At 42.6% G+C, this 69358-nt stretch overlaps 4 protein-coding genes and 1 long non-coding RNA gene across 7 annotated transcripts; 1 reads left to right on the forward strand and 4 right to left on the reverse strand.

The window, feature by feature from the left end:
- Positions 1–9427: 9427 nt before the first annotated feature.
- FAM161A (FAM161 centrosomal protein A) lies at positions 9428–17296 on the reverse strand. 3 transcript variants are annotated; one of them, XM_082047922.1, is made up of 7 exons: positions 16873–17296; positions 15840–16087; positions 14447–15631; positions 13875–14042; positions 11567–11666; positions 10986–11140; positions 9428–10401 (listed from the first exon to the last, which is right to left on the reverse strand). In XM_082047922.1, exons 2-7 carry the CDS (start codon positions 15998–16000, stop codon positions 9957–9959), a joined length of 2214 nt encoding a protein of 737 aa, XP_081904048.1. In that variant the 5' UTR covers positions 16001–16087; positions 16873–17296; the 3' UTR covers positions 9428–9956. The 3 variants fall into 3 exon arrangements, with proteins under 3 accessions (XP_081904048.1, XP_081904047.1, XP_081904049.1); XM_082047921.1 differs by having other exon boundaries at positions 17190–17244; XM_082047923.1 differs by lacking the exon at positions 13875–14042 and having other exon boundaries at positions 17190–17244.
- Positions 14046–14965, forward strand: LOC309437471. Its single transcript, XR_014183562.1, has 3 exons — positions 14046–14171; positions 14550–14669; positions 14836–14965. It is a non-coding gene; the product is annotated as an uncharacterized lncRNA (long non-coding RNA).
- Positions 17297–18611: 1315 nt separating the features above from the next.
- On the reverse strand, positions 18612–25022 carry CCT4 (chaperonin containing TCP1 subunit 4). Its single transcript, XM_082047177.1, has 14 exons — positions 24762–25022; positions 24382–24434; positions 24066–24155; positions 23780–23888; positions 22940–23082; positions 22164–22285; positions 21943–22075; positions 21455–21594; positions 21089–21185; positions 20861–20971; positions 20492–20622; positions 19402–19636; positions 19083–19196; positions 18612–18820 (listed from the first exon to the last, which is right to left on the reverse strand). The coding sequence occupies exons 1-14, from the start codon at positions 24877–24879 to the stop codon at positions 18806–18808; spliced, it is 1611 nt and encodes a 536-aa protein (XP_081903303.1). The 5' UTR covers positions 24880–25022; the 3' UTR covers positions 18612–18805.
- Positions 25023–32991: 7969 nt separating this feature from the next.
- LRRN4 (leucine rich repeat neuronal 4) lies at positions 32992–41668 on the reverse strand. The gene is made up of 5 exons (XM_082048644.1): positions 41542–41668; positions 39577–40300; positions 37929–38133; positions 36599–36736; positions 32992–35545 (listed from the first exon to the last, which is right to left on the reverse strand). Exons 2-5 carry the CDS (start codon positions 40262–40264, stop codon positions 34207–34209), a joined length of 2370 nt encoding a protein of 789 aa, XP_081904770.1. The 5' UTR covers positions 40265–40300; positions 41542–41668; the 3' UTR covers positions 32992–34206.
- Positions 41669–46681: 5013 nt separating this feature from the next.
- Positions 46682–59523, reverse strand: FERMT1 (FERM domain containing kindlin 1). The gene is made up of 14 exons (XM_082048393.1): positions 59352–59523; positions 58889–59122; positions 57291–57437; positions 56594–56807; positions 55838–55940; positions 54317–54424; positions 53441–53572; positions 53249–53298; positions 50974–51098; positions 50729–50835; positions 49781–50002; positions 49438–49562; positions 48099–48240; positions 46682–47109 (listed from the first exon to the last, which is right to left on the reverse strand). Exons 1-14 carry the CDS (start codon positions 59500–59502, stop codon positions 46936–46938), a joined length of 2034 nt encoding a protein of 677 aa, XP_081904519.1. The 5' UTR covers positions 59503–59523; the 3' UTR covers positions 46682–46935.
- Between the last annotated feature and the right edge of the window lie 9835 nt (positions 59524–69358).

The raw sequence follows: 69358 nt of genomic DNA on the forward strand, positions 1-69358 counted from the left end.
AGCCTTCTTACACTGTTCCATGGGAAATCATCCATTCTAGAGGAGTGTGTTTTATCTTACTGTTGAGTTAAAAAATGGATAGAACTACCAGGAAGGCAAAAATTGGTGTGCTAGAAGGACTCTGGCATCCTTCCTTTTCTCTACAGCTGTGTGGAGTTTGGTTTCTCACCGAAGTGCTATTTGAAGACAGTGCTTTTTCCCAATCTCATCTCTCAGTTGGCCCATAGCTGGTAAGTAATAGTTTGCCATTTAAGGGTTTGGAGATGAAAGTTTATTGTAATTGCGTAATGTCAAACTGGATATAACATGCTGTCCTGCCCCTGGATGTTGCAAGATGTGTGACTAGATTGAAGACAGAAAATGGAAGTAATGTTGGGTATTTCTCACCGTGGGTTGGAGACTGAACATTAAATATCAGTTAAAGCCCTTAAATGGGGATTTAGAAGTCAAAACATGGCTGTAATGCTGTGGTTTTACTCTGGAGACTCCTTGATTCTGATAATCATATGGCAGCATGTATGGAAATAATAGTAGGCTATCTTTTTTTTAGGTTAAATTCATTGTAGTTCAGTAGCAGATGTGAAGCTTTGACAAAAACACTTGCTGCCTAATGGCCGATACTTCTCTAGTGCCACTCAATCTTTATTATGTGGCTAATTCTACAGACAGATGCTTTCATGAAGCTGTATTTGACGTTGTAACTGGAAGTTATTTATGAAGAAAGTCTTTTACTGGCTTGACCAGTAGAAAATCATCTCTGTGGAAAGTATAAATTATGGTTCCATGAGATATATTGGATTTTATTATGATGATGATGATTAAAATCTTTATTGATCTTCTGCTATTTCTGTTTTAATCGAAGACAAACTGTGCACTTTCTGTTTACAAGAATCCAAGGGGGAAAAAAAATAAAAGGGTTATTTGAAAATCCAGATGGAAGAAAGGTAAAGCCAAAATTTTAGCCATTAGACTAATTGTAATCGAACTGTGGTTGGCTTTGTGTTCTTCTAAGAAACAGCAAGCAGGGACGTGCACGGGCATGCTGCTTGTGCTACATTTGGAGGGCGTAATTCTGTTCATTTCAGACTGCTACTTCATACATTTCAGTTTGTACTGAAAAGTCAAAAAGCTCCATAAGAGCAAGGTAAAATTGAGGCTGTTTGTTAGTCATGAGCAACGAGACTGTATACAAAAATCAGCTTAATTCAGTTGGTGGTGTTTAATTTTATTTTGTTTTCCTTCTGCAGGCTATCTTAATCTGTTACAAAAATCCTAGTGTTTCCATCAGCTTCAAAAATAAGAGTTAGTTTTCCTTTTTTTGCTTTTATCTGGTGATGTGGAGGATGCTGATTTCTCTGGAAATGAGAACAGTCGATAGAGAGACTACCAGGTGGAGAAGTAAAGAGAGAAGCCTGTACCTTGAACTCTATTTTATGTGTGGACTAGTTTCAGGAGACCTCTGGCCGTATTCTCTAATGCTTTTTGCAATAAATAGGCATTTGCACATACGTGGCTGTAAGTAACGTCCAGTCATAAGGGAGGTATTTGGAACACTTGAGTTGCCTGGAGAAGGGAATTCATTCACTCCCTGCCTTGAGGACCATTAAACTATTGCATTTTATATTTCAAGAATTGAGAAGGGATATTCCTCACGGTGCGATGGTGCAGGGCTCATGTCAAGGCTGTGCTGTAACGAGAAAAGCCTCACACAAATCGACTTCTGGGTGAACAGTTGTTAGTGGAAGGTTAGGAAGGCTGGATGGAGAGGCGTTTTCAAAAGCATATAGGTGATTGCAGACTACAAGCCTTCTAAGTGCTTTAAAAACTCTGCCCGTGACTTTTATTCCTGCTTAAGCTATGGATTTGACATATAGGTTGTGAATCTATAGACCACAGAAGCCATGCAGCTTTCCAAGTCTGTTTCCCTACATATAGAAGGGAAAAAAAATGTTGTTTTTTCTCTGTTACTCTGTCAATGCTTCTTAGAGAAACAGGTTTACTGCCTAGGTGAATATTGGTAAAATTCAGTGTTTAGAAGTTTTACTTTTGATAATACTAGAGAGAGTAAACTGGAAAACAAATCCAAGTTAGTTGCTCACTTCAGAGATCCCCTCAGAAAGATCCACAGCTGAAGCACTTGAAGGTTCAGATTGTTCAGAGGGATAGAAGGGTCTGGAACAAGTATGAGAAATGTGTTTTGCAGTCCAAAAGAGACAAAGAGACCTTGCAGAAAAGGACTGTGGAGCTGGAAGCTGAACTGAAAAGGTGCAACCACGAGCCACCTCCAGACCAAGAGGACAAAGAGGTCTGCTTTCCTAAGGTAAGTCTTCTTCCCTTCAGCTGTAGAGGATTGTGTCTTTTCTTTTTAATTTCCTGTGGTTGTTGTCAGTGTACATTAGAGTGTTTTTTGTGACAGAGGGAATTCTACACAGAAATGTGTCCCTTCTATATGGAGTCACATCTACCTCCTGTCTATAACAACCACATCTTTTCTAATTATTTTTGAGGCAAGGTGCAGGGGTAAGAACCTGTAGTATTGATAGGATGGATTATGTCTGCTGGGTATTTTAGTTTGCTTTTTAATGGGTACTTCCAAAGAATTAAACATGGGTGTTTGTCAACATTTCAGTTCTTGATGACATCAGTGGTAACACAAGACTCATGACTGGTTATTTGTTTGGTCTGCTGACAAAACTGATTCCTTGGAATAATACCACTAAGTTTGTCACATGCTGTAAACACCATCTTAATAAAACATTTTTCCAAGGAGTAGGCGAAACGACAGTTAGATATTCCCTTGTGGAACGATTGTGTGCTTTTACACCGTTAAGAAAATATTTTATCCATAACACTAAGTCATTCTCTTTCCCCATTCTTGTCCTGGAGCCCTCTGGAGAAGTGGGACCTCCTGTTTGCTCTCTGCTGTCACTGCCATCAGCAGATTGCCACCTGCTGGGTGCCCTCCCCAGTCTCCCCATCTGTACTGTGAGGCTTTACCTTCATTTCCATTAGCGGGTGTGGGGAACTCCCAGTACAACAACCTGATGTTTGTCCTGCCTGTGTTTCAAGCCAGAAAGTCACTGTCTTGCCACCTTCCAGTGGGTCAGAAAGAGAAGGCTGAATCCTGTTTTCCTGTTCAGTAGATGCTGTGAGCAGTTTCTGTGTTGGCTACTTTAAGCGTTGTGTACCAGCCCCCTGCTTATTATACAGAGAATTCATAACTTTTAAATGTCTGTTCTTTTCCCCATAGCTGTTAGATGCACTCTTGAGAAGGAAAGAAAAAAGAAGAGAACGTTTAAAATCCTAAACCACTCTTAATGTCTGGCACTTCGACAATATTAATTATACATGCATCTGCGTATTTAGAAACTCAATAAAACTCCTATTTCTTAATGATCCACAAGAACGGCTTGTTCAGTAAAAGGCGTTTTCTAATTATAGACAGGTATCAATTCCTTTATTGACTCAATTGATTCCTTCCTCTGCTAATGCATCTACTGTCCTGCACCTCCTAAGGTGACTGACATATAACTTTACATCTTTGATAGAGGGGATGAAGAAAACTGTTTTGTTCACAGTGCTGTCAGTGAACAGCCACTGCACATTGCTGCTTACAACCCGTTGTTTTCAACATCCTAAAAGTTCCCTGATACCTCTTTGCTTAAATAGCACACCACTCCATATTCTGTTTTTTTCCATGGGCCAAGTATGAGGATGAAGTCTGCCTTGGATACTCACCAATGTTATTTTTGTCTCTGACCACAAATTTAATTTGTTCAAAAGCTGATGAGCTTTATGTCTTTGTGGTGACCCACACAGCAGATTGAACTCCAGGCTCCCCTTGTCTAGGAACCATTTGCCAGAACTGATAGTGCCATTAAGCAGCTGGGAGAAATTCAGGTGCAGGTGAACTCTTTATGTTGCTCCTTAAGGGAGTGGTTTGAGCAAGTCTAAAGTCAGTCTTGAATTTTTTTAAAAAGCTGACAACTTTTTATTTTAAAGAAATTCAGAGGTTTGAAGATACTTTCAAATCTGTTGTTCAGAATTAACATGGAGAATGTGGTGTCTTTTCTCCCTACCCAGAGCAGCTCGTTAATTAAAACAGAGGACTCGAACCTGTCTGGAAGGAACTCAGGATGGAGGGGCAGAGCAAACCCAGAGGACCAACATGAAGCACAGCAAAATGTATTTGCTTTTTAAAGGAACAATTAAACTCCAAGCTTAAAAGGACAAATAAAAAGGAAAGAATCTTGATTCTGGAAATGAGAAGGTGCTTATCAGAAAAAATGTTGATGTATTGATGTATGTAATGCAGTGTACAGCGGTTTGCTTTCCAGTTCCTATGCTTACTCTGAAGTGTTTAAACTTTTGAAATATATAGAAGAAAAGTTGCTGCTTGTTTACTGTATTGAGATGAAAAAAGAAGAGGAGGCAGGTTTTGCACCATTGAACTTATGGGGGTTGGGAGGTTTCCCTTAGTGTTCATTGGTATTGAATAGAGAACAGCTTTTCAGCTTTGTCAGTGAAAAATAATGGGATCTTTTGGTGTTCCTGTTATGAGAAGCAAACACCCTCAATGGAAATGTTGTAGTTGCTACAGCAGAAAGAGAAACGCTACATTGTTGTTGGTAGTGAACATGTATCATCCTGGCAAAACACTGGGGGAAGCATTTCAAACATGGTAACAATTCCACGTTCTCCAGAGCTCTGAGTTTGCAGGTCGAAATGCTGCTCACAAGAGAAGCGCGATAAAATTTCTCCTCTACCAAGTCAAATCCTGAGAACTGAATTCTTGCAGTTCTTTTAAAGTCAAAAGTAGGGGTCTTGCTGGGAATAACAGCGCGTGGAAATGTGCTGCTGAGTGCTTCTCTGCCATGTATCCCTCTCTTATCGAGCTGGGATCTGGGCTGGACCAGCAGTTGGTGGCTGAACCTGCCCCATTACAAGATGTGTGACTTCATTTTGGGCGCTGAGATGTTCCAACAAGTCACATTCATAACCTGCAGAGCCCTCCAATATCATCAGAGTTGTGCTCAAGGAAAACAAACCCCCAAACCAGCTATGTTAACTTCTAGCAAGTCCCTTGAAATCTGCGGTGCCACAGATTTTCCAGCAGATTTTGCAAACAAACCACAATTTGCTGTAGTGCATTTGTACCAGGGTTTCCTGATTCTAAGTGCAGTGAGATATGGCCTGAAATGAACCATTGTTGTAACAAAGACAAAAGACACTGGGGTAAAAATCATGTTATTTCCTTTGGAAAGAAAATAGTTCTATTTTTAATTATTTTTTCCTTAATCTTTCTATTTCAGTGTTTATAGTACAGAGTACAATACTTCTTGTTATGATTGTTCTTTGTGTGTTTGGGACATAAGTTGACTGAGATGCAGAGTCCAAAGAGCTTGTGCTGCAGGAAGTTCTAACAAAACCCCACACAATCCCCTCCCACGCAACCCAAAAAAACCCAAAACCCAAACAAACCAAAAATACAAAAAGCCTAGAAGACTCTCATAGTTCCCATGTGGAAAACTATTATATCCTTTGAAATGTAGCTTTTGTATCTATTCTGATTTTTTTTTTTTTTTTTAAAGGGATACTTTTTGGAAAATCAGATTTGCTCCGGAATTGAGGGTAATGATTTTTGATTGCTAAAAGACATAAAAGAAAGTTTGCCACTGGTAATATTTTTGCTTTTTGGTGTTGATTGGTTGCCAGGTTTCCTGTTTTGCTCAGTTCTGCTCTCCTGGACCCACACAGACCCCATGACTGCACATTCCCACCACATCAGGCTGGTATTCCTGCTCAAAGAGGTGGGTTTTTCCTCCTTGCCTTCATTCTCCTTTCTCCCTTGTGATGGCACAAGCATGGCTGGCAAGGGGGCAGAGCAGCAAAAACCCCTATTTGCTCTACTTGGCTGTGATATTCATTTTTCCTCTGCAATTTGCTACTGCTAAAAATGTAAAATTTCTGATGTTTAATATGGAATGTCTAACTAAGGCTACTGCTCACATTTGGTACCGTGAGAGTTGCTTATAAGCCTAAAAATGGGATCTGTGATCTTTGCAGACTTAGAAGTATCGTTCTTCCAATCCCGCTGGAAATATTGTGCCTGCCACATCCTTTGAATCCATCACCTTTTTTATGACCACATTTTGTTGTACAATATCTGTTGCTCAACAAGTCATCTGGGTCTTTCTCCTTACAGCTTCATGGGATGAATTCCCATTAAAGAAACATTATCCTTGCACTTTTTATTTAATGCTACAGTCTATATACACAGTTATTCTCTTCTTCCCATGTGCTATTTTTAATCCTTTTCTTGGATACACCTTTCTTATTTTCTTTGCAAATTTTCAAACATGTTTCTACTTTTGTGCTTTGGCTGTTAATTAAAATATTAAAGATAGAATATTCAATGATCTGTGAGAAACTTTCCAATTCATCTCCCTCCTGTGAGGACAGTTTCCCTGAAGGCACAACTGATGATCATTTCTCCTTTTATGAGCTTCTGGCCTTAAAATGCTTCTATTATATCATCTTTTGTGAATCAAAGTACCTTTTTTCCCCCTGTATGTTAATCAAATCCAAATGTCTTGAGTTCTGACACAGTAATATATATTCTCCTTTCCTGTGGTACTAATCTGCATCTTGGTAATTTACCAAAACCTTTCACCTGGATTTGGATTTTCATGTTGAGGCTATTGGCTTTTTTTCTTTAAATACAGTAATTTTCATTGCTTTGCCATCATCCTATTAGTTTCTTCCTGTTTTGTCTACATTTTTAGTCATCCTCCTGAGCAAAACAAACAAAAGAAGTCAAATCATGCCGTGGTTTTTAGGCCAGCCTATTGTTCATCTCATGGTGTTTGTGCCTCTCATTCATTCTTTGAAGAACTTTTCAATGCTGCACTTTGCTTCATGAGGTTTAATTCATCCTGACCCATCTCTTGCTATTTTTTCCATCATCTGTGATTTTTTTCTTTGCTATTTCTTTCCTTTTTAATTCCTTATTGGAATGCTAATCCCCCTCTTGTTTGCAATGCAATTTCTGAACATATTTTTGATTTAAGCGTCACTATTCTTCCGCTTCGAAAATCTGTGCTGCTCAATGCAATTTCCATAAAATGGTTCCTTTAATATCTCAAAGTTCGATCTCTCATATCTTTTCCAAATTAAAGAATCTCAGTATATATTGTTATATGAAAACCAAACTACCTTCTCCATAATATGAAAACCATTCTTTATCTTTGATCATTCTTATTGCCTTCTTCCCATTACATAATAAATCCCTTTTCAGATGGGAGGACCAGGACTGCATGTAGTATTCAAGATGGAATTGCTTTTTTTTTCCAGTGCACAGTATTGTATAATTTAGGAGTATTTTTTCCCCTCACATGCATTTATTTGCACTTATTAATACTGAAATCGGTTCTATTATTCGGTGTCATAAGATCAGCATGTTCTTTGCAGTCAAATTTCATGGTTTTTTCACAGCACTGAATAACTGTGGCCTCGGCAAACTCTGGAATCTGAATCTCATTGAACATCTGCCAAAAACTACATTTATACTGTGAGAATTGACCTTTTCTTCCCTCAACGTTTAATTGGTTACTAATTCATTAAGACCTTTATTCTCCTACGGTAAGATTTGATTTGAGATCCTTTGATAGCAAATTGTCAAATGCTTCCTGAAAATCTATGTAAACCTTATTAACTGGATCCCCTTAATCCACAGGATTCTGCTTGACTTTTTCAGAAATGCTAAAAAAGGCCAAAAGCTGTACTAACTCTTCCTTGTTATATCCCATTTATCTGTGTGTTCATTAATTCTGTTCTTATTAAGGTTAATATAGCAAAAGCTCAATCTAAGTTTCGCACAGGTGGTCAACTCCTTCTAAAACCTGAAACAAAAGCGTTGGTTTTGAGACCTTTTAGTTTAAAGTAGTTTTAGTAATATTTTTACTGTGTCTTAACAGTTCAACAATTAGATATCTTTGTTCTTTTAGGGCTCCTCTGTCTTCTTTCAAAACCCCTGATTTACTAAAGAGACAAATGAGTAATACGTGACTAAAAACTCAATAACACGTTGTACAGCTCTTCAGAATTACAAAATACTGACAAGCACAAGCAAACCCAACTCAAGTTTGTATTGTGGGGCTGTCAGGTGTAACTAGAGATTGTAAACTGATCTTCCTTGTGAAGAAATGATTAATATTTTTGTGTATGACACATATACAATGGATTGTTTATTGAAGTAAAAAAAATAAGGTTCAAATTCATATTAGTTATGCTCACAGTTGAAAAATAAATAAAAGTAATCATGAGAAAAATCTTCCAAACATTGTTGCAGTTTCTGAATCAGAAGAAATAAAAAGAGATTTATTAATTGCTCTTGCATGCTGCATGGAAGGAAATGGTACCAAAATAAAAATCTGTATTGTTAGTCATGTTTTTGCAAACCTGGTAGTTTTAATAAATGCATTTACTATTCAATGAAGGTGTTTTGAGCACCTGTGCAATGTCACGTTATCCTCTGTCCTGACAAAGCCTGTTTGATGTTCGTGGTCTGTCATTGCGTGGATGTTCTTTGCTAACACTGCACGGGGCAGGTGTCCTGGTTTTGTTAAAAAACAAGTTTCTCTTTTAGTGAATTTGCCTGTCAGCTAAAACCTTCATATGAGCTGCATTTTCCTGGAGAACCAGACACATGTTTTGGTAAACATAGCAATGGAATGCGAAATTATTGATAAGCACAGATTCACATCTCCTGAGAGGGGCAACGAGAAAGAGGTGACCAAGAAACTGACCAACTGTGTATAACATTCCATTCACGTGAATATTTCATATAAAAGTGGGAGATCATGAGGATCTCCTCCCTTTTTCCCTTTTCCTTATGGCCAACATTAGGAGAGGACCTTGCTAGTCGTCCCTGCGAACTGAGGCCTAGTGAGAGACTGAATCCAGCTCCAGTTGGCTGGAGGATCCAGTCCAGGACTTTGGGTGCCGGCTCTGCAGTTGCTGGGACTTTCAAGGTTGGTTTTGTATATTTTGTATTATTTTCTTTATTCTTATTAGTAGCATTAGTAAAACATTTTTAGTTTTTCCAACTCTCTTCTCTCTGTCCTTGGTGGTAAGGGGGGAGAGGGAGGGGCAATAGGTGAAAGGGGAGGGAGAGGAGGTTAACAATACATCTACCAGGGTTTTATTGTCACCCCACAATTAAAACCCTCGACAGCAGGTTAGCAAGAAAGCTGCTGATAGGAAGAGAAAGAAGGAAAAACAAAACCAAATAAACAAACCAACCAAACAAATAAAAAAAAACCCCAAACCACCCCAAAAAAATAACTCTAAACCTTCCATTTCTAATCTTTGTTGTGTAGTTGCTGAATCCTGAGTAGCAAGTGTGTAAAAAAAAAAAAAAAAAAAAGGTACTAAAGTGCTTCCTTCCACACTTTCAATGCAACTAGAGTTGCCTAGCTACATTTTTATCTGATGTATAAGATTCTGTCTTTACAGTGTATGTTTACTGTCTCAATGAATATGAAGATTAATGTCACCGTTTGTGATTACGCTATGAAGAATGATTCTGCGTGATCATGGCAAGAGTTCTTCAAGACAAAACAGAGTTGAAAGTAGTTTTGGGCCTCGGTTAGACAGTAACATGAGAATGAGCAGCACAATGTGTTATTCTGCTTACTCTTCTGCCTTACTTGTCTGTAAGTGGTAAAAATCTCTCTGAAAGTTTCAGTGGCTCCTCTCAGTATATTCTGGGCAAATGAGTAACTTCATCTTACTGGAAAATAGATAAAATTTCTGTCCTAGAAAGGCTATGAAGCGAAGAGGTTTAAGTTCACAGAATTTTGTATCAGTAGCAAAGCGCCAAGTTTTTCTTTGGTGTTTGCCTCACTGCCAGCAATGAAACAAGCTCCTGAGCCCCAGGCCATTGTGCCTTCCACTCAGCCAGCTTCATCATCGCTGGGCTTCTCTTCTGAATCACCATCTTCATGTTCCTCATCCTCGTATCTGACGGCACCCTCAGGTTCGGTATCAGACTGACCTTCCTCTTCGCGCTCAGGGGACCGGTCAGACCGAGAGCTGGGTCTGGACTGATGGTCCTCATCTTCCTCCTCCTGGGAATGGCCAAGTGACAGGCCTGCCTTCGCTTCCTCCTCATCCTCCTCTTCATCACTGTGCTGGTCAGAGCTGGGGCTGGACCCAACCTCCCCTGCAATGGCTTCTTCCTCCTCTTCTTCCTCCTCCTCACTGGACTGACCATCCTGGAGGGAGGTTTTGATGCCTTTTCTCTTCTGTCCTTCCTCCTCGTCCCAGGACAGCTCAGACTGGGCACCATCAGCTGCTTCCTCAAAGGATTCCCTTTCTTTCACCTTATCCCTCATGACTCTGAAAAGACAATTTGCATGTGGGATTTGATTTTCAGGTAAGATCCTTTCCAGGCTTTAAACTACCTTCAAGTCATCTAGGACAAGTCCTGGTAGGCTTGGAACTGGGGTGGAATGGGGGAAGGAAAAGGAGGGGGACACATTCCTTTTATGCTAGAAAGTAACTCAACAGTATTGCTTATATATTTCAATTTCTTTTGTTTCTGCTTCCTTCTAAATCATAACAGCTAATGGATATTGTATTTTTATAAGGTTTATTCTAAACATTCAATAAAAGTAGTGCAGAATGAAGTGACTTATAGCAACCTGCCAGACAAGGATCAAATAAGTACGTTACATCTTTGAAGTACGTTATATAACATATCCAGTACTTTTCTCTGGTTTATGAAATAATACTTAGTTCAGGAAGAACAATTAAAAATACATACTAATGCGTACATTAGTAAAGCTAACTACATAGTCAAATATTTACCTGGGAAATATTACAAATAATTTTAAATCCCACCCAAACCTACACATCAAAAAATACTTTCTAATGACTAGGCATGTAGTGGGGGAAAAAAAGAAGCCTTCAGTAATCTCTACCTTTCTCTGGCATCAATAGAGTTATTAAAAGCTTCAGCACTGGAGCGTTGTAGTAATTTAGTTGTTTGTCCTTTCTTTGAAACAAACTCTGGGCATATCCCCAGTGCTCGCAGTCTGCTTGAATAACGCTTTTCTGCAGCTATCCTGGCGTTTTTCTGTAGGAAAACCACAGTGGTTTTGTGTTACCTAAATGCATTCAACACCTGTCTCTTGACACTTTTATTTATTTATATTAATGCTGTTTCTTTAATTGCATCTGACAAGTTGAACAGTTATTCACTGCAGGTAAGACCAGCAAAACAATATTTGAACACTTCACGCTCTCATATTTTTTTGCTGTGATTTTTTGGTTGTGTTTATAATTACTCATGTTGTAACTAAATTGGACAACACGTTTACAACAGCTATCACTGTTCCCTGTGCAAGCGTCACAAAAATTAGTACTATTTATATGGCAACGGAGGTTAAAATGGACAAATACCTGTCTCAAAAGTATTTTTCAGGTATCTTCTAAAAATGTTTGACTGCAAATGTCTGATACAGTATTTAAAGAGTAAGAAATAATACAGAAGCAAGACAACCTGAGTGACTCTTTCCAAAAGCAATGGCATTTGTTTTACTCGTTCTTCCATTTCTTGCAACTCTTGCAAATATTCTCGCATTCTCTGCTTCTCATCATTCCTGAGGGAAAGAGAAGTTATTATTAATTTAGAATACAAGAAGTAATTTTCTACAGCAGCTAAACTGCTCCTAACAAACTAAATATTGTCCTGCTTAAAGACACATAAATGGTAAATTATTTTGTGGTGGTGTTTCAGGGTCTGAGGTATGTTGTCTCATTTTCACAGCAATTGCTTGCCTGTGGAAATACAGAACAAACCCACATTTGAAGTCATCACTTTGGATAAAATTTGGCAGAATTCTTAGGTTTTTGTTTTGTTTTTTTTAAGTTTAGATACCTGGGGTTTTTTTAAATGCTGATTTCATACCGTTATTCCAGTTGTTCGAAGTGAAATTAAACAGTTTGAAAGGACTGGTAAAAATCAGAGTACACCACAGGAAATTAATATCATAAAAGTCAGTACTTTAAGGACAAGTTTGATAAGAATCTTGCTGCTTTCCCAGTCTATGGCACAAGATGGGTGGCCACATTCTGGACCACAGTACACTGTTTATTTTCCCAGTTGGTTTGTCAAGGGCCCCATCAATATAGCGGGATGATGACACTGTTGATTCACAGACTGAAATGATATCTTAGGTGACAGCAAGCACTAGATAACACAGGCAGCATGGGCTGTATCCCTTGGTGTGTGACAAAGACACTTCTTTGGGATGTTGCCTCTGTGCTGGGCTGGCTCTGGTGGCACTTAGACACTTCAGGGTGGCATTTTCCACTTCTGCACCCTCCTGCCTCTTTCCCTTCCAATCCTCCGAATTTCTGTAATAGTGCTGTGTGTTAATGCAAGTTATTCACTATTTCCAGGGAGTGAACTTCATTGTTCCTACTCGCTTTGCTCTCTGGCAGCTTCCTACAAACCTAATTATCTGTTAGAAGAGCACTTACATTAATGTACCTTATTACCCAGCCTATGCTGAAATAAGCATTATCAAGTTAAGCACTTGTACCAGCCTTAATGCATCAGCACCAGGGAGAAGTAATCTTGCTTTACAACAGCATAATTTTATGTGCAGACAAGAATTAAGCGTGAGTGTTTTACAATACTCCTGAAATCTGATTAAGCTAAATACTGTAATGTGAAATTCGCCGCTGAATGAACTCAAATCAAATCTGTGAAGACACCCACTGTCTCTCTTAATTCTCTGCCCTGCTACTGGAACTCAAATTGTTTTCTGCTTTTGTCCTAGAGTCAGTAGATCATCTGCCAGAGGACACTTAAATTATAAAGAAAGAGACCCATATAAAGCAAAAAAGAATGCCGAAACCTTATTTGTTACCTTTTAACTCCCAGCCCCACCCTCAAATAGAAAAATTTCTCTCCTGAACCATATTCTGAACACCTTGCTCCAAGTTTACTACGGTAACTTAAAAGTTGTTAGTCCAAGCTATGAATTTTGTCATCAAGCATATTCATGATAGTTTGTTTTGTGTTTTTTTCCCTAGGATGGAAAAGAACAAGACGCAGAAATGGTTAAATCAGCCAGAAAAACAAGGTCAAGCAGCAGTTTGAGAGTTAGATCAGCAGCAGAGCTGGAACCACCTGAGAAGGCCCTGATGGTTTTCCCTGTGCACTCTCCTCAGTCATGTAAAAAGAGTCTTTGAATGTATATAAGGTAACTGTAGATCCCATTCCTCATAAGCACCAGCAGCTTCCTGTTTAGCTGCTGATACACATGCTAAGTTAAAAATATCCCTGCTCTAATTTTCCCTCTTAAGTGGGGACCTGTTGGGATAAAGAAGTGAGAAGTTTGCTACTTGAGGAGACAATTAGCACAAGAGTTGTACCAAAAGCCATGAATCCAGCAGCGCAAGGATATTCTGTAACTACACTGCTTCTTTGGATTTTTAAAAAACATTTCCTCTTTAGTTGATAAAGAGTTGAGAAAACACAGGAGTCTCCTGTCAGCTGTTCTACAGGGCGTTTCACAAAGACGGACCCAATTTGAAATCACTACTGCTTTGAAATTGGGTCTTTTTGAAGCATCCTGTATAACGCTATAAGGCAGAACATACAGATCAAAAATCATCACAACAGGCAACAATTTCCCAGTTGAAATACTAAATTTATCCACTTTACTAGCTGCTTGCACAGTATATAACTTATCAAATGTGTAATTATGTAAACTTAGACTAGACTATTTTTTACATTGTATGTTTAACATACAACATAAAAGGAGAGGTTCAGGATTCAGGGGAATGCAACAAAATACCTGAACGTTTTTAATTTGGATTTAGACACCTGAGCTAGGCTCTGATGGGGGTCATTGGCCTCAGCCCGAGCTGTTACAATTTTCTGGAGTGTTTTCGTTCTTTGTTTCTGCTTTGTCCTGTTCCTTTTTTGTTGTTCTTCCAGCTTTCTCTTTTCCTCAAGTGAATTCCTGGGTGGAAAAATAAACTAAGGCTGAATTAATTTGAAATCAAGAGCAACACTTCAAAGGAAGCTTCCGCAAAGGAGATTCAAGAGAGAAAAGCAGGGTGAAAATAGGGTTGGCATAAGAGGACAGAAGGTTTGTGCTATTCCCAGGGATTCAGGTACACCCTGCGAAACCGCCGGCATTTGTGCCTTTCCTATGGATGCCCTGAGAAAAATGCACTATGTTTCTTAACAATCAAATGCTATAAGTCCTATATTTACATGTTTTCCATTTTATATTATAGTTAAGCCCTTATATTATTAAGTCCCGTATTCACTGCAAGTAAGAATTGAATAACTATGTAGGAATACAAAAGAAGTCTGCTCTTAAAGTACATATGAAATGTAGAGCATCGCTAAAGGAGTCACCTGATGACTTGTAGCCGCCGTCTTGTAGATTCTGTGCTTTTTGGCGATTTGGCTTCTCCAAATCCTGAGAGATGTGAATTTGCACTTGAATTTCTCATTCGAGGTTCGCGTCTCGGAGAGGTGTACGGCCAGCGTGTTTCCTTCAGCTTCTCTTCATCCTCTTGAATGTCCTGCAAAATCTTCCCCTTGTTCGAGGGAATAGACGGAGTACGAAGATGGAAAGGTTCGCAGACCGTGAGGTGTTTCACTTGTTTCTGCTGCAGGAGCCGTTTCTGAAACTTCTTGTGTAGCTGTTGAAAATCCGGAACACTTGATTTGATTTTGGGTTTATTTTCTGTTTCCTTTGGTTCGACGCACTTGTGTTTCTTCTTTCTATTGGTATTTGCTAGAGCCAGTCTGCTGTTGGGGAGGGATGAATTGCGCAGCAACTCTTCAGCCCTCATTCTGATCCTGATTTCTCTGTAGAGCTCTTCCTCCTTGAGCTTGTCGTTAACACCCGGACTATAAACACATCTCGGAACTGGTTTTGCTTTGAACAGTTTGGTTTTCTTTTCAGGTGCGGAAAGGTCTCTTAATTGCATTTTCCTCATTTCATTCCTTTGCTTCTCCCGTTCGATGAATTTAAATGGCTTCTGAGAAGCCAAGAGCTTGACTTTGCTCCTCTCTTTCACAGACCTCCTGCGTTCCTCGTTTCGCTGCACGATTTCGTGGTAGAGCGGAAGGAAAACAGCGGCAGGCACCGGATTGGCTCGGAATTGCTTCTGACACTCCGCTTCCTCCTCTAGCTGCTTCTTCAATAAGTGATTTTCCATTTCAACCTGCGACTTGGATTTGATGTTCTGTTCTCTTTTTCTGGCTTCTCTGATAGTCATCTGGAAAGGCTTGGGCACAGTAACTTTTGGCGACCACGCTTTCTGTTTCCTCCGTATCGTTCTGAAGGCCGGTGAGCTCGGTACGCGGTGTTTGGCGCGGGGGACGTAATCTTCCACCGAGAAGCCGTCCCACATTTTCTCAATCCGTTCCTTAGCAAATGCAGATGATCCAGTTTCACTCCCGTTTTCTTCAAACGCTAATTCCCTGTCAGATCCATCAGATATACTTGAGCCTAAGGCATCGCTTAAGTCAGAGTCTGAAAAGGATTTGTGCAGATTTAGAGGCTCATATGAGCTCTTCTTCCAAGTTGGCCTTTAAAAAGGGGAAAAAAAGAGTTGGTTTGAGCCCAGTCCAACACTGATGCAAAACCAGCAACTCCCACTGTCCGCTAGCAAGCTGAATAAGCATTTTTATGATTAAAACTAACTTTTCCGTGGTTATCTGCTTACAGGAAACAGGCAGAAAGAAAAACACCCGCTGTATCACCGCTATCTTCAGATCAAGATACCACCAAACTTACCTACAACTCGTATGAGAAGCGGCATTTTTCTTCTTCGAGGGTTGTACTCCTTTTAAATACAGTTTATTCCGATACATACTCTCTAATTTTGCCATGGTCTCCAGGTGGGCATTCTTCAGCTCTTCCAGCTTCAAGTAATATTCTTGATTTGAATCGCACATCTTGGAAAAGTCTATCCCCTTGTCAGAGTCTGCGTTCTGAGAGACGGTCTGTTCTCTGCCAGTATCTGAATCCAAAGCAAAACCATCCTAGAAGAGATGTTTAAAATGTTCTGACTGGTAGAAGACAGGGGAACAAGGTTCTTAATGCTTAGTCTAATAAATGGTACAGTAACAGCAAACAGAGATAGTGTATAAAAATGTTAATGTGGGCTTACACGGAATAATCATACCGCATAATAATTTAGATCCTAAGGGTCCTGTTAGAAGCACGTAAAATCTGTCTGTCCCTGCAATCAATATATTTATACCAGGAAAGATGATCTAAAGGATTTATCGAAAGGAAAACAGTTTAAATGATTTTGTAAAAGGTGTGATTTTTCCTTGATTACTACATAGCTCTAAAAAAGCCTTTATGTAAAAATATAAACAAAGCCTTACCTGCCTCCCCTTTCCATAAGCATTCTAAAAATAAGATATTAAAAATATTACCTTGTGTACAAATGTTTCTTCCCATTTCCATAACTTACTGTGAGATGACAGGGACTCTGCACTGCTTATATTCCCAATACTGTTGGGCAGTTTGCAGCTGTGTGCAGGTACACACGTTCTCTAAACACTTTGAGCTTATGTAAGTTAAAGAAGTTATTAAAACCAGGTTAGTCAGCGTTACAAAGGCTTCCTTTATGTTATTTTAAGCACTGTGTTTAAAAAAATAACAGGATTAGTGTCTTTATCCAAAAAATAGAATACTACTTTTCACACACAGAGGTGTTTTAATAAGCTTTAACGTTCCAACAAAAAGTCTTGTTGGGTTTTCACTGCAAAAATCTGATATTTTCCGAAGCGTAGTTACCCGAGACAAAATGAATTACACGATCAGAGAAGCGAATTCAAAGAAGCCGCCGCAGAACGCCCGGCAAAAGGCACCAGCCACTTGCTGCTCTGCCTTTGTGCATCAGCCGCCCGTTTCAGTGCTGGACCCGCGGAACCATCCAGTTCTTAAATCGGCTCTTCGAGCTCCGCGGCTCAACAAGCTCATTAAGGGATCGCTGCGGCAGGACCAGCTGTCAGGTTTTCCTGCAGCTGTTTGTCGCTGCGCAGCACAAAGGTGCGTTTGGCCACCCGGCCCCGGGCCTCCCGCGTCCCCCGGTTGTTCCCCAGCGCGTCCCGTCCCCGACACCCGCGGTACCTGCGCGGCGGGAGCGCGGGGGCGCGGGCGGGAAGCGGCTCCGAGCGCGGCCATGGCCGGGGGAGCGGGGCGGAGCCTCCGGAAGGGGCGGGAACCCGCGCATGGCCCAACCCGCTCATGGCCCAACCCGCTCATGGCCCAACCCGCTCATGGCCCAACCCGCTCATGGCCCAACCCGCTCATGGCCCAACCCGCTCATGGCCCAACCCGCTCATGGCCCAACCCGCTCATGGCCCAACCCGCGCATGGACCAACCCCTCGGGTCAGTCAATCTTTACAGTGCGCACTCGGGAAAAGCGGTTGCGGAGTAAAGGTAAAGCGGGATCCGCAGAAATAATTGTGGAGCCGCTTATTGCAGTGAAATCACAAATACTCTAGGTAAAGAAACGGGTGAAATCACACGCAACAGCTCTAAGTCGCCTCAAGAAGTTCGTGAAGCTTTAATCGAGGTTAACGCCTAAACTAAGAAAAACCATTGCTGTATGTCACCCTGTGGGGTAAGGAATCGTTTGTAATTTTGAACAGCCAATAAATAATGTGTGGAGAGCTTTAATGCCTGTATCAATTATTTCTTTAATAATTCAGTTATTCTGACTGCTCTAAGTGGGGGCATGTAGCACAGACAACCAAATGAAACAAAAATTTTACCTTATTTCTAGCAAAATGATAAAGCAAACACTCGACTATTGCGTGTTTATTGATAAACAGCATTTCCTTTTTCAAACCAGATTTTTTTTAAATTAATGTAATAAAATTAACGTGATAGGAAAGTATTTCAACAATAACTGGTCAACAAAGTGGTGGATGTTTATGCAAAAGCTACAGCTCTGTTTGTAAATAGAAACACAAATACTTTTCTTCTTCCTAAAGAGGAATCAGGTCGTTGCGGTACAGCAATAACAAGGATGAAAAGGGTTAATTCAAAACTTCAGGCTAAGAATTAAAAGTTGAAAAATGTTTATTCTGAACTATTGAAGGTAATGTTATAACACATGAACCGCAACTAATGCACTGAGATGCAGCAACACAAGGGGTACCCGTCGCCTTCAGCTATTAGTAGATTTTCACGTACATTCTATGATATGTTTTAGAAAAGTGTGATTTGCATTATTATAAAGCTTCTCAGGCACTTTTAGGAAAAACAACTGATTGGAGGGGATGGGGTGTGTGTGGATAACTGAAACCGTCCAAAAGTTTTACTCCTGGGGTTTTCCTGAACAGAAGTGGGAGTTGAACACAACCCCGATGGAAATTTCAACTGTTTCAGTGAGATGCACCCAATACCCTGTTATTTTTAGAATATAAGAGCTAATTATTTGCTGTTAACCTTTCCAGAGCTAAGTAGGGGCATGTAGCACAGAAAACCAGACGTAACAAAAACTTTACCTTATTTCTAGCAAAATGATAAAGCAAACACTCAAGTAGACTACTGCATGTTTATTGATAAACAGCATTTCCTTTTTCAAACCAGATTTTTTTTTAAATTAACATGATAAAAGTACAGAAGCCTTTGTGGACTTTAAGACAATTCACGCAGGCGCTTTTGGTGAGGAAACCATCTTGCAGAGTCCAGGGCAGGAGCTCTAGGGCACAATCCCCCCCTCTCTTTGTTCAGCTTACCGAGTGTTCACCTGCAAAGAGAGTTCAGAGGATCAGAGGTAAGAAATCCACAGGACACGTAACAATTGCTATTTGTCTGCTTGAAGATCCTGCTATTTTAGTCACTTGAACTCAAGGTGCAGTAGTTATGATGCATTTTATTTTGGTTTAATTGCAGTTATAAGACAACGAACTGGTGGTCAAAGTAGCACAGGAACACTACACAATTATATTTTGAAGCACAGCAAATTAGAAGACAATATCTAAATAAAACGGGATGCAAACACTACTCACCACATCATCAATCTTCAGAATGCTGCGCACGGTTTCTGTTGCGAGAGTCAAGGCGCTCAGAGACACGAGCAGCGGCTGCACAACCAGCTCCTCCAGGATGTTGGAAATGCCACCCTGGGAGAACAAGCAGCTTTTACTTTGTGCCAATCACATTTAGCAAGTTTTAAGCAGAATCCTCAGGACAGTCAGCTCTTCATTAGACAAAGTGCTTGAACTATTCTGTCCCCAACAGGAATATTATATTACCCATAGCCCTAATGCTCAGCATTTTCAACACCCAAGTATTTTTTTAAGCTATGCTCCCACGCTTCCTCGTTACCTTTCTGACATTAATGCCGGCTGTCTTCTCTCCTTGAGCGTGCCTGTTTCTCAGCTCCGTGACGGTTGAGATGGGGTTGAGCCCCGCGTTCTCAGCCAGCGTGGAAGGAATGACTTCCAGCGCGTCCCCGTATGCGCGGACACAGTATGAGTCCATACCCTTCAGAGTGCGAGCGTACTCGTTCAAGCGCAGCGCCAACTCGATCTCCGGTGCTCCGCCTCCTGCAATTAAAGCTCTGAGGACAGAAATTAGAAACTCGTTTAACAAGGGAGAGTGTAGACTCCTGCATCTGGGCAGGAACAACCCCAGGTTCCAGTATAGGTTGGGAAATTACATATTAGAGAGCAGTGTAGGGGAAAGGGACCTGGGGGTCCTGGTGGACAACAGGATGACCATGAGCCAGCACTGGGCCCTCGTGGCCAGGAAGGCCAATGGCATCCTGGGGTGTATTACAAGGGGGGTGGTTAGTAGATCGAGAGAGGTTCTCCTTCCCCTCTACTTTGCCCTGGTGAGACCACATCTGGAATATTGTGTCCAGTTCTGGGCCCCTTAGTTCAAGAAGGACAGGGAACTGCTGGAGAGGGTCCAGCATAGGGCAACGAAGATGATGAAGGGAGTGGAGCATCTCCCTTATGAAGAAAGGCTGAGGGAGCTGGGTCCCTTTAGTTTGGAGAAGAGGAGACTAAGGGGAGACCTTATTAATGTTTATAAATATATAAAGGGTGAGTGCCATGAGGATGGAGCCAGGCTCTTCTCGGTGGCAGACAATGATAGGACAAGGGGTAATGGGATCAAGCTGGAACACAAGAGGTTCCACTTAAATTTGAGAAAAAACAACTTCTCAGTGAGGGTGACAGACACTGGACCAGGCTGCCCAGGGGGGTTGTGGAGTCTCCTTCTCTGGAGACATTCAAACCCGCCTGGACATGTTCCTGTGCGACCTCACCTGGGCGTTCCTGCTCCAGCACGGGGATTGGAGTAGATGACCTTTCCCTTCCAATCCCAAACATACTGTGATACTGTGATACTGTGATATAAGTGCATAAATGATTGGCTTTCTGAATTATTAACGTAATACGTGAGACATTACCTTTTCTTAACTAAGCACCGTATGACACACAGGGCATCGTGAATTGAACGCTCAGCTTCTTCTAGAACAAGTTTGTTGGATCCACGTACCACAATGGTGACGGTTTTTCCAGGGTTTGTACAGCCTGTAATCTGAAACACAAAACCAAATAGTAAGACTGAAGAACAGAGTTTGGACAAAGACTTTAGTTGTACTTGCAAGTTCTACAGCAGTACTGACATCTGGTGAAGCAAAACTGTTGCACTTCTCAGGTCAGTGGGTGCTTGGATTAGAAGTAGGTACTTAAATGTAATAACTTCAGTAGAAAAAATCATTAGTTATTAAAATAATTGGTAGATGTTAAGTGGGTGAAAATGTTTTGTCACCCACCTTGATTAGTTTCCCAGAACCGTTGAGGTTGACCTCCTCTGCCAGCTCCGCAGAGCCCAGCATATCCGCAGTGAACTGGTCAATGTGAGCAACGGGCTTAGTTCCAATGGTCTGAAAAAAGAACGGGTAAAAAATACGGAACCTACTGGCATTGGTGGGGTACTTAGTTATAGGGTAGACTTTAAACACCGCTGCTGCTTAAACCACCATTTCTATAGCTCACATTACCTTGCAGATAAACTCAATGTCATCTCTTTCAATGTCTTTAACCACCATGATCTTCATTTTGTTCAGGAAATGGAGGGCGAGGTCACTCAAAGCATCCCTAAAAATAACCACAGGGTTGTTTTTAGTAACCAGGTCATAAACTGCAACATTCTTACTAGCAGTGCTGAAATTCTTCAGCCTACAGAGGAGGGATGTCAATAAACTCAAAATACAAACACCACTTGTGCTTTCTAAAAGTGTGGTCACTGTTACAGCCAGTCTCACACTCTACCAAGACTGTTAAGGTTTGGCTTCCATTTTCCGGGTATTCCAAACAATTGTTGCCCCAAACACACCCAATAAGCCAGTAAATTGGTATTAACATACCGCAGAATAGACTTCTGAATCAGCAACACGTTGCATCCAGCCTTCTTAATTTGCTTCACTAAATTCAGAATATAAGCTCTCTCTTCACGCAACACTCTGTCCATTTGAGCATAATCCGAAACAACTATTTGGTTGTCCATCTATTAGAAGGGAAAAAAGAGAAAAACGAGTGTTATGAACTTTAAAAGCAACTGTCAGGATGTTCCACATTCTTTAACATTATAGCGTGTGATTCAACACAAACAAGCATGACAATAAAATGTCTTATAGAGACTGTTTAAATTATGGTAAGTACGGAATTTCTGGAGTATTTTCTTTCTTATACCAACTCCAAGCTCTTAAGTATGTACGCACTACCCTGCAGACCTTCATTACGGTTGCGGCATAGAGCTGACATTACAACATCTTGAAAAAAATATGCTGTTGTTACATTCCTGTCTACCAGGTACTACAGCCAAAGGTTGTGCTCTAGTCCCAGCTTAACTTACATCTGTCTTTGGAGCTGACAAGCAGAACTGAATGAGGCCAATTTTGGCTTTTTCCACTCTGGTTACACCAGTATTTGCCACCTTCTGAGTCAGGACGAGTCCTTCAACCAGTTCGCAATCGTCAATTGTGCCTCTGGAAATAAAACCCACCAATGTCTTTAGCACTTTGGGAAGCTGATTTCAAAGAGACAAAGCTAGTCTAGTTAAAAAATGTTTCTTACCCCAACTTCTTAACAATTTTAATATCTCTGAGGTCCACACTATTAGCTGTACTTGGGTCAATCACCTTCATCACAGCATCCACACTCATTGGAGAAAGTAAACTAGAATACTGACACACAACCTAGGGCATTTAATAGTGGAAAAAAAAAAAAAAAAGAATGAGAGATTTAACACTCTTAAACAGTGATTTCAAAATGATAATGTCATCATATTTCAGTGTCTTGACTTCTAAATTTTGAAACAAAGCTCATTTTCCCTCCCTGACCATTAACCTGATATCTTAATGTGTCTTCTTAATGGCTGCTCCGTTGAAAGCAAAAAGCAGCCACGCTGGTGGGAAAACCTACACTTAAGGACTTGGGGAAGAAAATGTGATTTATCTTTCTTAGACTCTTAAGACAGGACTTTAGAGCTTCCCAGATTCTTCTGCCAAAGGGAAACCAGCACAGTTCTCTGGATTCTGATGCTGGTTTAGGAGTCTCTGCCGCATGAACAACTGCTTACCCGGACTGTTGGCAAAAGCGCCCAGATCCCACTTGAGTTTTCTGTTCTGTTTCAGGTGAAAGCTCATTTTTACATTTACATTCTACATCTAAGATGATGAAGTATTTCAGACTGAAATTCAGTGAAATTCTCAATCAGCTGTGGCTTTTTCAGAGAAAAGTCAGGTAGCCAAAACCAACCAGATGTGCGATGTGCAGGGGGTTCTTAGGAAGCAAACAGCAGCATGAACTGGGCAAAACTCGGAGGTACCAGGTTCAAATATCAGTCGTACCTTGGAGTTCAGGGAAGTGGTCGCGCTGTTCAGCAAGGTCTCTCTGTCACTCAGCTCCACCGGCTGCGCCATGTTGGTCAACACTTCAATACCTTTATCCAAAGCTTTCTGGAATGACTCAGAAATGATGGTGGGGTGAATTCCTGCAGAGAGCACAAAAAGGTGTTTTTTTCCTCACCCTCTCCTTCCAGCAGCACCACCAGTACTGGGAGAGGAAGGGAACACAAACAGACTCTTGTCATGGGCCAGAAAGAGAACAACAAGCAAACTGGTGTCTATCGAGATAAGGCTGGTGTAAGGAAATTGCTATAAAGTCCAAATTTGAGACAAAAAATAACTCTGTGGGTCCGATCACCCTCACTGTATTTCCAGGGCACACAGAAGGTCAGTTGTTATCTGGCTGGACAGGTAAAAACACTCCTACCCTCTGGAATTATGTCTTTTCCCAACCAAATTTTTCAAGGTCCCTATATTGTAAGTGATAAGAGGTGATGAGTTTGCCAAATATAAAAAGCCCCTGTAGAATCACTGGTCCCAAACTTAATTTATACCTTCTTATGCTCTTTGTCCATAAGAGAAACACCAGTATAATTGAGGGGAGTTTTTACACGGCAACATTCATCACATCATCTAGCCTGTTTCCTCTATCAATAGCAATGCATTCCATTAAAAATAAAAAGCTAAACAGATTTTTAATCAAAAGTGAAACATGAATGTGCAGCCTTGGGTTGCCTTTCACTTTTCAACTGGAAACAGCTAATTTAAGCTTCATTATACATATGCAAGCAGATAGAGGACTTAACTACGTCCAGTTTTATATGAAGTACATATATTCTTTACCTTTCTGAAGAAGTCTGGAACAGGCATCCAGAAGAGCTCCAGCAATGACGACAACAGACGTAGTGCCATCCCCAGCTTCAATGTCTTGTGCTTTGGAGAGCTCTACCAACTAAATGACAAATTGTGACAGTTTATCTTTAGTGCTACTTAACTGCAAACACACCCGCAAGCTTAAAACTGATCACAAAATTTCTTGCCCTGTCGCTACGTTTATCTTTTTTTCTGGGTCACAGAAATTAAGCTCTGACACATAACGTCATCTAAGCAATAAATAAAACCCACCTACCATTTTGGCTGCAGGGTGCAGAACCTGCATTTGTTTCAGAATAGTAGCACCATCGTTCGTGATTGTCACATCTCCTTTAGCATCCTGGATCTGAGAAGGGAAGGAGAGCGCAGGGCTCATCAGTAACTACAGATCTTTATTTCATGCTGAGCGTAAAATGTTTTTTCCTGACAATATTACTTCTCAAAGTGGCATTTAGTTCACACTTCCCCTTAAATGAATGAAACTTGGAAAAGCATTTCAAGGCAAAAGATAAAATATGTTGACTTCACAGTATTCCCAGTAAGCTTTAAATCTATATAAGTGTAAGATTTACCATTTTATCCATTCCCTTTGGTCCAAGGCTTGTTCTAATTGCATCGGCAACAGCTAGAAAAAGAAGAAAAAAGACATTTGCAAGTGGATCCAAAGAACCAGCAGCTCCCGCTCCGTCATCCTGAACGTTTCCCCTGCAGACAAAGCACCTCCCAGCATCACACAGCGCACGGTTGTGTTACCAGCAGCAAATCACACAAACCGCTGCAATATCAGGACTGATCTCCACAGCTCTTTATTTCAACAATTAACATCCGATCACTTGATTACTCGGGTAACAATACAGAGATGTTAGATGCCAAGTAATCCGACCAAGGCTTGTGTCAAATGCCAAATACAGCGTTAGAAATCCCTCCCCCCCCCGCCCAGGCCTCACCTCACCTTTGCCGGCCGAGATGTTGCTAAAGCGGATCTGCGAGGGCTTGTCCCGGTCCTGGTAGGTGCTCTTAGCGCGGTTCCCGGCCCCGCCGTGGGCCTTGGCCCCGGTGCTCTCCGGCATGGCGGCGATGGACGCGGATGGGCGCGGATGGGCCCCGATGGACGCGGATGGGCCCGCGGTACCGGCCGCCGCGCCCGGATCCTTCCAGAAGCCGCCGCCGCCACCAGCGGGACGCGCCGGGGTCCTTCTGGCCGGCGCCGCGAGTGATGTCACGTAGAAGCTGCCCCTTTGCGCGCCTGCGTCCTGGTAGCTGAAAAGAGGCACTCCCCTCCCGCGCTTGCCGGCGAATAGCGCGGACACCTAAAAGGAGCGCGCGCCGCTTCTAGAATGAGCTGCGCGGGGGCCTCGGGCGGTTTCCCGCCGAGGGCGGCGCTGAGCCAATAGCGGGGCTGGGCACGCGCCGCCGCTGAGGGGCGCAGGGGCGGGGCGGGGCGGTCAAAGGGCAGCGGGTCCCCTCACGGTCTCGGCCCCGCTGGGGGCGGGGGCCCGGGGGCCCGGGGGGTGCGTGGGGTTGTTCACACACGCAGCGGCTGCGGATGGGTCCCGCTGGCCGGCCGGGCTCTCTGAGGGACGGTGTTTCCTCAGGGAGTGTGAGGGGGGAGAGCCCGCCTGTGGCACAACCGGGAGATCCGGGGCCGTTCTCACCCGTTCCTGTGTGAAACCCTGCGCCACTGCCACCTCAGGAACGAGTTCAGGTGATTCTTAGAGTATTAGCGACACATAAGCGGCTTGCGGGGGGTGGGAGTGCAGCTGTACCCAGGATTAGGCCGGCCAAGGCTTTATTTATTATGCCTTTATTTATTATGGTGTCTTGCAGCTTTTTCCTGCTAAGGCCAAGACCTGCGATGCCATCCCAGTAGGTTTTTAGCACCTGTTTTCTAGTCTTTTGCAGAACCCGTTATCAAAAAGGGTTTTGATTTGTTTTATTGCCAGTGAAGTTAGACTTGAATTACAATAAAATAATAGAAGCGATGTGTGTTTTCTTCCAACACCCCGATATCCCCAGCTGTCTGAGAGACTCGTCTCAGCTGCGATGGCCATTGTAAAAAGCTATGCTTTATCGTCAATAAAAATAATGCCGGAATTGAAAGGCAGCTTATACCTCTTGGGATGATCTTGCCTTGATTACTGTATCAATATAAGCAGCTTCTGTATGCTTTTGTTTTTGGGGATTTCCAAATATTTAAATTATTTTATTTACCTTGAGCAGAATGCACATGTAATATGGTTTAAGTTGAAAGCACGTAGTTGAATTCATAGAGTGAATTAATCCTGTACTGTGTTCCAAGTAAGACGCAAAGGAGGGCGCAGCAGCTCGAAGGAGCTCTGACTAAGAGAAGAACAACCAAGTTGTATCTAAACCATATTTATTTTCTGAGTGGGTGTGAGAAGTCAGGGTTTATAATACGGCAGCACCAATAAAGTGCTCCCGCGTACAGTTGTACAAGAAATGTGTCCCTGCACTAGTCAGGTGCTGCTGGTGTAAGACACAGTGTAAGAAACAGGCAGAGGATGTGAGCTCTTGAGCTTGTTTTCAAGTATGTGCATTTATCTCTCGTTGCAAGTGAAACGTGTCCTCATGGTGAGCAATTTGTTAGTGCCAGCAGCAGCTTTGTGTGGCGCTACATAAAAACCAAGCGTTTGGACAGTTCTGTTGTCAGAGAAAAATAGGAAAAAAGATGCAATAGTTACATGTTTTTGTCATCTCTCAACCATTTCTAACAGTTGCTTTTGAATTATTTTTGCTGGATTTATGCACCATTGAAGCACTGATAGCTGCTCTTTGTCTGCTGGAAACTGTCGTAGAGAGAAGGTCTTGGAAGTGAATGGTCTTCACATTTTGTATTCAATTTTTAGCAAGCAGAAAAGAAACGAGCTTTCAGGATGAAGTTGGAGATACAACCAGGTCATAGGGGAAAGGTCTACTAGTCAGAGTCTCGACCTGGGTTTATATCACCTTCAAAATCATCAGAAACACATCCTAAATATCAGAGTTCCTTGGGGTCTCTGACCCTGATCTTAAAGTACATCGAGCAGCGATGGCAAAAGTACTAAATCCTCGACATTTAGCGCAATGTTACAGCTAGACTCAGTATAGAGCTGAGCTTTTAAAAGAGCTGTTGAAGTACCTTTATGTTTATTAGAGTTTGTTGTGGTATCACGGGAGGTTCCTTGGTTTCTCCTGGGTGTATATAAGTGGTATAGCTCCATTTAAGGGTTTTGTGTCAATTTCAGCAGTGGCAAATGTTGTTCTCTGGTGCTGAACTGGGCTTTGGGGTTTGGTTATGCCAGAGAGTGGCACCAAGGACCTAGTTTTCCTGCAGGAAAACACAGATCGTGTGCTGTGACCATCAGTGAGGTTTTGTCAGGATTTTTGAAGGAAATGAAGGTCAGAACTGATGCTGTCACAGCCACTGGTTACACATCGCTCCTTGTCTGGCAAAAACAGCCCTGCTAATGTTAAGAATCATTTGGGGTTGGAGTTTGTTCCATTGCTGGGTGGAGATCTTTTTTTAACTTGGTGCGTAACAAGCTGCTGAGCTAAGGTTGAGCCTGCTGTGGTTAGCAGCTACTTTCTTTTGAAGAATTTTGGTCTGGCAGGGTTGATTCTCTAGAGCTGGGCCTTCAGGGCAAGCTTAGGATTAAGGGTTTTGTAAGCGTGAGTCTGTGCGATCAGGTTTGCGCTGAATGTAAAAGGAGTTGTCTGACTTATTTAAAGCTTGTCATCCCCTGCCACTTCTTTCTGTGTCAAACAAAGTCCTTGGGCAGAGCTTGGTTTGATCTTGTGTTGAAGTTTTATGCTTCATTCTACACGAAACAGAGATGATTTTGTTCCTTTTACTAGTGCGTACTTAGGGGCAGCCTTACGGCGAGGCTTCCCTTGCAATGTCCCATTGACCTGTGTGTCAGTGGTTAATGTTGATCCAGGCAGAGGCCTGTGGGGAGACATTTCTTGCGTATTTATAGTTTCATGCTGCTTGTGGGAGGTTTATCTGAGATGGCTGAACGTCAGTCAGACTTGCTGTTGAAGTTCAGCGTCACGTCAGGGTGAAGGTTGAGGTTTCACACCCAAAGGACCAAATGTGTTGTTAGGTCAAGTTTAGAGCCAGCACTCACAGAAACCTTCCAGGCTTATTTTAGAGCTGAGCTTAGACTCAGAGTTGCCTGTTCATTATAATGTTTTTCTTACCCTCTTATCATCATTTCTGGCTGTTCTGACCTTTTCCAGCATTTCCAAGGAGCAGTGAGACGATAACAAATTATACAGAAAACACCCACACATGTGATCCTGGGGGGTAATACTTTTTAGCTTAATTTATTGAAAAAATGCGATTTGTGTGCTAGTACTCTGTCCTTCAAATAGGACTTGGATTTATAGCCAATTTGGACTAAATGTGCTAGAAACTCTGGTGTTTTCTGGCTAGATCCTAATACCAAGTGGGCCCTGCTTGTTCTGCTCCAAGATGAGCAGCGCAAACAACCTTCACAATATAAATACCATCAGTGATTAGGACAAAATGCAGCTTCTGGGAATATTTGCATCTCTGTCCTTTTTAGAAGGCGAGAAATACCTGGGATGTGTATCTTACTACTTACTGCACTTACGTCAGGTAGGATACGAACGTTAGTGTCATGTAGGGTCGTCTTTTCTTTTTTTGCTGAAGATAATTTGCTGAGTGTTCTCAAGGCATCTCAAGTGATGACAGCGTAACCAACGATTGCCCAAGAGAGGCTGACATCATTTCACCTCATGGCCTTAGATAAGTTATTAAGTACCATTACTTAATCTTGCTCTGATAAGAGCAAATAGCTCCTAAACATTTAATAAATGCAATGCTCATGCCTTCCCAGAAGAAAATATTTTGCACAGCAAGTAGATTTTTGTTTTTCAAAGAAAAAAGTCTCTACCTAGTGCTGAGTGTGATTATTATTTTGTTTTCCTTCTTTTTTTCTCTCTCCTGCTCTGGGTGTATCCAATGGACTATGTATTTTGAAGATCTTTTGTCTCTTTTCTCCCACCCCCTCCATTTCTTGTTAGTATTTCTTTCTCCCTTATGTTCCTTTTAAAATATATATATATATATATATAATCTGAGAGACATGGTAAGCAGTTAAAAGGCTGCTCCCCCATTAAAGGAAGTTGCAAAAATGAGGATATTTGCTGCGGTAGTACATCAGGAAATGAAATACACAAAATGCTGTGCAAGTATTATCATCCTACATGGACTCGTGGGTAATGTCATCGAGGATTAGGTGGCAGCACAAAGCACAATGCTGCACTGTGGTCTGGAAGAGAAGAAAAATACCCTGTTCATGGTGATTTTATTCTAAGACACTAAGGCAAACATTGCTAGTCCTGTGAGGAGTTTGCTCTAAGGGATTCCTATGGATTCAGACTCTTTTTTTTTTTTTTTTTTTTAAGATTGGTGCATCATCGGTGTGTTTTGGAGCAGATCAGGGTTGCTTAGAAGATCCCCATCCATTTATTGTAATATTTCACAGTAATATTACATGCAAATTGAAATTCAAAATGTCAGATAACATAGACATACTGAACAGTTATTGATCTTCATCTGTGCTGAATCAAAAAAACAACCAATTCTTGCCTTTGTTTTTTGTTTGTTTGTTTTTTTCCTGTAAGTGCAACCAATGTGATCTGATCTGTTTCCAAAATCTACTATATTTAAAAAACTGGACTTGTAAGACTGATTTACCAGTTTTATTTTTCCCATGCGGTAACCCCCTCCTTGCTCTTCCGTATCAGTGTCAAGTTGGCAGAGAAATTTCTGATCATAATGCTACAAATCGAATTAGAGACAGGTACAGATAAGCTTCTGAATGTCAGTCTGTGGGACTAGGACTGTTGCTACTGTTAATTCTTAGTGCTTCTGCTTTCTATTTCTTCAAATGTTAATAGGTAAAGGTATACAGATGCGCATGGGCAGTGTGAATTAGTGAGCTTTGTCTGTGGGGTGCAGGTTGAAGTTCTTTGATGAAAAAACTTAATATTTCCATGAGGAAATGAGAATACCTGGGGAGATGATTCCAGCCTCTCCCTCTAGATGACAGCAGAACACCAGCCTCGCTGTAAGGGATTGTAGCCTGAATGGATTTCAAAATAGTATAGTTATTTGTTATCCTGCTCGGTTACTTCTTAAAGAGGCTGGAATTGCTGTTGTAATATATTGCCATGCTTCAGAACAAACTCCGCATTCTTTGGACAGCTGATAAAAAGAAAAAGCACCAGGAGTTTGAACGTGTTCTTTTATGAATATGTTTCCGCAAACATGAAACATGTTCGCACCTGTAATAAATATTTCTGTATTTCACAGGTAAAGTGCGAATTGGATTCTTCTAGACAAGCAAGATCCTGAACCCTCAGAGGCATCCTTGTTCCGAACACCACATGAAGGTGTTTTTCCGGAGATGCCTGCAGAAGAGCCCGTCTGTGCCAGTGCAGCGCTTGATGGATGAGCACGGTGCTTTGATTTTTGTGTCTTCCCAGACAAGGCTGATAAAGCCTCTGATACAATGTGAGCTCCATGCCTTGGGCTGCATCGTCTCCCAGCTGGCCCGTTCAATTCATCTCGAGCCTGTGGCCAGGGACAACTCCATTCTCCCACCCAGGATGGGGCTCTTGGTGGCCGCTTCTCTACATGACATTTGTTGTACCAAAGAAAAGGCGATCCCTCTCTGTTCCCTCACAGCCAGCAACACTTTTGCCTGTGTGCGTTCTGGCCCTTGGAGAGCTGCTTTTTGTCCTGTTTGGAGGCCTTTTCAAGTATCACCTCCTTTTCCCAGAGTGTTTCTGCATCCTGAGAGACTCCATGCGACTCAGTGACTGATTTTCAAATGCAGAGAAGCAGGCATCTCTGCCACGACACCCAGGGGATGCACCCACGTGCACCACTGGCTATTTTGTGCTTCCTTTGCTTGAACTTGGTCCTGTAGAAAGAAGAGAAGCTTTGACGGGTGGATGGAGAGGGTTCTTGGAAATGCAGATAAGTTCTTCTCAGGAAGACAAGCCAGAAAGATGTTGCACATGCTCTTCAAAAAGCATGTTTAAATGCTGTCTACACATCCCCGAGTCATCTTCCCCTCGCAGAGAAACAGGACAAGATGAGCAGCTGAACCGTAAGTGGATTACTAGTTATATTATTTTTTTAATGAGTTGGCTTTTGTTAGCTTTTAAAATTGTTTCAGAGGTGTGTGGGTATCCCAGTCACGCTGCCAAAGGTTTATGTCTTTGGAGCTGGAGGTAGAAACAGGATTTGCTCTTGGGTGCAAACAGGATGATGGGGAGGAGCAACCAGATGGAGCAGAGCTGGGTAGGTTTCTAAGGTGGCTTTACATGTGGGTCGGGAAGTTCCCCGTTAGCTCCCTGTTGCTCTCCTCACCGTGCTGGTCCCAAGCAGCACGATGGTTTTATACCTGAACACTTTGAAAATACTGTGAGTTACTCAAATGGAAGTTGCCCTTGTGTATAGTTGTAATTTTACCTGTTCTTGGGCTGTAGCAGCTGTTTACAAGACATACAAGTTCTGGGTGGGAGGAGTTTTTAATCCAAGATGGGATTTTTGTAGCACGGCAGAATAAAGCCATTAGTTTTTATAACGTGAAAAGTATTTCAGAGTGTGTCTGTAGAATATATTTGAGCAAGAGTGGTTGTAGTTTAGCACAATTAACAGGAAAAGGTAAAGTAAGAGAAGCATTCATTCAAATAGAGGAAAAAAGGCAATAGAGTAAAGTTGGTCATTACTAAAATAAACTCCGGTGAAAATAAAGGGGGGGGAGAAGAACTTCTGCACCTGAAGCACTGATATTTACCATAGGTGTTGCTAAACAAAAATCCTGCGTTTTGAACCCTGCTGCTAAATCTCTTGTATCCTGTTTGCGAAATGGAGTGTGTTGGGCCAAAAGTGGCACTGCTGGGGTGGTTCATCAGCCCAGATGAAACTGGGCTGTTGAGGGTTATTTTAAGTTGGAGCAAGTGGGACTTGTGTATTTGTTTGGCTCCCAGGAAGGGCGCTTTTAAAGAATGGGAGGCTCTGGGCATTGCCTTGGCTGGAGGGCAGTGAAGACCTGTGAGAAGTCAGGAGAGGCTGGAGTGAGAATTGCCTGGAGAAGTCAATGGGGATAATTCTGCGTCTCTCAGTGGGGAGTTGGGAGATTGAGGCTGATCTGTGGTTGCGCTTCTGGTGGTATCAGGTTCTGACATTGACCCTCAGGGAAGCCAAATTCTGTTACTGGCAGATCTCCTGAGCTTTATGGATTTCTACTTAGGTGTTGCAGTGATGATGAGTTGGAATGTTGTAAAAGGTACTTACTTAGACGTATCCTCTCAAAATCTCAGTTTTAAATAGTATCTTGTTGGTTTGGACTCGCTCATAGTCAAGCTGGAATAATCTTTATTTTCTATTGCATTATCTTTTTTTGTCCTCTGCCTCTAGAGCTAATCTTCAAGACTATGTAAATTGCTATTCTCAAATCTCTTACTTTGCTCCACTTTGTTTCTGGTAATACCAAAGACCCCAGTCAAGGTCTCCTAGAGCTATGTTGAACAAACACAAGGGAGTATATGATCCCTGCCCCAGTTTGGAATAATGTGAGTCAAAGGCTGAAGGTTCCTGCTCACTTCAAATGAAGGTAAATTATCATCTGTGCCCGTTCACTAAGCCTTGCAGAAAATGCAGGAAAAAAGGCCAGAAATAAATATGAAAAACGAAGTTCAAACAAAGAAAGGTCTTTACTACCAGAATGTGAAAATAAAAGAGATTTTCAAAGTGAAAGGTGATGCCATCCCAGCTTTTTCATTTGCAGTTCGCCTCTATTGTGAGTTCTGAGTCATGAGGCTCAGTCAAGCTCTGGCAGGAATTTGCAATGAGCATCTCTCTGATGACGGTGACGTTCCCAGCACTGGCGTAGGGAAAGGACAAACTTCCAGGAAAAAGCTGCAAACCTGTAGTGCTGAGGGTCGCACAGGCCACCTTATGAGTATACAAAGTGAAATCTCTTGTGACACCAGACAACACAAATTTACCATCATAAAAACATAACTATATGTAGAAAGTTTGTTCCAAAACAACAAAATGTTTGCGTTAATTTCTTGGGCTAAACGTTGTAGATGGTAAAGACAACGCAAAGATCTAGGTTGTTAATAAAGAACCAGAATTCAAATCTGTAGGATTTATTTCCATTAACACTGGAAGCATTAAAAAAAAAATGGACAGAACAGAGACTCTTTTACACTGTGCAGTACCTCTCATTCTCTGAGATCTGAGATTTCATATGTTGTATCTATACAGCAGGATACAGCAGCAGAAACACCCCAGCTAATGGAACATAAACCTATGGGTCTGTGAATAGGAAATATTTGGGACAAACACCACCCCTTACAAAAATATCTCATTGAATTTTAATGGCAAGCTCAAAGCTGCTGAAGGACTGAGATTCTCAGCATCTGTTATTATTTTATAGCATGAATTAGCACCCCAAAGTGCATCTGAAAAAATGTCTGCATGACTGCTGCTGGTGGATGGGGTTTCAGTTTTTCAAGTCTCAGCAACATACGCATTAAATTGTTTCGTTACTTGGCTCTTTGCCTCTGTATGAGGTAAATCAGCAGCCTGCTAAATCTGGAGATGGGACTGAGCAGTCATCTCCGCTTAAAACGAAACGCAAAGCAAATGCTGGTGTGGGATCCTGTGAACTGCAAATTCCTCACTGCCTGTAATTGGTGGTGTGGTAACATTTGGGAGCCTCAGTCGTGGAAAATATTATGCAAAGTCAGAACAAAACAACGATCCCCGCCCTAAGGATCCCGCTCTGTCCTTTTTTTACAATTAATCTTCATGTTTCTTTTTCCTGATCTGAAGTTGTGCTGAGCAGTTGCAGTCACCGGAGCTATTTACTGGAGTTAGATGAGCACAGCACCTCGCCATGGAGTCCAAGGAGACCTTTCTCTCACTCTTGCCATTAATATGCCCTTTTTGGATATTACCTTTATATATAAAGACATAAGAAGAAATCGAAAACCCAGCTTCACTGATGTGAATTAAAGCAGAGTCTGTCTTGTTTAGCTGGATGCATTGTGGGTAGTGGCTCTTGGCAGTCATATCCACGAGAGGTATATTTGTAATTATAAAAACAACTTCTCAAGGTTAGTGTCCAGGTTTGGTGCTGCTTAGCACATGAAGAAGAGTCCAAAGGCTTTGTTTTTCTGGTTGGCTACCTTCATTATTATTATTATTATCCCCCCTTAGAAACGTAAGGGCTATGAAGTCTGATGTTTCTTAGTTTTGCTGATGGACATTCTGAGAGTCTCGGGAAAACACCCCAATTTGACAAAGACAGTGAGCTTGGAATGTGTAGAACAATCCCTTAGAGCTAATTAGTAGTTTGTAGTTTTAACGGATAATCGAACGCCGGGTTCTTGTAAGAGACTAAGTGTGTACCATATTGCTCACTCTGGGGCTTTTTACGTGCCTTACACAGACATACAGACAAAATGATCGTGGAAATGAGAAAGAGTCCGCTTGCTGCAGACAGAGCAGCAAAGACAAACTTGTAGCTGGGTTTTGTTTTAAATCTGGTGCACGAAGAACCTGGAATTCCCTGACTTGTGGTCTGGCTGGACCCTGCCTTGTTCGAAGCAGTCACACAAATGTGGTAAGTGGTGTATGGTAATAGATTATACAGAGTGTGCTGCCTTGCTGTGGAATATATATTGTCCAGGACAAACTGTCTGTCCTCCTTGTCTTGGGCATAAAGCATCAGCTTGTAGGTATGAACAACGGAATTTGGGGCGCACCAGCGTATCTGTGCAGAGCTGTCTGTAACTTCAGCCACCTCCCTGAGCCTCGGTGGGTCTGGAATCTCATCTTCCCTCGACAGGCCAGGACACAGACATCGGGATATGCTCTGAAGTTCACTGCATGGCTTCTGGAGGTGTCTGCAGGGGTTGTAGTCACAGGAGGTGTACACCAGTTGTACTGGGGTTTGTGTCGAGCGTTCATCATAATCGTAGTCATCTATGTAGTGTATCAGTGACCTGGTGTGTGCACTGCTTCTTGTGGAGTTCAGCTGGGGGGGGCTTGTTTGGCTCGTTTGTGTCGTACCTTCCCCAGCACGGGTGGCAAAGGAGCGGATATAATGGTCAGTGGCATCAAGCTTTTCTGTTGCTCTTGTAGTATAATCGCTAGTGGGCTGGGTGAATGTGCCTTCCTGGGGAAGCGGCTCATCGGTTGTTCTGAGCTCTCCCTTTAGCCGATCTGTTTCAGTTTGACTCGTGGAGCCGTAATCTGAGGGGCGACTATAGAGCTCTTGGAGAAAATAATCTGAGGAGTGACTATAGAGCTCTCCGAGCAAACCCGGGGAGGTGGTTACGGACGTGAACGAAGGAGGATGGCTCGTGAATTCGGAAACCACCTCCTCGTGGGAGGAACTGTGGGCCTTTGTGAGCATCATCTCAGTTGGGTTGGCTCCTGTTGAGCTCATTACATCCCCCTGAATTAGGGAGCTGGTGTAAGTGTCGTTGGTTAGTGGAGCAGAGTCTGTTGTTAATACAGCAGTGGCGTCGTAACTGGTGAGGCTAAAAGCATCACGTTCGGGAGAGGCTGTGACGTTTCTCTCAGACTGGCATTTGTCATAGAGCTCTTGCAGTGAAACAGGCATTGAAGGTCTGTTCGAATCCTCCCGGGATGTCTGGCAAAAAGTCTCTGAAGCCCTGCAGAGGGGACAAGTTAGAATAGGCAAGATCCACAAGAACACTACAGTCTCCTGTAAGGTTGCTTGCATTGGAATTGGCAACCTGCTGTCCACAAAGAATCTTTAATATAAAGAAGACACGAAATCTAGACCTTGGAACTGACCGGCTTTTTCGTTTTGTGAGGTTCAGGAATACATCTTCTGGTGTAAGGACCGTAAACCTCAGCAAATGTCGGGGTTCAAGGCTGTCATAAAGGGTCAGACTGTAATGTCACACTAGGAGAGGATCTCATGCAGGGAGATGTAACATGGTGCAGGATCTTTAAGCCAGCTGGTGTAGCAGCTGGAGCTGTGATGACACAGGATGTACTTGTAAAAGACTTGTAAATGACTAAGCTCCAGCTTCTTTACTCAGACATTGCATGTTTTTGTAAACAATGCAACTAAGTCCATCCTGATGAGAAACAATCTAATTTTAACAATCTACTTCCCTGCTCTCTCTAAGAATGAAAAACCTTAGTGGCCTTTCAAAAGGAGGAGAGATCATAAATATGCAAAGCACTTATTTTAACTACAGCTCATTGTAATTCGTCTGTAAAACTGCAGGAGAGCATGGCAACAATAGGTGACAAACGGGGCTATTTGCAAGGGGTTTGTTGACTGCCTGTGCTGATCTGGGCTTTGGGAATGCAAGGACAAAGAGGAAATAATTTGCTAAGTATCTTGCAAAGTCTTCCAGTTCCTGCTCTCAGTGGTGGCCTGTTAAGACCACCAAGCCAGCTCATTTTTTTTTATCTCCAGCTGATAGATGTGAATAGAAATTTTAAAAAATAAGCTATTCACACTTTATACTGTTCTGCACATGCCCATCGCATTTGTCCACATTCAAGTATAATTCAGCCACACTTTATCCCTGAAGTGGACTCTGTTTTGCATTTCTACCTCTTATGGAAGGGAAGAGCATGCAAGGAATGTGAATAACTTCGATTACAGTGAAAGAATGGTCCCTAAATAACTTAAACATTTAAGTCGTGCCTGAAGAGCGTTACTTTATCTCCTTAAACTCACTTACTTTTGCAGCACAACTTTCTTGGGCTTGGAGAGCAGCCAGGAGAGCTGGCAGTCGCATAGCAGAGGATTTCCGTACAAGTTGATGGTGATGCTGGCCGATGAATTGATATTCCAAGGATTAAAGGAACTCAGGTTACAGCTACAAGACAACAAATGCAATAATTAGTAAATGCTAAGCTACTTTCTGAGGGCTGGAACGTGCTTAGTATCCCAGCCCATGTAAGACACAAAGCAATATTCCCAGTTCCCTTGGAAGCAGCCAGTTATCAATATTCTGAACGTCAAAGTCCAGGCTAACACTAATACACTTTTCTTCTGTGAAAAGTGATCTCATCTGTGCCATCATGCATTCAGCTACACTTCTCTTTTATACTGCACCCTTTTCCTAGCTTCTTTCTCCGTGTGCTTGTCATGGCATGACTTTCTCTATGCCAGTCATCCTCCTCATGTTAATTGCCCCTCTCATGACATATTCTCTCACCTGCTCAAGTCAAATGACTCATATAGGAAGACCTTCCTTGCCTTTATTAACCTGTCCTAGCTGCAGAAAGAGCGTGAAAATGGGGCCAGAGTGCTCAGAAAATGCTCTTTTTTTTTCTATGGCTTTAACCGCTACAGCTTTGTCTTTTCAGTTTGGTTCATGGTTTTTAGCACTTTGAACTGTTATCCCTGCAGGTATTGTAAAATGCTGTGTAAACTCAGTGAGGCAATCTAATAAGGGGTGGAATACTATTTATTGTATTGCTTAAATGGTTTTGTTTCCCTGAAACTGGTTCCTAGAGCACAGCCGGTACTCTAGTATTTGTTTTCTGATATGTTTGTAATCTGGGCCTATATTATAGAAATCGTTTAAGGTGTTATCCAAATATTTTTCTTTATGCTAATTCTTCTGTGTGCAGTTGACCTACTCTTATTTAGGTAAATCACTTTCAGACTTTTGTTTTGTTTCCCTTAGTCTTTCAACAGGTGTGTGACATACCAACTAAATCACACTGAGGTGTTACCTCTAGAATAAGGGCTAAACCATTGCTTTTACTAATGCTGAATAATGACCTATATTAATTTCTCACACCCGAAGTGGGAGAGGATTTTTGACTGACACCTTTTTGAGCTATATCAGTTCTTCTGCTGTATTAGATCTAAGCCACAGGCTTTAGGTGGCATATCTGAGTATAAGACAGTGTGCATGCCCATGTCTCCTTCCTAAACATTTGATAACAAGCAAACTTTGCATAAAAATAAGCTCCTACTTTGCATTTAAAAATTAGCTCCCAGGCAGCTGTGCGGCAAAGGCAACATTATGTGTGGAAGAATTAATAAAACCCACTGACTTCTCAAAGGAGAGATGGCTCAGATGAGGAGCACTGACAAACATCTCGGTCCCCACGAAACCCAGCGAGCGGGAGTCTTGACAGTTCAGCTCTCGGAGATCAGGCGTGGACTTGAAGAAGTCAGCATTGAGCGTTCTTAATCGTGGCATCCTTGTCAGGTGAAGCGATCTGAGGTTGGGCAAATCTCTGATCCACTCTGGTTGGACTGAAGCAGAAAAAAAAAGATTGATGCTTGTTGCCTAAATAGAGCATTCCTGTGGATTGCTACCTAGAACAAAGTTTTTAATTCATAGAGATGTAAAGTATCTCTGGTCTTGTGCAGCTGTTCTCTTTGGGAAAGGATTAGAACAAAAATCAATATACCAGTGTATAAACACCCATACAATCACATTTTTTTAATATCACCTGCAGGCTTGGTCATGCTGTTGCAGGGCAGAGGAAAAGAAGATAGCAAAGCTGGTCAGAGATAAGGAACAGCTTTACTGTTAGGTGAGATTAAATGAAGGAGGATTTCTCTGCTCAGGGAACTGCTGGGGAGATTAGAGAGGTCTACAAAGTCCCAAATGGTGTGAGAAAGGCAAATCACTTGTTCTTTTTCTCCTGGCACAGGAAAAAGAGACGAGAGGCATGAAACTGAAAGAATAGGTATTATACAAAAGCGCCTTTCTATCCCATGACTGAATTGTATAACTCATCACCACAAGAGGGATGAGGCAAATTCATGGGGGGAATTTGCTGGTGCATCTGTTGAATGCGAGTTGAAGTGAAACATCAAGCTGAGGGAGTCACTGAGCTGGTGGTTACTGGAGCTGGGGCACGTACACATGGAAAAAAATCCCTCTGTGCTTCTCTTTCTTCCTTTCTTCTCTTGGTGAGAAGTGCCATGTTGGGTGCTTGAGGGAGGAGGACACTGTCCCAGGGGAATCTCCGCCCTGACCCCACCGTGGTTCTTGTGTCGGTGTTAACATCTGAAACCTCACAGCAACCCCGTTGTATGAATAGAACTGGTACGAAATGAGGCAGAAATACACATAAGGTGACATAGATGGGGCAGGAAGAGTTTTGGCATGGCTGAGAGCCTGTGGGGACGGGACAGGGACAGGTCCTGACTGGGCAAGGCAGCCAACATCTCTCTGCCTCGGTACGCTGAGGCTGGCAGGAAAGGCAGACAAAAGAAAAAATCATGCTGCAAATTGCTCAGGGCATGGGTTGTCTCGCTGTGCGGAAGTGTTTGCCCAGTTGTGGTCAACACAAAAAGCCTCTCTCTGTGCTGCTTCAATACAGCAGTGTAAAGCTGAGGGTGACTGGGGGGGTAAACAAAGAAAGATTTCAGCAGCGTGTCTGCAAAGTGAAATGAGTTTCCTCCTGCGTGTCCCAGAGCTAATCCCAGGGCTGACAGTGGGATGACTGTCGGTAGCAGACAGTGGAATTATGGTGGAGCTGGGGGACTGCAGTGGGACATATTTGGTGGTGTCCTTTCTCTGCTCTTCCTTCGGGAGGCTGGTCTGCCTGAGGGTTTTCCCCATGACCAGCTGTTTGCAGCTTTGGGTGTGGGGTGTTCCCCCTGCACCCGGCCAGGTCCCAGCCAGGCTTCTGCTCCCCAGCCTGACCAAGCCCTGTGTTTACAGTGGGAAATCCAGAAACTTACTTTTCTCAAGAAAGGTCCCGCTCAGATCCAGCATGCTGATAGTGTTTCCAGGCGTGTTTGTGGCCTCGCTGGGAGATGCACTGATGGCAAAAGCAGACTCCCTGATTCCTCTGCTGTTGTCCTGCCCCAGCAGCGTTGCCGAGAGGTTCAGGAACTGTAGCTGAGGGTAACAGGAAAAAGCCAGTGGCTGGATTTCCATCAGTGGATTTCCAGCCAGGGACAACCACCTCAAGTTAGGCAGGGCAGAGCTGTGGCATGACGGCACAGACGACAGCTTGTTAAAGCTTAAGTCCAGAGAGTGGAGACTGCCGAGGGCTTCAGATCCCCATCTAACTGACCAGAGATGGTTCTGCCGCAGTGAGAGGACACGCAGCCGTGGGAGATTTGCTATCTCCGTGCCGTTCACCTCTTGTAAGAGGTTGTTGCTGAGATCCAAGGTCTCCAAGGCCTCGGGAAGGCAAGTGGGGAACGCCGTCAGGCTGCTGTTGGTCAGCTGCAGGGTCACCCAGGTCCTGTTCTTCCGATCCTCGCAGGACAGGCTGGTGAGATTAACGTTCTCCCAAGAGTCTTCCTGAGCCAGCTGGAAAAAGGTGGTGACGTCCCTGGATGCTGCAGGCTCTGCTCTGCTCACTGGCTGCGACGCCGTGTTCCCCATCAGCAGAGAAAGGATGACCAAGCGTGAAAACATCGTTCTCCTGAGAAGCTTGCAATTAACTTGCAAGATCTGTTTTTGTTTCAGGGAGGGGAAAGCAAAACACCAACATTAAGAACCAAATTAAAATCCTTCCAGGTAGCTACAAGCTATTGAAAAGCAAAACATTAGTAAGTCCTTTCCTATTGCATCCAGACAGCGGAAGTGATAATTAATGTCTCTTCTGTAATTAAGCCTAAGTAAACATTAGCCCTTGGGGACAGGAGTATCATGCGATCTTAGTCTGAGCATACCTACAGTTTGTATCAGAATTTGTATCGTGTGTCTGGTTCCCACACCAGTACCAGTGGCACCAGTCTGGCACCCCAAAGACCAGCAGCAAAGGTGGGTTCCCCGCTTGGCTGCCTCTGTGCAGTACAGGGGTACGAGGGAGTGCCAGTGCTACTCCAGTACAAAAATACCAGTTCCTCCTGTACAGGACAAGCTGGTGAGCTGCACTTTTGAGATTCACCCTCTTCCTCCGCTCCTCACTGACTGGCAATGCCCTGGAGCCTGTCTGCCAGGCTGCGGACCTGCCACAGGTGAGTGCCACAAGCACGGTACGCACTCCTGGGGGAAGGATGTGCTGAAAATGCAGCTCCTGAACCACATTTCAGTGAAAACAGTCAGAAATGAAGAGAGTGAAAGTGGTCAAAAACTCAGAGCATGCTCCTGGATCAGTGTCCCAAGGCCTGTTATTCAGTGTTACAGCTCCCTCTGCGCTTCTTCCCTGTCCCACCTCAGTTTTGTCTTTGTCATTAAAACAAAAAAAAAAGTCCTAAATGACTTGTTTGAGGCTGTGCAGGTTTTTGGTGTGAGAGGAAGTGTTTAAGCACAGCCCCAAACTAGTGCTTTTCTTACTGAGCTGTCTTTTGGGCTACCAGACATCATGATGATCATTCCTCATCTGAAAATATATTACAGTGTAGTGAGGTGACTGAAGCCCCAGCTAATATGAAATATCTCAGACTTATTCCAAACCTTAGGGCCACTCGCTGTTCCCCGAATGGTGCCAGGTCTTGCCCAGACCATCAGCTGTTGCTGCCATCCCAGGTTTTAAATATAAACCAGCAAAATGGCATAATTTGGTTGCCCGTGTCCTTTTTGTCATCTGGAAGTGGGCAAAAGCCAAGCAGCCTCAGGGCTTTCTGGTCTCTGGAGCTGCTGGACTCCCAGCACATGGCATGGAGAAGGTGGGAGGAATTGGACCGCTGGATCCCCATCTTAGATTTAATCTTAGTCCCTGGCTCTAAACTGCACCCGCTTGCACATACCTGTCCAGGAGCCCCGATGCCTCGTGCTTCTGCTCTGCGTGGCTCCGCTTGCCTGGCCTTGATTTTATACACTTGGGTGACTCAGCCCAGAGCGTGAAATGCCTCTTCTCTGTTCCCAGCTTTCCCTGCTGCCGGCTCTGCCCACCAGCGCAGGCGAGAGGTTTGTTCCAGGCTCGCTCCCCCGCATCCAGCTTTCCCTGCCTGGCGAGGGGGTGGCTCCCGGCAGCTTTCCCGGCTCCCTTGGCCCTTGCAGGAGGTGGGTGGGAGGGCTCTGGTTTCCCAACACTCATACAGGGCTGCTCTGTCTTTGTTTAAGCAGAAGGGGGGTAAAGGGAAAAGACTGGCTTCTGGAGTCCTAACTCTCACATCTTGTGCTGACAGGGGGGAAGGGAGAGGAATTATTGCGTTTCTTTGCTGACAGGTCAGGATGATGTAGAGTCAAGGCTCTGTCTGCCTGACATGGGCTTGTGTTGCTCTGTAGGTGCCAGTAAAACGGTTCAAGTATTTTTATTTCTCTGTAACACCCTCGCACTTGGGAATAAGTCCTAGAAATATTCACGCGGGACAAATGACTTATTTAAGGAGGCCCTTGGGAAATGTGGAAAGCGAAGCTCTCACCTGCCGCCCTTCAGAGATGAATTCTTTCAGCCGATGGAGGGGGCACCTCGCGCCGCACGTGATGTGTTTGGGATGCCTCTCCAGTCCTGCTGTGCGTGGGTTGTGTTCTCTGTTCTGCATCTGCTGTTGGGAGAGTTCCCATTCAGCTCACTCTCGCATCCTTTGCTGGATAAATAAGACTAACGTAAAACATCTCCTGCCAAGGGACCTGCCCTGAGCTGGATTTCTCAGCATTCCCACAATTGAAATAATTATTAGGCTGCTCAAGGGCTAAGAATAAAGCCAGGAACTGGAAAGGGATGAATTGGTAAAGTTTGTTCCAAAGTAAAAAAGTGGGTTTTTTTTCAGTTGCTACTGTAAGACAATTAATGATTAAAATTTCCAGGGAGAACAGTAGTCAAGTGCTTTTCATTTGTCAGGACAACAAAACACATCCATGACACAAAGGCAACACAAACCTGGATGCTTTGGTGCTAAAGTGCAGATTAAGGTCTTGCTTTCCCAAAAACCTTGAGTCTGCATGTACACAGACCTTATCTATTAAGGAGACCTTATCTATTGACCGTGTCATTCATTATCTGTGTGGGGAGAGAGCCTTGAAAAACACCAGAACATCCACAGAACAAGATACGTGGTTTTAGCAGGACTCCCTGGAGCCATTGCGGTTCCCTTGGATGGAACGTGTTGTTCCCCTGTGGAATGGCTCTAAGGCAAGACAAATAGTTTCCTAAATGAGGGGCTAATCCCCCATGATGAGCTCTGATGGAGCAGCTCCCAGGCCTGAGCTTAGGGCAACGTGTGGGCCAAGCACGTCCGCACCCACAGGTACCTTGGGAGAGCTGCGCTCTGTTAGGTTCAAGGGGCAGATTGGAGCAGGTTAAAAAAATCTAAAGAATTTGGTATAACAGGAGGAGAGTTCAGCTCCAGACAGGCCAGTGGAAACCCTGTTTTCCCTCTGGCTTTGCAGACCCACTGGCTGCAAAACTTCTCTTTGAGAAGCCGGGGAGCAGAGGGGTGGCCTCGCTTTACCTTGGGATATTAAGTACCTGTGTTGTGTTTGCTGCTGTTTGCTCACTATTTACAGACCGTGACTTTTCATTGGTTATTTTATTGCTTTTAATCTCTCAAAAATACTACTCCAGGAAACCTGGAGAGCCAATTTCTGCCTGTGTTCAACCTGACTTCATTTTGGGGGCGAGCAGCCTTGCAAGACTGGAAAAGCGAGTGGGCGACTCATTTCAGTGAAGGTGGAAGGCAGGTGGAGTCTTTGCCCAGAGGCGCTTGATTTTAGAGCGATAGGCAGAAAGAACCTCTTGCAAGAAGCACGAGCACCCTTGGAAAATGAGCTTTCGTTTTCTTTATTTTCCACCTTCCTTTCTGCTTTTTGGATGCCCATTTTTTTGAGGCAGGTATTGTTATTTTTCCAGCTCTTTTCCTAGCTACAAACTGATCATCTGGAATATTGCTGCCTTGGTTCTGTGTCTCAAACAGCTGCCCGTATATCAGTGAAGGTTTCCCAGGGCAGACAGCAACCCATCTCTCACCAGTTTATTTGAAATCATCAGGTAGCAGCAGGCAGAGATTTCCCCTTTGTGAGTCTCTTCCATCTGTTCACACGTCACTGTATTTTTTCAAGTTATTGTTCCTTTTTTTTTCTACTTTTCTAAGAAATTCAGTTGCAACCTGGGGGAATGTTTGGTAACGGCAGGCATTTTTGTCAGCCTTTTCACATGGGTGATGCACAAAGAGCTGAACCAGACGCCCCCTCGCCGGGGCTGATTCAGGGCTGCACAAAACCCTCCTGCCTGCAGGAATGCTGGGGGTGAGTCTTGCATTCCTGAGTGACACCCAGATAAGCAGAAACGCGGGCAGAGCAGAAGGCGAGGACGGTACCAGGCTGTAAAGTTTAAGAGATGAATGTTTCTCACTGGCCGTGATCCAAGTGATGGTTAAGAATGAAACTATCCTGAAAAAGAAAGATCTGGAGAATGGCTTTTGAGGCCAACTAAAGAAGAATTTTGCAGATCGGTTCACAGAGCAAGCACAAGCAAGACGTTTTCCTACAGAGAACAGGGAGAGAATGCAAGAACAGGATTATTTAGCCTGAGGTTTCAGAAGACCACGGGGTGTATGTGTTGTCGCTGCAGTAACACGTGGCTCAGGGCAGCAGTGAAATCTCCCACAGAATTTGTTATAAGAACAGCCATCTGACATCGGTAGTGTTTTATCCTGACCTGACTTGGGTTTAATTAAGCACGATGGACAGAACAGACTTGCAATGTAGCCCAGGTATTAGTTTCCTGAAGGTTTTTGTTTTCATCTAAACAAAATTCCTGTCCAGGATTTTGCCTCTGTGTTGCGAAATTTCAGGGCAGACGCCCTTGTCCTGCTTTCACTCTCTCTGTAAAACATCTCACGCATCTCGCACCATGCAATTAATAACTTCATTACTACAGCCCACTGACCCTCTGGTCTTTACCCTATGTGTAAATCAGAAGCGAAAGCCGAGTTTAATCAGGCTGTTGCATGAGTAAGGGAGGGTGCGGTACCCCGTGCGCATTTAGGGGAAGGTCTGGAGTCTGTCTGGGATGCACTGGGTGATGTGGGGAGGGATAGAGGATGAGTGGGTGCTGTGGCTGCCCCCAAACTGGGCTGGTGCTGTTGCAGAACCTATCTCAGGAGCTGTGGACCATATCCAGCTTGGAATTCGGAGGTGCAGGAGCACCCTGGGTCCGGCCTTCCCGCTCCCACCTCTCCAGGAAGCAGAGCTACAATCACTGCCTCGTAAAAACAGATCCCTTTCCTAAGTGTTCCTTACCTGTAGTGGAAAACCTTTGCAGGTTGAGTGGAGCAAGGAGGAAGATGGATCTAGAGAAACATGGAGGGGGGAGAGCAGAAAGGGCTTGTTCCCTGGGAGCTAAAACACCAAGGGTGGGGTGTGCAGCCCTCAGGGTTTGCTGGCAGAGCTTCTGCTCGCAGAGCAGCAAGGCGGTGACACAGAGCAAGGCTGAGGGAGAGGCAGGAAAGAAAACGGAAATATTTCATAGTTTCTCTGAAATCCCAGCACGGACAGCTTGGACTGCAAGTAGGCGTCTGGGTGGTAAAATGAGCTGTGCTAACAAGCACTACATTTGATAGTCCCGTATCTCTGCATTCATGTGTTTGGATCGTGCAGACAACAGGTGGCAGCTATAGAGCTTACACACAAGAATTATGTGACAGATTCTGCTCCGAGGGCGGCGAGCACGGGGTTGCGCTTCCCAGTGAACAATTTATGGGAACCTGTCCTTGCCAAATGAAGGACCCAAATACAGGCACAATCACAATCCTGACAGCAACTCTGTAGCCATAGCGGAGGCCCAGTTTGGGAGGGGGCTGCCCATGGGAGAAGTGCTGGCCCCAAGATGTGCATTCATCTCTTCCACAGCTGGGAGAGCAGGGTTTAAATACCCTTGGGCAGGGCTTAAATATCGCAAATGTTTGGACTTGGACTATAGGTAGTTCTCACACTCTGAGGAAAATCCTTGGTCTGTGTCAAGCAAGCGAGAAATGAGTAAATCCTCTGCTGAAGGAAACCAGAGGATTCCTCAGCCCCCATGTATAAAGCGCTGAGGAGAGGGAAGCACAGAGGGCTGGGATGCAGGCTGTATCGGCTCTTTCTTTTGCAAAATGTAAAGCTATAGTTTGTTTAAACTGGCACAAATTGGGAGTGATTCCACTGTTGCCTCAGAGAAAAGCAGAGAACATGACAGAAAAATCAGGACTGCCCAGTCCCTGTGACCATTAGGAATTCTGCAGTGATTTCTGCAACATCTCTTGGGGATATGACAACACCTCTCTGTTTCATTTCTTTAGATATCTGAAACCAGTTTTGGTTTGTCCAGCAGCTTCACAAATCCTCCTAGCTTCATTCTTTCCCTGCTTTCCTGATTGCTGTGCATTGCAGGGTAGAACCAAATTTGGTGGCTGCTGCACATCTGGTTCTTCCGGCTGAGATCACTGAGTGATCTCTTTGCATTCTGCATTACATATGTAAGATCATTTCCATAGGCATTTCAGCTCCTTACTCAACTTAGGAACGAGTTTAGGGTCAGATGCCACAGTGAATCAGTAATAGGGACAGAAAGTAGGCCTGTATCAGAGGCCTTCTTAACAAGCAAATAATTTAAAATAGTACCTAAAACATTTTTAAGTGGAGGAAGGTACACAGGGGTGCTACATTTCTGAACAATTGTGTAATCACTACTTGGATCGTGGTAGCTCAGTCTGCAGGAATTTGGAACACTGATGGAGTGTTTTCTGTTCCCTATTCAAGTGTTGCACAAGTCATGTAGCTTTAAAATATGTATTTATTCAGCTCTAGTTCTGTTAAATGCTGGCCTTCTAGCAATGGCCAGTTTAACGGTGGGCGTTGCATGGCTGTAACAGAAGAAAATTTGCTGTACAATATCCTCAGGATACCTGTTCTGGATGCTTAAACAGATTGTTGCAATTAAAAATACTAGATTAAAAAATGCCCAATGGCTAGACACTGTTTATTTAAAAACTTCCAGCTGTACAAAAGGCAAACAAAGCTGATTTAATTTTCCTAATGTTGATGGACTTGCCATACTGCATCCAGTGACTTTGGCTTCGATATTTAACAAAAACTGTAAAGAGTCCAGTCATATTACAAGATGAATTAACCATGTACAATATTTATTAGCCAGTAGTTGATTTTTCGTTTGATCTTTGGTCTTCTTAGCTGTGGGGAGAGGGAAGAGAGTTTCCTTCACCTCATTCCTGACCTCCCGTTAATTTATGGAACAGATCTTCGTCCAGTGTTTCGTTCTGGTCTTTGGAACGCGTTGACAAGAAGATGTAGCCCCCAATATACTCATGGATGATTTTGCAGTCTGCGCTCAGACACGTGAAAGCGATAAAGACATTCTGATCAAACTCAATTGCAACCTAAGGAGAATATGTACGGTAAAATCAGGAACAGAAATAAGCTGCATCTGGGAAAAAAGAGCAAGTGTGAGAGCAGCCAGACCACAAATACTGTGATAAAGCAGGACCTGTCTCTCCTAACCAATATTTCTGCGTCTGCTGGATGTTGAGGCTGTTTGGCTGCTTGTTTCTTAATTTTCTGCTACGGCAGGTCCCTCTGGTGGTCAAAAATGTTGTTGCTTGTTCAGGCAGGCAACAAAACCATGTTTTTAATTAGATATTTTCCTAATGGCACATTAAGCGAATGCTGAGAAGAGCGGGAATGGCACTCCTGCCTCTTAGTACACTTGAACCAATAATGTCTAATACTGTCCATTGTTATGTGCTGATTTTAGATCAGCTTTTGGGGGCCAGGTTTTGATTTCCAGCTGCTGTCAGTTCTAAAACCCAGCAAACTGAGGTTAGTCACTAACTGTGGATTCTGCCTTTTTTTGAGAGGGATTTAAAGCAAACCCGGTAGCTTCACCCAGTGGTACAGGAGAGTATTAAGGATTGTGTCTGATCCCTCCTGCAGATGGATGTGGAAAACTCTATAAGCAGGAACAGTTTCCAGGCTGCTTGAATTTACATCAAGTCACACTAGTTCCACCCCAGAAATCTGGGATCCTGTATCCTCAGTCCGTAACAGAGAATGAATCACCACAATTTAGAGGATGACGCATGAGCTAGACTATACAGAGAGCTAAAATGAGATTTTTACTGTGACAGAGCAGTAAACATAAAGGGTTGGAATTTACTTCTGAGTCTCTGTATGTCACCCCACCAAAATCAAGGGCAATTTATAAAGAATAAGCTCGGTAGGAACCTTTTAAACTGGAGATCTTTTAGTTTCTGAATTCTGACTAGAGACTCTATTAAGAAAAAATGTAGACAGATTCTTTAAAAACGTGTCACAGCATGTTCAAAGTCTTTTCGCTCTGAAGTTTACAAAGATTTTTCTGAAGTTTTACCTGGCGAATTTCCCAGTTCACATTCCACTGCTTCATGTTGGAAAACCTCCATGTTGTGATGGGATCTCCTGTGGCCATGTCTATTCGGATCAGCCTGTTATAGGACACCCCAAGTACATCATCCTTCTTGCTTCCTTTAAACCTGAAAAACAAAGAAAAAACCCAAACCTTTGAGCAGCTCTGGTTTGGAATGATTTATGTCCAGAGAAACACTTCACCTGCGCTCCTCTGAAATTGCAAAAAATGTGGGAAAAGTCACAACAGCCTGGGATTGAGGAGAACTAGGACCCTTCTTTGGAATAGTATTTGGTATAAAGCAAAAATGGAGGCTGGTGAACCATGGTATAAGACAGAAAATAATCAGGCAGGTAGATCTGGCTGAAATCTTTCCAATTCATTGTTTTCTGCTAAAAAAGACTCTTCTGCCAAAAGGTATGAATCTGATAATATTTTTACTGGACAAATGTCAACAATAATTTTCCTTGCTTCATTTCACTGATGTTGAAATACATTCTTCTAGTTATATATTCACCTAAATCACAGAAGCGTATAAAAATATATTTGATATTTTATATATCGCCATTAGTTTATTGAAATAACTCTGTTAGCAATATATGCATGTTTTTGAATATAAATTACACTACAAAAATACAAAGCCACTTTAACATCTCGAATTTCTTCTGATTATCAGTTTGTAGAAATTCACCACCAGATGTTTTGCTTAATGCTACAAAACACAGGTAGGGTTATACCCCAGATGTAGCCCTGGAAGAGCTGTTAAGCACAATTAAAGAAGGTGCTTCCAAGTGTGGTTTTGTTGGTGCTTTTCAGTTTTTTGGTGGTTTGTGAAGAGAAACGAATGCAGGTCAGAACACTGTTCGAGGTTAAGTGCGCAGGGAAACTGCTGTGAATGCAACGGGACCTTTCTGGTGCTGATTGCTCTTCCGTATTAACCTAAAAAAGCGAAGATTTGCTGTTTTCTTAATGAAATGCCAAATAAATTTGCTTTTTATAATATTCCAGTGAGTGAGAGTTGGAGCAAACAAATACACCGCAAACCTGAGAACACAGAGTAATGCATTTTTTTACGTTTTAGTGAGTTCATGGCAATGAGAGTTTAATCCTGTGCAAAACCTACCAGGTGTCAATGAAGGCAGATGGAATGGGGAGTCTCACTCCAGGAATGGAGCTACCAAGTGCTACTGCTATAGGAAAAACAGCGGTATGGAAGTGGGGGGAAAAAATAACGTTTCCAGAACAGGGTGTCAAAGAACTCCCTGCAAAACGCTGCCTGTGAACTTGTTAGAGCATCTTGGCTTTGCTGTAAGAGCACGATTACCTTACGATGTAGTAGGATAAGCCGAACTCGGGGAGGGACTGCCATGCTTGGATAAAGCGCAGCTTGGCCTCCACCAGCGACATCTGGGAGACGTTTTGGTGGGCTTCCAGAATACGAGCGGCCAGCTGGGAAACACAGGAGGAGAGAAAGGTTGCTGTTGACTCGAGAACAAAAATACCCTCTTTCACCAAATCAAACATTGTTAGCTTCAGTGCCATGTTTAGACACTGACTGGTCACCATTGCAAGACGATTCTATTGTATGGTTTCCAAACGCTGCTTCGATCCACCCTCAGCAACCATTGCAACCACCATCCCCAACCATCAAGCCATGCTCAAGATACCTGCTTGGACTTGTATTTTTTGGTATAGCGAGGGGAGACGAAGCATTCTGGTTTCATATCTATGCTTTCTGGATCAGAGACAGCCTGGGGAGACATGGTCCAGTTCTTCATCTTTAGAAACGAGAGGATCTTGTGGACCTCAGGGTGGTAAGAGCTGTCGGCCATTGTTTTGCCTTTGGAGGCCAAAACACAAGCAGCCATCCACCGGGCGTATTGATTCTCCTGCAAAGACAATTGTTTGAGATTTTTGGAGAAACTGGTTATGAAGATCTTCCACTGTGTGATAAAAACCCCTCTGGTGTTACTGGACTTCATTGTGTGGATGTATAGTTACTATAATTCTGTTGTTCTTCCCTGGTTGGGCTCATTCCACCTACAGAACTGACTTTGCAGAATAGTTACGTTTTAAATTTTCAAAGGAATCCTGTACTTTGGAATAGATCGTCTTGCAAGTTTTATTGCATGACTATTTTCCACCTAATGAACATTTTGACACAGTCTGGATTCATACATTTCAATAGAAAAGAATGGATTGAAATTTAAAATAGATGTAAGAGCATGATCCCATTATTCTCTTCTGAATGGGGGGAGTTCTAATTAAGAAAAAAATAGAACAAAACTCAGTTCCCAGCCAACTGAAAACACTGTAGCAGCAAAATATTGTCATTTCTCTTTACTTTTTTGATAGTGTGTTCTTATTTTTTCCTTCATTTCCAGCAGCTTTACTTGGAAACTGATGATAGACACAGAATTGCTGTCCTTTGGTCCCCTCAACCATAAAGCATTTGTCAGACCAACACATCATTCCTAAATTTTAGTAAATATGTAGATAATAAACTCTCTGCAACATCCTTATTTTCCTATACCAATTCTAGAACAAGACAATCATCTTCTAGACAATCTGCCAATAAATCTCAAATACAAACTTTCCCTTGTCTTGTTACTCACATTTTCGCATCTTAAATATACTTCATTCATGCCATCAGCAACAGGAATTAGCAATTTGATTCCAAACTTCTTCGCTGCAACATTCACATCTGGTACAACTTCACAACCTGGATCACAGAAAATCAGGAAGAAATGGATTTATTTCCTTACTACATCACTAAGTACCGATTAATTCTAAAGAGCAGTACTTAAAGGTCACTTTTCTTTAAGAAATTAGAAAAAAAGAATGAAAGGAAAATTCGTACCTTTTAGGTTTAGTTTCTCAATAGGTTCTCCTTGTGCGGATTCTTTGTTTTTAAAATAAGATACTGAAGTGTCTTTAAAGACGAACCAATATGGCTTGATAGTTTTGAGTGACAGCTTCCTGGGCCTGAAAGGAAAAAAGAAATCACTGTTGTTTCTATTGAAAGGGACAGATTGCTAAGTCACTCACAAAACCGCTGTGGAACTCAAGCTGCTTTGGGCTCATACATGTGGGTTTTCTTTTCTCTTTTTCTTCCATGTCTCATCAAAGCCATCCCCTTCTAACAAAGACTAATTTTGGTTTGTTCTTTTTTCACATGAACTCAGCAATACTCATGTAACCCGCTAGTGTGTTCACACGCACTAGGATTCACTTCAGTTTTTCATAGCTCCTTATCTAGATTTGCATCCATAAAACTAACTTATCATTAAACTGTACAGGAATAGAGACCACATTTTTGGCTTTATCTGAATAGTATCTGACACAACAACATTCTATTCCTTCCCTAAGTATATAGAGGTTCTGTAGCACTCCCAGACAAGGTCTGCTGTTCAAACCATCTTGTTCCACTAGGGCAGGGTTATTCCAGCTCGTCACACATGTAGATAGATGTGTGTAATCCTCATTTTAATTATTTTACTTCAATATTTTGCTAATGGAAACTGATTTTTAATCACAGAATGAATTTTAAAATATCTGCGTTGGAACTGAGAATGAACTGATAGATACTAATGGTCAAACATAAACATTGTGCCAGCCCCATCTCTCTTCGGTAAGACATGAAAAGCATAATTAATTCTACTAAAAATACACTAACAAAGCCATGAGGTTTGTTAGCCCAGGTTCAATACATTTCAGGAGAGAAAACCAGAGGTATTAGGACTATTTTAGCAGAGAAATACTTCAGAACAAGCTACAAAGGTCAACGATGAAGTTAAAAAGAAGAAAGAAGAAAAAATAACCCACATTTCCACTGTGTATTTAGTACTCCCTTTAAATCTAAGATGATGGTACAAAGAGTATACACTGAGTTGGAAAACAGTGATTTATTATACCCATTCCTGCCTTCTCCAGAGCCTTGTTAGAAACCCTAGTTTAGAATCCAATCTAGAAAAGAGTGGGTTTTTATGTTTAAATTAAGAACTAACTTGTATTTTCAAAACTGCCAAATATTTAATTTTCCAATATAGTGACATTCTTCAAAAATAAAGGGACTATAATTTTTTTTAGACTAACAAACTTATTCTCCACAATATTGTCACCCGCCCGAAGGCAGGATTTACTAGTGTGCTAATGTGGTGCATACTGTGAATAAATGCGAATAAAAGTTCACTATATAAATAGAGTCAGCACTATGACATGCAGAGCTTTGCATTTCAGGTTAATAATTAAGCAAGTAATTATAGCAACAAAATGTTGTTGTTCCTATAATAAATGTTTAACCCCTTACCCAGTTCCTACAGTGGTTTAGTAAGCGATTTGTCTTGTACATAGGAAATTTTCACAATGAAAAATAACTGCTGAATGCTTTAAAAGCAAACTGCTCTGCTGCTGGGGAAAAATAATCCATTGTTACAGGCGGCTGACAGGACTTAAAAGGCTTCAATTCCCTTTCATCTTAAGCCACCTTAGTAATTTGAACGTCAAATAAATTCCTAATTGGACATTAATAATTAACAATTCTTAACAGTTAACAACAGTTAAACATTTTCAAGTGCAGTTTTCAGTTCACCGACTACAATGTGATTTGTCAACAGAATGAATCTGATGAATATTTGTGCAGTAGGAATTATTATCTTTCTAGAACACGAAGACTGTTGCGTGATAAACGGCATTACAGACTTGGGGTCACGGCAGACATTTAAATAGGCCATAAATCAAGATATTTCAGTGGGATCACAGAAAATCATTTTGATATTCGAAGAAAAAAGGGGTAATTTGGTTTTTTTTGTTAAAAAAAAATTCCCCAGTGTTGCTTTCAGAAATTATTCTCAGGGAGAGCTGAAATGTTTTTTTTCTAGTTTTTCATTGGCACAAAACAGTAGAAGGGGATTGAAAACAAAACTGTAAACTCTTGTATAAGTGTAGCCCAAGAGCTAGAAAGATTTGCTGAGCATCTGGCTCAGGAGCAGTTAGAGAAAGATTTAAAGAGGATGATATTAGGCCACTCAGACCTATCAGAATCTACCATTACATTAGAAAGGAAAACTCAAGAGATCTCGTGTATGGTTAAGCTTTTTGTTTTGTATATTTTATTATTAGTTTTAACAACTCACCTAACTAGCCTGAGATTATCAGCAAGTTTCGGGATGTCTGTGATGTCCTCCTATCAGGAATAATTAGGAATAATTTTAGTACAATGCACTTTATAATCATCTGGTAACTGTTAAAAAGATCAGGAACCAGGTAGGCTCAGAGTCAACGCACTTGAGACAGCGAAAGCAATTCTGGGATCCAAAAGGACGTACCAAAATGTTATTTGTGTTGCCACCTTCCAGTGTCACTTCCAGGTTAGAAAGTGCAGCTTCTACTTCATCTACCTCTGATTCACAGGTGAAATCTTGTGCCTCTGACGATAATGATAACTTGCTTACATGATACTAAAGGAAAACATCAAATAGTCAATATATCAATTAGAGAATATCAATATGAGAATAGGCCATTTGGTCTTCTGCGATTTGGACAACTGCCTGAAGTTCTACAGTACAAGACTTTTTTTTCCACAAGGAAACACGTATGTCCACTCTGATTTCCAGTGCAATTACTGATTACAGTTTCCTGTTTTAATTGCCACTGTTTGTATTCCTTCACTGTACAACAGTCCCTGTTCTGCAAGGTTATGAGGAAACAATTTATTATTGGTAAATATTTGTGCCTTACTACCTACAGTCAGGGACTAAGCCATGCTGCGTCATGTTAAATTTCTACGTACACCGTAGCGTCCCTCTCTTCACATTGTACTGTAGTTTTTTTTTTGGTCTGTTGTGAATGTATTTGTTTATGTATTAGAGAAATTTTCAGGAAGAATATGTGAAAAGGTGGTAGCTGGTACAGTAAGCAATGTGTCGTGGTAATCCCCTTCAGAACAGACTAATATCAACATTACACCCTGCGTATGGTTTGCTTTAGATAATGTTAGTCAGTGCTTCCATAATTGCATGTGTCAGTTTGAATAATGATGTGCTGCTACTGAATTTAGTTGGTTTAATTGATGATTGTTGCTCGCTCAAACAGCAGACCCCCAATCCAAGCAGAGCTGTAGGCCTGGACTCTATTTTAGTCTTGTCCTAGCCTGTGCCTGCCTCTGGAGGAAACAGGTTTTGCAGCTTAAATCAAGTACGTGCCTGTAGCGCGGCAAAGATCAGCATTTCTTCCTCCGTACAGTCAATTTCTTCTAACAGGATGGCCCAGCGGGCTTGTTCGTATATTTGGTTTATTCGCACTGCATCATACTGGAACAAAAAAGAACAACGGGGGGGTCATTAGTGACCAGCAAGATATAGATGAACGATTGACTGCAGCTGATCTAACATTGTGCTGAAGCCATTTGTTCCCATCCTCCCTCCAGCTCTACGTTCCCATCCTTCTCTTGTGCTATTATAGCTCATGTGGTTGTGCGTAGGGAGACGGTGGCTTGCTGACCTAGCACAAAATGAGCCAGGAGTCCCTGGCTGAAGCAGAAGGGGAGGTGAAGACACCCCCTTTGTGGTAGGAGGCCTTGGGCTGGCTCAACGGAAACGTGAAACCACACCATGAGAGTGAAAATAACGTGACACGGCTGATAGGAACGTGATGTTCAAGAGTTTGCTACTGCTAAAACACAAACTCTTATTCCTTACTTCCCCTCTTCGGCTCTTGGCTTTTTCAGTTCTGGTTCAGTATGTGTCAGACCCTGCTGTGAATGCTTTAATTCACCATCCATTTTTCAGATGGTGATTGTTTCTTATTATCTAATTGGTTAATTATCTGAAGTGACTCAAATAAATATTCAAGCCCTAGAGCTGATGAAAAGCACGTGATGGGAGGGTAAGCCATGGGGAGTGACCTCTCCCAGTAATTGCAAGCTGTTAGTAGCCTGAAGCTATTTTGGGTTATTTCATCCTATGGCTCCATGACTGGCTGGGCCAAAAAAGGGAAATGTTTGGGCTGCTGATGTTAAGACATGTGCTTGAGTTTTAGTGGGGATGGCATTTCACCCCAAAACATGCCACCTGAACTAGAAAGTGGCCTTCTGTTTATGTGAGGTGCCTGAAATGAGAGATTTCTACAGAATTTACAGAAAATACCAACGCAAAGGCCAAATCCTCTAAAATTCACATTTGAATGCTTATTTGTTCACACTGATCAATGATCGTGCTTTAATTTCACTAAATGTATCACCCAAGCTGTAAAAACATGGGCTTAACACAACCACTTTGACTGACTTTTAGTGGAAATAAAGGCAAACAAGAGGCAACTTTAGCTTTCAAAATCACTTGAATGTTTTTCTAAGTCTTGACATAAATGTTATTTTTCAATCCATTCTAAAAAATAGGGCTTATACCTTTACATGATTCAGGATACTATTGGTTTAGTTTTCCCCTTAATTTATCTTGTTAAAAGAGAGGCAGGAAGCAAACCAGCCCCTCTGGAAATCTGGATACTGTTTCTGGTGCTCTTCAGATCTCATCTTTATCCTTAAGATCTTATCTCAGGTGAGGAACAGTGATTCAGTGTCCAGAGGGGAAAAGTGCAGCCGTAGCTGAGGGGTAGAAGTTGAATTTGATCACTGAACAAATTGTAGCTAAAATTTGGTATCCTTGTGCTATAGCTCCTTGACATGAAAGCAGGCAAACAATGAATAGCAAGAAAAACAAAGCTCTTACTTTTGGATTCAAATCAAAGAAAGTGTAATATTTAAAGCGTAAAAGAAGTTGATCGTCCTCCAGAATGCCTTGTTCCATAAGTGATCGAGATGAATCTAGCCAGCTGCGGAAGAAAACAACCCACAGATTCATCTGAACAGGAAAAACTATCATACCTGCAGAGCTCCAATGTACTTGTGAAACAAAAGTGGGAACACACAGCTCTAATCCCTGCAAGTTTGGGGAAAATTCACATCACTTGAGAAGGTGGAACGTTCATATGGATTTCCAGCTGTCATTGTATAAACGTGATACCCAAAATCTTCCTATTTTTACTCTGACACTATTCAAAGCATCAGGGCTGGATGCCAGAAACTGAGCAGTAAGTTGTGGGGTAACCTATGCCAATAAGATTATTTCTTCTTGATCTCTCGAAATGGGAGGTTCATTTAATGCAGGGCAAAAGTGTACCTGTATATTTACAACTCCCACTTTCCACTGCAGTGTTTGCTGTTTTGTAATTCTAGCTACTTCTATTCTCCAGTGAAATCTAAGGAAAATAACAAAAACGCTCCACAGATCCAAACGTGCAAATCCATATTTCAATGCTAGAGATGATCCTCTCTAACTCTTGCACCACTAAACCCCCCAGTGCTCTGTGTTCTGTTCAAGAAGCAACATTTGCTTGTGCATCCTCCAGCAAGTCACCTATTTATTATCATCCATTTAAAGCCTTTAGGGTTCGCTATCCGAAGATCTCAAAGAGAAGCGTCTTACCCTGCATTGAGTTTGGCTTTGTCAGCCAGAGAGCGAGGCTGGTACATCTCTGCGAGTGTCTCTGGAGAGCAGCCAGGGTGACTGGAGGCGAGGACGCTGCAGTTCTGCTCCGTCAAGGGACTGTCGCTGAACCACGTAATGGTAGAAGAAGCCGGCGTCCCACTGATGGGATCATAAACGGGCGTCATGGTTTTACTATATAAACCTGGACTTCCTGCAGGTTAAGAGTGATTTATTATTCCAAGGAAAACCAGCTCCAGATTTAGGTAGTCAACCACTTTCCATAGTAAAAGACGGACCCTTTTTTCCCAAGGCAGTATCTCGCTTGTGTTGGAGATAGGAAACACGCACTTTATTTCTCGTTCTCCTTACAGGCTGCCAAAACTGTGGAATGTTTTAAGAGTGGTCTCAGGTTTTCAAAGAGCAGCAGCACAGGTGCCACAAATGATCACCTGTTTTCTCATAGGGCCTTTCTCATAGCAATGGAAAGGAAAACATTTAACAATACAACAGAAAAATATTGATATATTTGAGGTTTCAGTAACTTCCCAAAGCCACTAATTTCAAGCCAAACTGTGTCTCTCTGACTACCATCCTACATTAAACTGGTCTCCCTGGTTTTAATTGTGTAACAAAGAATTTCTTCCTCTTTTTGGCTTTCAGTCAGAAGAATAAAATCATATTGGCTTTTCATTACCTGATAATCCAGAACTCACTGGAGAGTCGCACAGGTTTAAAATATCTTCTGTAACTGGTTCTTTGCTATTCTTGTCTTTTTTCTTTTTCTTTTTGAGTGTGTCTTCCGATTGCTTCAACAAAGAGAGTTCTTCCGACCGTCTAATATCTACAATGGCAATTTGGGAAGTGAAGCAAGATGAAACATTTGAAGCTTAGCAGATTACATCCCAAAAAACCCCATGGTTGGTAACAGCATTTGGGGAAGCTCCATGTTGCAATCTGATTCTTGTTTTTAGCAGGTTGAAAGCAGTGGCTGTGGAAAATCCAGTAATTCAGTAACAAGGCCAGAGATTTTGGGCTGTGAGAATGAATTTTGACAGGATTTAAGCCTGCTTTTGTAGCAAGTGTAACTGTTACGTTGTGTTCTGCAGTCACCTTTGAGCATAATAACCTCAGTGAAATGTCTGACTTATGAATAAGCAAGAAGAGAAAAGGAACCGCTATATTTGAAGTTCACGCCTTTTATTATTCACTATATTTCATGTACAACATTCTGTCTTGGCTATACACTATTCCCTAATATACTCCCGATTTAGATGTGTATTGTCAGTTGCAAACCTGGCACTTTGTTTCTGAAAAACACATTTTTGGACAGTATTTACTCATGAGAAAAGTTACAGGGTTCCTGTACCGACTCAGCCTGGAAGAAAAACGTGGGTAGAAATATTTAATTAACCCCAATGTCAGTTGAACTATTTTGGCATCACTTTCTCATCTCAGAGCTGTTAGGTATAATAAAGACGTATTATACGTGTGACAATCCACTGCTAGAAGGTGAAATTGAAAGCTGCACTGTAGTCAATATGAGGCGCTAAATTCCTACTGAAGATGAAGGTGTTAACAGGCTAAGCTTTGAAGTTCTGAATTAAAAGGAGGTTTTTAATCCCCACTTTACCCGAAAACTAAGGGATTCCAAAGACTGTTGGCAGACTTATTGCTATTGACCGTGGGCACATAGGTCTGGCAAGCTCCAAAACCTCATCTCTACTTGGAGGTGTCTCTGTTACTGGAAGGAGTAGAGATGTGGGGACTCACATGCAGCAGTTAGGTATGTCCTGACTTGAAGAGGTTTGGAAGAATAAAAGTTTTGAACATTTAAAACATGCTCCTTCTGAAGTGAACACATATAATCAATAGGCTGAGTTGAATATCATGAATGGTACTGAAAATAGGTGATAAATCAGTTGACACCAGTAAAATCGCCGGTGGTGAAGGCTGGTGTAGGAGATGGATAAGCTCAAGCTCTTAGTCAATGGCTTAGAATAAGCAGGACTGAGTCCCGCTCAAGGAAGACAAGGATCCCTACAAAACCACGAACAGGACTTGGATTATCCAGTACTCCTGCACCTCATGGGACACGTTTCTGACACCGTCTGCATCAGTTATCACAAACTGACATGCCCTGCATACTAAAAACCAAAAGATCTATCTTTTGATCTTGGGTCAACTCAGTCAAATTCCTCCTTGAGCAAAACAGTTTCTCAAGTAAGGACTTCACATCAACCACCTAATAAAATGCTCCAGCTTAGTTGCCAGAGGGGATTTAGCTTTACTCACTGATAATTTTGCAGATGTCGCTGACAGCTCTGAACACCATAGAAGAGAAGCTGACTTTCAGTCTCACGGTCTTCATGTTTGGCAAGCGGAGCCGCAGCATTTTGTGCTGAGTAGTGAAGAACAGCTTAGCATCTGCCTGCACCCCGCATTTATCCAGCGTCCAGTGCGTTTTCAGAAGCCAACATTTTTTTTGCTCCCACCAAAGAGCATAGTCTGACCAATCTTGTGGTATTTCTAGGAAAATACAAAATGGTTATTAATAAACTATAGAGCTAATATATAAAACAATAGTTTGGAAACAGCGCTCTGCAAACAGGAGAATTTATATCCTACAAAATCTTCGTACTGGTACAAAGAAGTAAGGCAGTGTCATGTCAAAATGCACAGGAGCTTCTTTTTGTAAAGGGAAAGCTGCACATATTATTTTAATAACACTACGTAAATTAAACAGGTCTTTACTCACTGATTTGTTCTACTAATTTCAGCATCACTCCTCCAATATGAAGGTCCCCTGTGACCCGTAGTAAAAATTCCTTTTGTACCTCTTCATGCTGATGATCAACTGTCACCAAGAGTTCCCAGGAGTGAGACCCATATTCATTTGAGGAAATCATTTTGGAAAGGTCTATGTAATGTAAGCTCTGCAAAAAACAAAACAAACAAGCAAAAGGGATATTTTTTCCACCACTCTCCGAAACAAACGCGTCTCTCTGCAGTCTCTAAATACCTCCAAGCTGCCAAGACTTCACAGCGGCCTTGGCTGGAACTTCAGATGCCTTATCTTGTTACCTCTGAACTAGACTCTGCTCTTGTGATTATTCTGGCAAGATAGACTTGTGGGATTTTTTGCTTTTATTCTGATTCCCCCGTCCCTACTCAAGTGTCTCCAGCTGGGTACAGAGAGACCAGTTTGACCTGGGTTTCACTATCCAATGCTAATGTGACGCCATAAAGCAGTTGTGTGTGGGGGATCTCTTTTGGCAATCTGCATGTAAATGCAGTTTCTGCTATTTTCTGCTTGCAGAGATGTAGGTGAATCCTCTGAGATCTCAGCAGGCTCCTGCCAGGACAGGTAAACAGTAATAATCATGCCAAGCCAAACCAGAGAAAGATGCTCGATGTGGAAACTTTGGTTATCATCATCAGAGTTCTGCTAATTATTGAAGAAAGAACTTGTAGGTGTAAGGGGACTGATGCTGCAGGAAGGATTTGTGATAAGTAACCAGTGAGAGAAGATACCAGATTAGTCCTCAGCATCCTGTCTAACTAAGAAACAAGCCCTTGCAGCTGAAGTTTAGGCAGTAAAGTGGATTCTTTCCATTTATTGCAGACTATCAGCAATTCTGAGAACACAAGTCATGGAGACTCTGTCAAAGGTGCCATACACAGACAGCTTCAAACACAAAAAATAACCAGGAGTTGTTTATGAAAAAGGTTAGAGGGGATATAACAATGGTAACAGACTTTTGTAGATACTTTTAAAAATAAGTATTTAGTAGTTTAAAACTTTAGCCTAAAAGTTGGGTCAGAATCAGAAAAATTCAGGACAGTTGTCACAGGTGAGGAGTGAGAGAAGGAATGACTTTTTCCATGACTGACTGCAGGACAAGATCAGACTAGTTTAGGTTACACTCATGTAAAATTAATCTAAAGATTAAATATAGCATGCCTAGAAGCAGGGTGAAAATTTAAGTTCACCTGTTTACCCAATGTATAATAACAAAGCTTTATGCTAGGGCTTAGATAATAAAGGGGTTTTTAGTGCCCAAAGATACTACACCAGGGCAGAGCCCAGTTCAGTGTTCACCCTGAGGTTCCCTCCCAGACCTCCTGGTGTCCTTCATGTTTCTTAACCTCTTATGGCTTAAGAATTTCAACAGGAAGACTTTAGATGTTTTGGTAAATGACATATCATGCAGTCTTTGTATGATGGAGTACAACATGAACCAAGTTTACAACATTAGCATTCAGAGAACAGGTTTTAAGGTAAGTTCACTGAAACAGATGACTTTGATTTCTTAAACTCCTTTGGGCCTAGGCCATGCTTGGAGTCACACCTCCTGATAGAAAGTTCGGTATCAAAGGGATAATAGAAATGTGGTGGTAACGACAAATTCTACTAATACAGAAAAGTGATTCCAAAAGTGTATCTGTTAAATATCAGATTGATGTCCTTCTAAATGAATAACAATATAAACAAAACAATCTGTCCAGCACAAACCCATCTTTTGGGGGGAAAATCACCTTGCCAAGGAGTTGCTGTAGTGAAACTCCTTGGCAAGGTGATTTTGCCCTAAAATTCTAAAATCACAATGACTTATAGACAGCCCTAAACCAGAAAAATGCAACTTCAGAATCAGACTCCAAGAGGCTAATTTAGACCAAGGAACAAATGCTATTGTTAATTAGGTTCCTGGATGTGCCAGCCTACACCTTTTCACCAGAAAGTTACTAAACCAACAAAGGTTGATACCTATCCAAGAAGTTTGTTTTTCCTTGGTAAATGAAGACATTGTGTTGGACACTGGAAAACACTCCCTCTCTCCTGCCTTTAGGACAGAACTGGGATTTTCAACTTGCACTGCTGTATGCCAGATGGATATACTGGCTCAGGTATGTGTTGGACTGGGGGGTACACAAGGAGAGGGTCCAGCATCCAGACACAGCTCCTGAGATGCCGATCTGGATTTTTTTAAATTTGGTTTAGCTTCTCAGTCTAATTTTGCATACAAATGCTTGTGCTGACACGGGTGAAAATGAGCAGCCCAAGGGGTGGGTGAATCTCTTTCTTCCATGGAAAAGCACGGCCTCAGCACAGCTAATCCTGGCACTCCTCATTATCCCCTCAAGGTGCTTTCTTCCCCGCTCCCTCATCAAACCAGAAGGGTTTAGTTTGATGATAATAAAACAAAAACACCAGTAAATCCATCATAGTACGCAGCACAAAGCCTAGTCTGGAAGAAAGAGACAAACTGAGCAACAAGGATGACTAAGTGCTGTGTAATAAAACCCAAAGCAAGCCAGGCTGTGCATGCTCCACGTCTTAAAGCCTCCCGGGTACGACTGGGTGTGCTGGGGGAACGCACCCCAGTTCCACCCCACTGGGGTGCAGCTGTAGGAGAGCCAAATGGCCAGAAACATCTCTTGAGGCCATTGCTGACTCCAGTCAGTGCTTCTGCACAAGCGTTTTAGCCAACGCTGCCGTATAAAAGCAGCAATGACTCTACAAATCCAGCCAATTGCAGCTCTCAACTTCAAACTTTGTGTGCAAACCCAGGAGGGTGTTAGTTGTACTAGAGCAGAAAAAGATCGACTTTAAGGTAAAGGGGGGAGGAGAAAACAGAGTATGATGTTTCCTTGTGTATTTCTAAGGCGGGTAGTGCCCTGGCGTCTTTGGGAAGGCGGCTGCTGGAGGCGGGGGGTTCATGGGCACCGCTCCGTGCTCCCCCCAGCGCAGCTCTTGAGGAAGTGCCGCAGTGACCCCGGGAGGAGGTGCCCGCATCGGATCAAACCGCAACGCTCGAAAATTAAAACTAAATAAAATAACGTGTTTGTACCGCACTCTTCACCCGGCCCCTCCGCGGGGAGCAGCGCCGGGGGAACACGGGTTCCCGCACCGCCCCGGGTTCCGAACGGCCCTTCCCCGCCCGCCGTCCCGCACTCACTGCCGGTCTTCACTGCCCGCGCCGTCCCTCGGTCCCGCTGCCTTCGCCTGCACCTGGCGTCTGCCGGACGCGGTGGGGAGGAGCGGCACCTCGGGGAGGCGGCCCTTCTTTTCCCTTCCTTCCCTTCCCCTCCCCTCCCTCCACCCGGGGAAACCCGGCCTTTGCGCAGCCTCTGCCATGTGGTTCCCCAGGGCTGCTGTGCAGCAGGTGGGACAAAGCCGGGTAGTGCTGACTCGCTATTAAGCCATCGCAGGGCTTGGGCAGCCAGTGGAATGCGCCTTCTGGTGAAGGCTTCTGAGAGAAGTTGATAGCTGCCCTCAGGAACAAAGAGTGGCAAAGGCATATCTGAAATACTCCCATATCTCCCTTTCAGGAAGTGAGAACTGGTGCGAAGTTCCCAGAAATAAAACAAGCTAAATATTAACTTTAGGGAAGTGTTTGTGAGTCTACTTTAAGACCGATAAGTGTTAAATGCAGCTAGGTAGCTGTAAGTCACTCTGTAGTGACCATGGCTGAAAGATTTCCTCCTGTCCTGAAGGCTTTGCTGTCTGGCATTGGATTTTGGGTGTGAAACTGACAGAAGTGACAGTGAAAAGCCTCCTGGAGCCCAACTCAGACATGCTGGAGCAAGGAGCTTGTTGGGGGACCCCACTTCATGTATGTTTCACTGCAACACCAAAACTCCAAGGCCATTGAACCACGTCAGGTGTACAAGGGGTTGTTGCATTTAGGCTGCAGTTGTTGGGAGATTGGAGGCTGCTGGGAGAAATCTGTTAAGTTCTGAGTGTGCAATGGCAAAAAAAAGACGTGTATTTGTGATGTAGGGTGTGTTACAGTGGGTGGAACAAAAGGGTGAGTTGATTGGAACTGGGCAAGTGCTTCTGCAAGAGGTGGATTCCTACAGAAAGCCTTTCTTGAATTAAACTTTCAACTTGGCTTGGTGGTATAGTGACTAGATAAAACACAGCGGGGAAAAAAGAACAATAAAACAGAAAAGGAAAAACGTGAGAAATGAGGGAAAATGTTCTTTTGGTAAACTCATCCTGGAAAAAGAGCCTCCAGGGGCTGTAGAGCCATAAAGGATGCATCTTTAACATTCCATAGGCTGTTACTTTCAGTAGCATAAAGCAGATGTGAAACTGCTGAACTGCAGATAAATTCACAGGATATTTGGCCCCTTATTGCTGTCCTCCACTCAGTCACTGAGCTGCTCTGGTCATACTCTTCAGATTGTGCATACATCAAGGTTGTGGAGGCATCAGACATCCTTTGAAGAAGGAACTTGAGAGCTCATTCCTTTCAGGGCTCTCAGTCCCCCCAGTGCATGGATTGGCCTTTAGTTGCCCCAACCAGACTCACCTGGGACCAGTTCCAGATGCTCTAGTTAAGCTCAGGGTGATGTTTTGTGTACCCTGGTTGATGAGAGCACAAAAAGGCTCTCACCCTTTGGTTCTCGTTCATCCTTCTGTGTGCAGCAACTCTGCTTTTGCTGATTCTTGGCAGCATCTTGACTCAGCAGCTTTTAGATCTTCATAGGACACTTTGGTAAGCTATGTGTTATTTTTGTTTTTAAATACAGGTAAATGTTATGGAGAAGGCTACGGGGTAATCTGAAATTCAGGTCTGAGTTACTTTCAATAGTTGGAAAAGCAATTAGAAAATGTTTAAAAAGTTTGGTTTTGGACCAGAATATTCCAGTGTGCTCCTCCTGGCTATGTGAGCTTGTTTTGTACATGGCTGGGACACAAAACTATGAAGCTTTTCCTGGTTTTCTATTCAGCTTAAGCGGTGATGTGATGTACATGTCCAGGGAAGCTTGTAAACAACCAAGTCTGCTGCTGCTCTGCTTAGAAACAAATCCTTGTGTTTTGTTATTTAAACAAATAAAGGATCCTCCTGTAGGCAAAACTGTAGGCCCTTGATTAAATTGGGCAAAAAAGATGCTGTGGAGATAACAGATATAAGCAAAGCTGGTCACCAGGCCAGAAGTACTAATAAACATTGACTTTGATCTGCAGGTTCAGCCACAGAATCACAGGCTTTGTGCTTGGAGTTAGTCAGCTAAGACTCAACATTATCTGTTTCATTTGATTCCTTCTCATATAGGGTCTACTAAATGCCTATTGCTAAGTGTCTCTTAATAGACAAATGTATATTTTGCAACTAGGGGAATGTAACGTAATAAATATTCAAATTTTTGTAAAAGGTGTATTTCTTCTTGCCATATACTTTTTATAGCTCCTCAGTATGTTTTTTAGGCTGCTGCTTTAAGCGATCAGCAAGTGGGCATGTAGGACTGACTGTATTGTTTCCTGTGTTTATGCTCCTATTGACAAACACAAGGTGTGGAATAAGTGTCTTTTCTTTGGGGCTTCTGCATATTAACCATGATTTTACCTTAACCACTGGAAAAATATTTGCTTGGTATTAAACTTACAGGTGCTCTTTTAAGTATCTGGCACCTCTGAATTTACTAAAGCCTTGAAGGTAAGAAGCTCTTGTTGCTGTGCTGAGTATCTTGGCCCAGATTCCAGGTGAAGACTGAAAAAAAAAACGAGAAGAGAACATCACTGTCCTGTCCCCCTGGTCATTGGAGACCTGTTCTTCATGTAACAGTATAAAAACGGCAGAGATGTAGAAGTGTGGTGCGCTCTCTCCCCATAGAGTATTTGTGTTGGTTTCTAATTTAATTTCTGATGTGTGCCTTTAAGACAGGCTAGGCAGGCAGATGAATTTTGTTGTGCTAGATATTTTTAATGTGCTCTAGGTGAAGAAGTAATGTGTGTATCTTGTCTAACCCTCACTGTTACTGACCAAAAAAAGAGAAATCCGTGCAAACCCTGGAATCAGTGCCAGCAATAGTGACCAAACTGTTGGGAAAAGCTGACCTTTACCACAGTGGATCTGTAGGCCTCCATGTTTAAAATCGCTCTGTGATAAATGGCCAGGATGAGAAGTGGTAGTACTTTATCTTTTGGTATCCGTTTGCCATACTGCCAGTTGATGAAACCAGGAGCCATGGTCTGAATATCCGAAACTCTGGAAAAATTCAGGTCCGAAGATAAATCCCGTAAGCAGTACTCAGATTAAGAGGAACAATAAATAAATGTTTGTATCTTACTCTTGGTTTAAAAGAGTTTTGAGCTTCTGCTGCAGACCTGAACGTGGCCCCGAGGTTGGTGTGACGGGGTTTCCGTGGGTGCGGAGCAGACGGCGGTGATCCATCATGAGTCAAGACACCAGAGCCTCTCTGCCCTCTGGCTGCAGGTGCTTCTGAAGGGTTTTGAAAGTTGACCGTCCGTCTCTGCCTGTCACATGCTTGAAAAGCAGCTCATGGTGAAACACCAACAAGTCTGGCGCAAAGTCTGAGTCATTTAACAGCGTTATCGGAAACCCCTTCGATATGAGGAACGGAGAAGGATGAGTGGGATGGGTCTTGCTACACAGGAGAAGCCAAGGAGAATAATGCCTGAACTAGACCATAACAAGTGGGTTTTCCCCAGACAGCTGGTTTAATGACGTGGGCCTCTGTCATACCACTTTCAGCTGAAGCAATGAAGCTCTGCAAAGCTTTAGTTGCAAGCAGAACTGCTGTTTCATGACTGAGGATGAACTCATCCTACCATCCAGCCTTTGACCTTCCTTCAGTCCAGCGATTGCAACACTGAGCAAAAAATGGTGCCTTGGGCTGTCTTTCAGGCTTTAAAAAAAATGAATTAGTGACTTGGTCATCAAATGTGTTAGATGGTGTAAGACTTCCAGAAATTCTTGATGTTACCTTTTCAGTGCTCCTATCAAGTCAGGGCTACAAGGAGGTGCTATCAAGTGAATGTTGGCCAGTTTTGAAAATTCTGCACTTAAATAGGTATCTCTGTGGTTAATTAAAACAAGTACCTCTTCCTTCTCCACCCTTAGCATAGAAACACCTGCTGTGGAGTTGTAAAAGTTATGGGTTAGAAGTTATTGTGCCTGACTGTGTACATAAAAGTTACAGGCTGCAAGGTACAGCATCATATAAAATATTGGCCAGTGGATTTAGTCTGCACTCCGGTTGTGTTTCTTGTAGATCCCAAGTCAAATTTTAACATGTTCATGACAGCTTTGTTGCCAATGTGAGAGAAGAATTAGCAGTTCTCATTCTGCAAGTAGGAAACTTGAGAACTGGAGCAGCTGCAGGTTTCAGAGGATGGAACCAAAGCTAAAATCCAGATGTCAAGTCTGAAGCTTTAGCTTGAAGGCCACGCACATTGTACTTCTTGTACATGAAACTAATGCTTGAGTGTCTGTTGCTTGTAATAGCCTTTCAGTAATTTATTCTGAGATCTTGGGGTGTGGAAAACTATCCAGTATTATCCTGTGTTGGACTGTGTCTATTATTAAGGTACTGGATGGTGGCTGATGGGGGTGTCTTGCAGTCGTACTCTTAGCTGTCGGAACAGGTGAAGAAGTCCCGAAGGCAAACTCAGGATTTGGTACTATTCCTTCCAAAATTAGAATGCGAAAGACTGGGTTCAAAATAATTGTTTGATTACGTGCTGTTATTATAGCTGTTTTCCTTAGGATACTATTTCTCAGTTGGAGTGATGGTCTGAGAAATTATCTGAAGGTGGATCGGGGCTATTTGGATAGCTTTTAAGATAAATAGACTCACCTTTGTTTGACTTTTTCAGTTTAAAATCGAAGGCTGCGTCTGTCTATGAAGCCGTGCCGTATCAAACTTCTTTGAAATGACGTTTCTTCAAGAGTGGGTTGTGCAACTCTCCTGAATGAGTTCAGCAACACAGCATTTGCGTTGCTCTCATCAGAACTTGGTTCTGCCATCCAAACATGCAATTATTTTTTTTTTTCTTTTTAATGCTAGACACAGCATTTTAAAGATAGAGGCTTTAAATACGACTTTTCTGCTTCTATTCTGGCACCGAGATCGGTGTCAGCACTTTCCAAAGGGCTGAGCAGCACTTGGAGTTCCCTTTGAGGATTGCGACTGATCATTGAAATCTGTAGCGCAGTTAACGCTCTGAAAAATCATGCCATGGATTTCTGTGCCTAACAGTACCGTGTTTACCAACTCTAATGATTTTCTTGTTACCATCACATTAATTCATGTTTCTGAGAGCTCCACCTCAGAGAGCAAGGTGAGGTGTTGAGAACAGTGATGAAAAATTGAAAAGATGATTTAAGTGTGCTCCAAACCAAGGAGCAAATATTGTATTGCTTATATAAAAACTTATTTAAGACAAAAAAAGATCTCATCAGGTCATGGCTCTCTAAAAACTGGCAAAGTTTTCAAGCCTTGAAGTGCTGTAAAGATTTCTTTAGAAAGGAGTCATATTTGAAGATAACTAAACCAGCAGTTGTCACAATAGATGACTAAACCAGCATTGTCACCCAACGTTGGGCTTCTTGCCTGTGCTTGCACTTGAGGTTGGACAAGTTCTTAATAATATTTTATTCCCAGTGACAGAAGAAAACTCTGATTTCCTTGTGAGATACTTTGTGGATACTTGAATGTCCACAAACTGAGAGCTATACTATGGTGTTGAACTGCCCGCTCCAAAGTTGGCCCTCCTTTAGCTTTGCTTTGCAGTTAAAACTGAGCACTGATAAAAGAGAAACTCCCTAATGGCAAACCGCCCTCTTCACTAGCACACAGGTACACAAGTCTCATTTAATCTTTCGTGTCAGCCTGAGTTCAGCTTTTTTTCCCTCTCACCCATGCGGATCCTTCTGAGTACCTAAGGAGATATGAATATTGCTGTGTGTGGTAAACAAATACCAAGGGAGGTCCAAACGTCCCAGCTCAGTCCCTGGAAATAATTGGCCTTGTAGACCTGCTCAGAAGCCCAGTTAGTCCAGGCATAAAATGACACTGACTATTGTTGTACTAGTGGTAGGACACAAACTAACTGGGAGCTGCTTGGAGTGATAAATATCTTGAGGTTTTTACCTCTCTCTTCATTGGTGACAATCAGCTGTAATACCCCTTGCTTAAACATCTCCAAAGCAACTTAGCAGCAACAATAAGTGACAGCAATAAGGAATAGCAGTGGAGAAAAAAAAATTGTGCAAGAAGCCTGAAAAGCTCTTCTGTGATGCAAGAAACTCTCAAAGCTGACAAAAATCCAGCCTGCCTCCCTGGGCTCTGACCAGCAGATGCCACTGCAGCCTTATTAACAGCGGCCGCTGCAATGTGGGTGTAATTAACTGCGACTGCATGCTGGGCAGGGGACATCTGATGGCCTTGTCACTGTGTGGGCTGATGGCAGCAAGTGCCACAGCACCTGATGCTGGAGGTGCACAGGAAAGGCACGGGGTAGAACACCTTATGTATATGTCCGCGTGATTAATTCTTGGCTTCATATTCACTATTTGATAAACACCAACTGCTGCATGTTCATGAAATAGTGTGAGCCACCTCTTTGGGGCTATTTTATTTTATTTTATTATTTTATTTGTAACATGTTTGGGTAGGCCTTGAGCACAGCGTCACTGGATTCTCTTTTCCTAGCCTGAGCTCTTTTTCCTGAGGGTAAGATTATATATTCTGGATCAGTTCTGCAAAGCACTTCAACAGATGCTTCACTTGAGGCCGCAAATGCTCCTGTTGAAGATGATCCTCTGTACTTTGGCCTGGACCTTCATGGGCCAAACCACGAGTGACTTTTATAGTGGTGGACAAGGGAGATGGTGGGATATCAATTTGGCTCAAGAATACTGCAGTTCAAGCAGTGCAGATACCTCATGATTTGATACAGATACACTCATCCTAACAAATACACCCCCTTTTGAAGCAATTAAGCCTTGA

The sequence above is a fragment of the Streptopelia decaocto genome (assembly GCF_964273445.1).
Source record: "Streptopelia decaocto genome assembly, chromosome: 3".
NCBI classification, from domain to species: Eukaryota; Metazoa; Chordata; class Aves; order Columbiformes; family Columbidae; genus Streptopelia; species Streptopelia decaocto.

What these genes read in the sequence shown, in the direction of transcription:
- FAM161A (XM_082047921.1), bottom strand. Translation starts at nt 17,243, where the DNA reads ATGGCCGCGCTCGGAGCCGCTTCCCGCCCGCGCCCCCGCGCTCCCGCC. An exon ending in CCCGCGCTCCCGCCGCGCAG is followed by an intron (nt 16,088 to 17,189) that starts GTACCGCGGGTG and finishes CATCTCTTCTAG; the next exon opens with GATGGTTTTGCTTTGGATTC. An exon ending in TCCAAATTAAAAACGTTCAG is followed by an intron (nt 11,667 to 13,874) that starts GTATTTTGTTGC and finishes TCTTTCCCTCAG; the next exon opens with GAATGATGAGAAGCAGAGAA.
- CCT4 (XM_082047177.1), bottom strand. Translation starts at nt 24,879, where the DNA reads ATGCCGGAGAGCACCGGGGCCAAGGCCCACGGCGGGGCCGGGAACCGC. An exon ending in CAACATCTCGGCCGGCAAAG is followed by an intron (nt 24,435 to 24,761) that starts GTGAGGTGAGGC and finishes TTCTTTTTCTAG; the next exon opens with CTGTTGCCGATGCAATTAGA. An exon ending in AAAATTGTTAAGAAGTTGGG is followed by an intron (nt 22,076 to 22,163) that starts GTAAGAAACATT and finishes TTTTATTTCCAG; the next exon opens with AGGCACAATTGACGATTGCG.
- LRRN4 (XM_082048644.1), bottom strand. Translation starts at nt 40,264, where the DNA reads ATGTTTTCACGCTTGGTCATCCTTTCTCTGCTGATGGGGAACACGGCG. An exon ending in CGGGACCTTTCTTGAGAAAA is followed by an intron (nt 38,134 to 39,576) that starts GTAAGTTTCTGG and finishes TTTCTGCTTCAG; the next exon opens with TCCAACCAGAGTGGATCAGA. An exon ending in AAGAAAGTTGTGCTGCAAAA is followed by an intron (nt 35,546 to 36,598) that starts GTAAGTGAGTTT and finishes TCCCCTCTGCAG; the next exon opens with GGCTTCAGAGACTTTTTGCC.
- FERMT1 (XM_082048393.1), bottom strand. Translation starts at nt 59,502, where the DNA reads ATGATTTCCTCAAATGAATATGGGTCTCACTCCTGGGAACTCTTGGTG. An exon ending in AGTGAGTTCTGGATTATCAG is followed by an intron (nt 56,808 to 57,290) that starts GTAATGAAAAGC and finishes CTTAACCTGCAG; the next exon opens with GAAGTCCAGGTTTATATAGT. An exon ending in TGAACTGGGAAATTCGCCAG is followed by an intron (nt 47,110 to 48,098) that starts GTAAAACTTCAG and finishes TATTCTCCTTAG; the next exon opens with GTTGCAATTGAGTTTGATCA.